The sequence below is a fragment of the Nanorana parkeri genome, unplaced genomic scaffold (genome assembly GCF_000935625.1).
Source record: "Nanorana parkeri isolate BGI_ZX_2015 unplaced genomic scaffold, ASM93562v1 scaffold409, whole genome shotgun sequence".
NCBI lineage: Eukaryota > Metazoa > Chordata > Amphibia > Anura > Dicroglossidae > Nanorana > Nanorana parkeri.
The window spans coordinates 407,503-468,705 of record NW_017306677.1 but is presented as its reverse complement, the minus strand read 5'-3'; the positions used below and the strand labels follow the sequence as shown (position 1 = coordinate 468,705).

Here is a 61,203-nt window from a genome sequence, read left to right as displayed (position 1 = left end):
GAAGAAGGGCCGCCCCCCCCTGCCGGACCCCCCCTGCCATGCTTCCCGGGCTCCGTTGCCCCTCCTACGGGCCCGGGACCGGCTTCCTAGGTGTCCGCGGGGAGGAAATCGATGAACTTCCATTCATCGATCCCCTGCCGGTTCTATTGGACCGTGAGCGATGCAGATTGCATCACTCCCGGTCCCTGGGCTGTCAGTTCTGGGCTCCTGCAGCCCAGCTATAAGCTATTGATGTGCGATCTGCACTTCAATAGCTTATTTCTAGTGTAAAGGTGACACTGGGGGTCTTTTGGACCCCCAGCATCACCTAAAAGAGTACCTGTCACCACCATCTGCTATCACATGGGGGGGCTTGTAAGCAGTTAAATTTAAAAAAAAACAGTTTTTAAAATTAAAATCAAAATAAATAAATCTAATAATAATACATTTTTAAAAGTCCCCCGCCCCCACGAGCACGCGCGTCGCCACGTAAACACGCGTCGGGTGCGCCTACGTATGAAAACGACGAACGTGCTACACATGTTGGGAATCGCCGCGCATGCCGGAGTGAGAGCAATAATTCTAGGGCCAGTATTTTGGGGTATCTCTAAATTGATGACCTGTGGGGGCTTTTAAAGTGTCTTCTGTGGACTTTTTGGGGTACTGCAGTTTTTCGCCGTTTCACGGACGCACGCAATTTGTAACCTAGGCATGTTGGGTATCGTTTTACTCGTTGTAACCTCATCTTTTATATTTCATTTAAAAAATGGGTATTTTGTTGTGTTTTGGGGCATTTAATTAAATTTGTCACAAAATTTTGGGGTTTAATAAGGAGTTGCGCTAATATTGCGCAGCATAAACATTTGCAACTACCACCATTTTATTGTATAGGGTCTTGGCATTCAGAAAATATATAATGTGTGGGGGTTTTAAATCATTTTCAGGCCTAAAATGTGGAATATAACATGGGTGCAAAAAATGAAAAAAAAAGGCCTCAGTCATGAAGGGGTTAAAAAACAATATTTTTTTAAAGTTTTTTTTCATTGATTCCTGTCCCCCAGGACAGTACAGAGATTACCATACACTCTTTATGGCCAATAACTTGCATATAAGCCCTCTTAAAGGGGACAATTGTTTTTGAAAGTTCTACCCCCAAAGGCTCGCATTGAGTTCGAGTTTGAATACAAACTTTTTGGATGTTCAAAACTTCGAATTCGAACCAAACTCAGACCTGTGCGGCTCATCACTACCAGTCACCCCCCTTCTTGCCAATGCCATCATGTACAATGCAGGACCACCCGCCACATCCAATGCTTATAAAGTGCTGCGCAAACTGTTGGCGCTATATAAATCCTGTATAATAATATAGTGGCTTGTGCATTGTACATAATAACGTACCAGTGCTTGCTCACATTCCAGGCAAAGCTAGAGAGCGGGGGAACAGAACACCAGCTGTGGCTGGGCTGGAGTGCTATAGAGCAAGGTAAGTATTACTCTGTATTAGATCAGTCTCAACCCCTCAACACTAAACAGATATTCATTCTAGATCTGCAGAAATACACTACTGTGCTGAGATCCCACTGTGAACACCTCAACACTAAACATAGGAAATCATTCCAGATGTGCAGCAATTCACTTCTGTGCTGAGATCCCACTGCTCTAACATCCTCAGCCCTACATGTAGGGATCCATTCCAGATCTGCAGCAATACACTCCTGTACTGAGATCCCACCATCTCAACACTAAACAGGTATTCATTCCAGATCTGCAGCAATACACTCCTGTACTGAGATCCCACCACCACCACCTCAACACTAAAACGTAGGGATTCATTCCAGATCTGCAGCAATACACTCCTGTACTGAGATCCCACCACCACCACCTCAACACTAAAACGTAGGAATTCATTCCAGACCTGCAGCTCTTTTGGGGGGAAAGGTTCTCACCAGTCAGCATCCCATCTATGAAATCCCAGGCATGAAAAGTTCTACTACAACCCCAGCCTAAATTTAGCAAAGAATACTCAGTCGCAGGACACCTACTAATTATTTTCCGGAGTTTATAATTTGCAAAGGGAAGAGAGAGGGAGCAGCAGGCAGATCTCCTAGGATCACTGACTTTCTTCATACATAGGTAACCAGATCTGTCTTGCTGTCCTTGCACTTTCCTCAGAGTGGTTATCAGCAGCAGCTGCACTCATGCATTCTGCTGGCATGGATTACCAGAGACAGAGACAGCCTGGATCTGAGGCTCAGTCATCCAGCCCTCCTTTACCCAACACCGTCCGAGAAGTTTATGTGTGCAGCAGAGAGCGGAGAGAGCCCGGTGAACTCCTATGAACATGAAATCATTGGAGTACAGATTACAAGTGGCCACTCCCTCCTTTCTGTACTGTCTGCTCTTTTATAAATAGCCTGCTAGTGTTGTATGTTTGTGAATGTTGGAGTGTGTGTGTGTGTGTGTATGTCTGCGGTACTCTTGGACTTTGTGCACAACTTCTGTTCCCCCAACTCTGCCCATCTCTGCTCACTGCCCTCTGCCTGCCTGGCTGCAATGGAGCTGTCCACATCGCCCTCCCTGTGGGCTTATGGCTCTGTCCTGCTCATCTTCTCCCTCCTGGTGTATTTGAAATGTTCCCATTCTGACATGGTTCTGACCCCTGCTCTGCTCGTCTACTTCTTCCTGCTGGTGCTCTTTGAGTGGTTCTGCCACCTGTACCTCCCCATCTTTCTAGGAATGGTTCTGCTCAGTTTGGCATGCTGCTATGTCCTCAGCATTGTGTCCCCCAAGAAAATGCTGCCGGTGGCAGGGAAAGCTGTGCTGATCACAGGTAAGTGGTCTCCATACAGTCACTGAGCTTCACTGATTTAGGCAAAAGGGAAAAGGCTGCAGAAATGCCATGCTTATTGAAAAGCATCTTAACTCAACTGTATTACATTTGTATTATCTTTCTGTGAGGATCCTGATCACAATGTAAATATTTAGGATTTGTGTACAGGTGTCAGCATCCATCTAGCCCATATACCCTGTGTGCTTGTAGTGTTATAATCCATCAGTTCAACAATGTAATGTTACTGTAGTCTATATAACATACAGTTGAATGTTACTGTAGTCTATATAACATGCATGTAATGCTACTGTAGTCTATATATTATACAATGTAATGCTACTGTAGTCTATATATTATACAATGTAATGCTACTGTAGTCTATATATTATACAATGTAATGCTACTGTAGTCTATATATTATACAATGTAATGCTGCCATAGTCTATATATTATACAATGTAATGTTACTGTCGTCTATATAACATTAAATGTAATGTTACTGTAGTCTATATAATATACAAAGTAATGTTACTGTAATCTATAATATACAATGTAATATAACTGTAGTCTATATAACATACATTTAATGCTACTGTAGTCTATATAATATACAAAGTAATGTTAATGTAGTCTATAATATACAATGTAATATAACTGTAGTCTATATAATATACAAAGTAATGTTACTGTAGTCTATAATATACAATGTAATATAACTGTAGTCAATCATAAACAATGTAATGTTACTGTAGTCTATAATATACAATGTAATGTTACTGTAGTCTATAATATACAATGTAATATAACTGTAGTCTTTATAACATGCAATGTAATGTTACTGTAGTCTATATAACATACATGTAATGTTACTGTAGTCTATATAACATACAATGTATATATAGAGTACATTTAGAATGTAGGATCAGTAGTCCTTGGTCAGCACATTTTATTTACATGTACGCTCTACTATCACACTGCACATGGCTTTGTATATATGTTTCAGCCAATCAAAGGAAAGGGCTGCAGGGGGCGTGACAGCCAAGTGCTTTATAACTCCAGTGTTATGCTTGATAGACCAGTAATAGGCGATACCTACAAACTACATTTTTAGGGCTCATGCACACGGGCGCAAGAAATCCGTATGCTTGTTGCTTTTAATGCCTCTAAATGCAGCCCGATAATAGCCAGTGTGTCCATGCACATTGTGGCATTTAGATTCGTCATCTAGAACAGCATTCAGGGACGCAAAAAAAAAAAAAAGCCCCTAACCTGGATATGGAAAGGAGTGCTTTACACACATAAATGCGTGCAAACACGTAAAATGTGTGTATGGGGGTACTCGTGTAAATTCATTCTAGTGTTTTGAGAATATATTAGTAATGGAATTTTACACACATATGCTTTAAGGGTCAGTTTACAACATATGCGTTCATACTTTTTTAAGTGTGCACCACCGGAAAGCGTCTGTGTGAACCGAGCCCATTTATGACAATGCAAATTACCTTGTCTTGCATTTTGAGCTGCCCATAGAACCTAACAAAATGTCACTTCAATAAAGTTTTAACAAATTAAAAAAAAAACGGTGCAATGCACCTCAGTGAAGCGCATCAGCACTGTCCGGGGACCTGTACACCAGCAGCCGTGTGGTTGAGCGCAGCTGCTGCTGTGAACAGACCATTAAACACTATGGGGGGAATTTATTAAAAACTGGAGCAGATAGAACCAGGGGCAGTTGCACACAGTAACAGTAAATCTTCAGTTTGTTCAGTTAAGCTTTAAATATAAAAGAAAAAAGCTGATTGGTTACTTTGGGCAACTGCTCCAGATTCTGTCTGCTCCAATTTTTATCAATTCCCCTTAATATGTGCACAAGCTTTATGCACCATTACATGCTCATGCTTCTGGCAGCAAGACCCAGCAATTACATGAATGATTCCTTTTGCCAGTGTGCGTGAGCTCTTAGGATTAGTGTAGGCTAGAATTTGAGGTGCGTTTACCATACGTTTACTTGTATGTGAGGAACGAAGATAACACATAAATTGATGTCAAAATGACTTTTTCTTTGCATTAATTGGAGTAGTAGGAAGAGCAGTGAAGAGTACAAACCCAACCTATACAACAATAGCGACCTGACAGTAGGAGCGCATTCGAATTCAGCTTATATCAGTTTAAGATCAATAATAATAATCATGAGAAATGATTGCTGATCAATTAAACCATCTTCATTGGCTTTGTATACATTGTATATAGTATGTATTGCATTCCAGTGGTGACGGAATATAAACTACTAATGCTGTAACAGTATTGGTAAATAAGCCCATTCATGTGGATTTATCTAACATAGTTATGGCAAAAGCAATAAAGCAACACAGTATTAAGCTGGCCATGCACAGCTTGTACTTTGGCATATTCCTGCTGGATCAGCCAAAATTCAAGCCATGGGTGGCCTGTTGGCACCAATCCGGCTCCACAAACTTCAACTGCAAAATTGAAGGAGCTGGCTGAAAATTTGTTGGCCGACAGTGACTGCATTCAATCAGAGGGATAGTCGTGGGAGCCGGCTGCCAGAATTCAGTAGTTGGCAGATGGAGGTTCCTCCATGCTTACTGTTTAGCATGGATGGCAGAATTGGCTGATTCTGTTGAAAGCTATCCAAGCATGGCTAACTTTAAACTGGACATACAGTATTTGTTCATCTGATTGTACAATCTCCTTAGATCTGTAAAATGTGAAGGCCTGTCTAAACCACCCAGCTAAACCACCCATTCAGTTGGTAGACCCCTTGCAGGCCCTTGCACCGGATAGTTGTCAGAAGTTCTAAGGCGATTGTACAGTCACACTATAACATATATAGTCAAATTCATTGTGAATGTTGCCGTCCAGAGGCGGTGAAAGTACAGTTAACACATCATGAGATATCAGCGTTTGCTAGGGCAAATATTTTGGCCATTGCTACCTACTTCTAATATATCACACACAAGGAACCAAACTCCCACACTTTAGTAAATGGATCAGTGACAGGAGTTCAGATCAGTTGTTGTGGTCTATAGAATGAAGGTGCCCACAGATGTTGGACAGCAGTCTTCAGGTCTGGCCATTTTCTACTGGATCAGACAGGAGCCTGCAGATACCACTGGCAGCCATTCTTGGGGAATTGTATTCAGCATATGTCTGTGAAGGTTCTCATTCATCCAAGCCGTGGTATATTTGTAAAAAATAAGTTAAGGCAACTGGACTTGCTGTATTTTTTTTCTTGAAGACGTTTCACTGGTCACATCTTCAAGACAAAAAGTTGCCTTGACTTATTTTTTTACAGATGTATTCAGCATGTTGGAAAACTTCTCTGATCATAATTCTTTTTTACCTAATAAGCCACCACACAGTTTTGGTGTTAAAGACACATTGTAACATACACTGGCTTAACTGGGTATTCATTAAACATCTCTGGCATGGATGGAGATGAACTGTTTTGAGTATACTAGTATGGAGAATACCGTTTTTAGAGGTTTTGCTAATCTTCTATGAGAACATAAAAGTAATACAAGTATATGATAACCATACGTGCATACCTTGTTTGCTTGTTGGAATCAGCCCTAGAGCAACCATCGCCTGCTATTGGCCCAGACTATGATTACCATCACCCATCTCGTTCTTGTGTCCACGTTCGGCAGCTGTATTGTGATCTTAGTGTATGTAAAGTGTAGAGACGCAAAATAATTTGCACTGTCTGTTGACCAAGGGCCTGTGTCAATGGGTTTTTGTTGGGTTCAAGCGGGCCATGCATTTGCATACATGTCTATAGTAATGCAAAACCTTCTTAAAGCAGTTGTAATGGAGTGCAAAGGGAGGTCAACTGCACATGTCAATTCTGAATGATCTCAGATAGGTCTCAAACTGATGCCATAGACACAAGCCCAAAGTCCATCAACACTGGCCCTTACAGTGCTTCAGTGTCAACCATAGACATAGAACAGGAGCAATATCACTCTACATTTCATCCCTGGTGTACACCCCTCAGATTTACTATTGTATGTTAGTGCTGGACTAACATTGCTACAGATGAATTACTAGTAGCTCATGAATTACTAGTAGAGTCATTCTTCAGTCTTTTTTTTTTTTAAAGTGTCTGCAAATTTTTTATTTATGCTTAAAGCCCATTTCCACCTTTTGAAAAAAAACCTAATGCCAGCAATGTACACCAAGTATACATGAAGCAGACATATGCAGTGGATGTATATGGACATAGACACTTTTTTTAAGCTTTCCACTTCATATCTGCCTGGAAATTTCTGTCCCTGTGCTGTGCAAGCATTGTGTGTATATCTCCCTCCCCCTCCGTACAGTGTATTGTGTGCAAAGGCAGAGCTGGTGTTTACTGATCATGTTACAATGGGTGACAGGGAGGGGGAGAGCTGATTACAGTCTGACACCCTGGTGTCAGACTGATTTTCTGTGGAGAAATGTACTAATTTTTAGGCTTCAGGCCTAATAAAACCTTCATAAAAAAAAGAAGAAAGCCTGCAATGTGAATGTGCACATGTGTACATCATTACTGCACCTCTTTGTTACCACAATAAATGCTAATCACTTACAAAGGTGGAAATGGGCTTTAAACCTCCATGTTGTCTGATAGACATTTGACTGTATGACTGCTGTATACTTTGGTCAACCCCTTTGTCACATGAAAAAGCTTGACCACGCGAGTCATGTGGTTAGGATCACATTCTCCCAGTTAGGACAGACCCCCAAGTAATCTGTACTGCAAAGTCATTTGGTACAAATATTGGATTATATAAAAGTCATAACAATTAGGTACCGACTAAGTATCAATTTAGACTAGAGAGTTTAATGAAAGCAGATTTGCTGTGGATAATCTTATGTGTTCTGCTTTCTTAATGTATTCTTTATTTCTCTACACTATTTGTTTTATCAAGAACAAATATATATAAATAATATAAATCTTCTTACTAGCACCTTAAACAGAAAAACTGTTCAGTGCCAGGCCTGCGAAACATACTCCAATACAAATGTCAATGACCCAGAAGGCATTAAAGCTAAAACTTCATAATGGCAGCCAGGGAACAAACATACTCAAAGGAGAGTTTAGCAATTGAAGCCTCCATGCTTTTGTTATGACAGAGTCACTTTAAAGCAAAACTCCAGCCATGAGGAATAGATTAACATTATAAGGCTGGGTTCACACCTAGGCGTATTGAATATGCGCGTTTTTACCGCGTTTTTACCGCGATTCGCTGTAAAAAAAACGCACGACAAACGCCCGTTTCCGAGGGCTACTTGGCTGTATCCCAATGGAAACGCGAGACCAAAACGCCCCAAAGAAGTAGGCTGTTTTGTATCGCGTTCGGACGGGCGGAAATACGGCAAGATGTGAACCAGACCCATTGAATACAATGGGATTTAGATGTTTGAGCGTTTTGTAGAGCGCTCGTCGAGCGTTGACCGCGCTACAAAACGTTCAGGTGTGAACCAGGCCTAAAGGTGCTTCCTTACCTTGTGCAAAAACGCTGGCCTTTTCTTTTTTAAGGGCATTCTTCCATTCTTTTTTCGCACTCCAACATGCCCCTTATTACTCCTGTTTTATGGTTGTTCCTGTATGTGTGACTGGGCACCACTGTTCTCTCCCAATGGAGAAATGTCATCGGATCGCATAGCATCCTCCAAGTAATTTATTGAACAGAGCAGTGATGTGCTGACATCAAGCTTGCTTCTTTGGGCCAGTATAATTTCTGTTGCACTTCTATTTCCCCATAGTGGTCCATGTCACATGTGATCCTCTCTCTGGCACTCAGGCAAAGTAAAAAGCAAAAAAGTTGCAGATGATGTCACATTACATAAAAGTTGGAGTTCAGCTTTGAAGTACAACTAAAGCCAAACCTTATTTTTGTAGTTTTGGATAGGGATTAGAATGCCTGACATGCTTTTATGGCTGTCTGTATTCCCGTTTTCACACTCTCTATTTGTCCTGGGGACCATTATCAATGAAAGTGGAGCCTTTATCAGTGAAAATCCCACATTTTGGGCTCTCACCAGAATAGAAAGAAATCTTCCAATGGGGACACTAGTTCTGGTGACCCTACTGACCACTAGGGGTGTGCCTCATGTTGGATGGATTTTCTCTCACTTTCTGTTGGACAGGAAGTAAAGGGAAATCTTTGTTAAAACCAGATATTGAAATATGTATGTGTGAACCTTAAATGATGATTGATTTTCTATATTTTAATCTATCCAAGTTTGGAGATTCAGTTTTTTACTGTACTGCTGATTTTGAGTTTACAATTGGTAATCAATCAGTAAGCCTGACAGGCAGACCTAAGTATAGTTGAAACAGTTGTTGGGAATGCCCAAAGAAGACTTGGCCTTTAAAATGAGTTTGAAGAATAAACCACATTACTCAGGACATAGACTATGATGCCCAAAATGGGATAGAAGGAGAACACATGACTCAGCTACTAAGAGTATGGCACTCCCTTATGCTAATCAGAAAGACTTTTAAGGTAAACATCACATAGGTTATTTTAAAGTAAAAGCATGGATAAAAGGATGAGGGATGATCCTTTAAGGGACACACACTCACACTCACACACTCATTCACACCACACACACACGGACACGCCCACACTCACGTTGAATAGACAGACACCTGTTAGATCTATTTTTACTTACTAAAGACACGTTTCTTAAGCATCTTATAGATTTCTGCTGTAAGATATACTATATTTTGTAATCATCAAGCATCTTATAGACTCATTCTGTAAGATATACCATATCCTGTAATATTTTGTAACTTTAAATTAAACACATTCTGAACTTTATACAACAACGGAAACAATCATCTATTATTGAACTTTTCCCATCCTATGCTTCGAGAAAAGGAATATGACATAAAAAAATCATATTTCGTGTCATTTTCTTACATCTCCTAAATTGGAAATAGATGGCAAACAAAGCTGACAGGCATTATAACCCTCCCATACTCTATCCAAAACATTCAAACAAAAAAATGTTGGCTTCAGGACTACTTTAAGAATCTGCCCATTGGACATATGTCGTGTAATGGGACTCCCCACACAGCCAGCACATTGAGAAAGTACTGGCACTAGATGGGGCCAAGGAGAATAGAAGTTTGCTATGCTCTTCGGCTTCACCTAGGGGCAGTAACGAACTGCGAACGTTGTTCACACAACTATACGCTGTGCAAATGCATTATGATCTGCCCCCTAGTGTGTTGTTATTCACATTAGAGTTATATCATGGGAACCAAATTCTTTCCTTTGTAGTGAAATATGGAGGAGGCAAAGTTATATGCTGTCTAAACCGTGTATAACATGTTGCAAACATAGATTCTGTACACATGGTAAATGCTTTGAACCTGACCTTAGATTCTCACAAATTCACTAAGGAATATGCTGTATGGCCCTGTTAAAATGTGTTCTTCCAAAAGTTCTCCTTTAATCACATACTGATCCCGAAAACTTTGGCCCGTATTTCTTACAATGACAATGTAAAAATACAGTTAAAAATCACTTAACCCTTTCACTATTTCCATGTTCCATCTCAGCTCTCTGGAAGTTTATGAGGCCCTCGTGAGCTATGTTTAGCCACTACAACCGATGAAATCTTTTGCTGCCTGGCTTTGAATACTAAGGGGCAATGTTCCAACATCAGCTCAATAACTCTTACATAACTGTTATCTCTCAAGAGAATGAAGGCCTTTTTTTATAAAACATGCTGAAAGGGAAAATAGAAATAAACCATGCCATAAAAATGAAAAGCTCAGTAGATTCGGGTTCATACACTCCTGCTTAGCTGGCCAAGAACTTTTATATGCCCCCACTGGAAATTTGCGAAGAGCGAGAGGTTTGGCGGTGAAATCAAACCTCTAGAAGTTTATGCGTGATGCCTGCTCTGAACCTTTCTGTATTACATTAGAGTGGACGTGCTTTTAAAGGGAGCCCGGGTGTTCTGAAGGAACTTTTATGTACGTAAATGTGATCAGCCGAATGTAAAATACATACAATTAACTGGTGCAGAGGTTTCTAAATCCTTGCTGATGTTTATAGTTATACATTGAATGTTGATATATAATGGGTAGCATTTGCTAATCTTATATCCTGGGTTTGATTCCCATCTACATGGAGTCTGTATGTTCTTCCATGTTTTTGTGACTTTTCTCCAGATACTAGAGTGAGAATCTTAAAACATAGCGACAGGTTAATTGGTTTCCACTTATAGCGGCAGGGCCAGCTTTCTGTGTAGCCAACATAGGCTGTGGTCTAGGGCAGCAGGACTGCCAGGGGTGGCACAAACCCTTTACATATAATTTGCTGACTGCCAGTAACACTTTCATATGGACAGCAAAAATATTCTAAACTGCTGTCCCAAATGCCAAAGCAACTGGGCTGTATCCTCGCTGTTGTGCACACTGTTTCTATATTTGCTGATAGAATGCACTTGCAATTCACTCACTCTGGGTTTGTACACTTAGAACCCCAACTGCTATCATGGAAAGTGTTCATGTTGATGGGTGTTCTTTTCAAATGCTGCATTTGCCATTCAAATGCAAATGCATTACTCTGAGTTGCAAATGCAGGGTTTGACAAGACAAAGCTGCATTTGACCTTTCTTTGCCTCAATAGGACATGCAGCATTCAAAGAAACACAGTGCAAAGCATATCAAACGCAGCACAACACAAAGCAGGTCAAACTGAACTGCCATGTTTACTGCTCAATAAAAAAGTCATTGGGATTTTGCTGACCTAGATGGGCATGCCTTCCATATGCATGTCAAATGTAGGAAGAGAATACCCGTTGGCATGAACACTAAAACAACTGTTTGTCTTACTCTTCTAGTCATCGAGTTTAGGTGTACTGATGCAGATTGGGAAAGCTGTTTTTTTCATCCTTTCTGCTGCCAGCCTCAGTGTACCCTTCTGACACCAAGAGTTCATGTTGACAGGCATTGCCGGGCATTATTTTTAAACACTGTTTCAATTCGAACACAGCAACATGCATTCAAATGGACAATGCAGTGTATGATGTGCTTTGCCTGAATGCACCTTAATAGGACATGTGCCTAAAAAAATGCAGCGCAATGCCTGATCTGCCATATGTACTGCTCCTTTAAAGCCAATGGGTTTTTGCCTTTCTATGTTTGAAATGTGTTCCAAATGAAGAAAAACAAAGTACATTCACATGAGCCCTGAGGCCAGCCAGTCAGCTGGGTAGGAGGACGTCATCACTTGACAGTTGACATAGGGTGGCAGGGAGTAAAAATCTGGCCCTGTATATTGGCTATACTGTGGGCATCATTATAGAAGTTCTGCCCAGTGTACATCCAGGTGAATGGCGTTCGCATGGCATTAGCGCCCCCAGATGGTGAAGATGAGTATAGGAATTTTCTGTATTCGTCAGTGCCATCTAGGCACTGTAGTGACATACAAACAGTATAGCCGGTTGGAACTTTTATTAAAGAAGTCCTATGTGTGCACCTGCGATAAAGAAATTAGATTATAAGAACCTTTTGGGGGAAGCAATTCAATTTATTTGTAAACTATATGATGAGGAAGATATATGTAGGCAGTTATATTTCTTCATTGTAAATGGCTTGAGCAAATAACTGCATGGGTTTTATTTGAAGAAATAAGGCCCCAGATGACATGAGTGATTTGAAGCTCCATGTTAAGTGCCTGTTCACCAGTGACGTGCGGTACCTTCACTACCTGGTGAGGCATTCCCCAGCCGCACCCCCAGCACAGCCAGCTCTGCTCCAAGCACACCGAAGCCCGCCCTTATCCCGCCAAAGGCCCACCCCCATCCCGACAAAGCCTGTTCCTCACTTGCTCGTCACTGCTGAGAAATCGAGATCTATGTTTTTTTTTTTCTTTTTATGATTGGACAGCTTGGACCAATGGCGCTTTGCCATTGGTCCAAACCATCCACAGAGCTTACGCCTCTAACAAAGAGTAGAGGCTGTGACAGCTCTTGCCTCACTAGTTAGGTTACACAAGCAGTGGGGAAGACCGCTGCTGCGTAACCTATCTTAGCTGTCAAAAGCTGGATGCAGCGCTGCCTGAAATTAACAGGCAGCACTCCGTCCATGACTGGTTACACAGAGGGGAGGCTTTCCCTGCTGTGTAACCTGCTAGAAGCCGATCTGAATGGAGAAAAAGCTGTCAGCTTCAGACGTGAAGCTGACAGCTTTTTGCTCCGTAATACTAGGTGAGGCTATGCCTCACCTATCTCCCCTGACCGCACGTCACTGCTGTTCACATTTGAGTGTAGTGTTGGTTGAAGCTTAAAAAAGTCGCTCAAAAAAGTCCATGAGCTTCTTTTGGGGCAGAGTCACATGTTTTGGCCCCAATAGACTTCAACAGAGGCACCTGTAAAATGTGCAAAAAAACATGTAATGCACGTTTTTATTAGCTGGTTGTCTTAAAGCAGTGGGCAGACACAAGGTAACTTGGATATAAAAAACATACATTTGCTAATTTTAACCTTCTGTAAATTGTCTGGAAACTGGGTGATATCATTTTATGAGTTATAGGGTTCTGTTAGACCAATATACAGTATAGAGGCATCAGGACTTACTGAATGCAATTACAACCATGTTCCAGGGTCCACTGGTTTTTCTGCCAGTGTAAACTGGAAACCGGCAGTATGTTCTATGTGAATTTATTGCTCTTTGCAAAGCAATTACAGGTCAATGGCCTCAGAGTCTATGATTTGTCACGTCAGCTGAGCATATATTATTTTACTGTCTGTTTTATAGCAACTTCAGAGTTTGTTACACTACTTGAAATATTGCCAAAAATGAAGCCCAGTGAGAAAGGGCGCACTATGAACTACATTGTAGTTAATGAGGAATTCATGGTATAGAACAAGTGGAGTGCTAGAACATAGAGGTAACAGCTCTCCCAGTTTGGAAGAGTGGTAATATGTGAGAATATTGTAGTTGAGCAATGTGTATGGAGAATTTACATGTTCTCCAAATGGCTGCAGCAGAAAAAGGGTCGTATGAGACTAGATTAAATAAAATATCATTTTGAAGCTTTTGGAATCCCCACCACCCTCAGGAAGAAGGAATTAAAATCCACACTTCACATAAATCAACAGGGCATGTCAGCATTAGCCGATCATGTTATCGTTTTTTGACTGTAGTACACATCCTAGACAGCTTGGTTTTTGGCTGTCAAGAGCATTGTGGGTGTTTCAAGCCATTAGAGGCTATTGGGAGCAAATTTGGCCATGTTCTTCTACATTTATCATTATAAACTATATATAGAGCAGAATTTGTAATACATTATGTTACATTGATAGAATTAATACATAAACTGATCTCTGGCACATGCATATCTAAAGAGAATGTATTGTCTCTGCAGTGTTTTCTTTAAATATATACAATATATTTAAAAGAGACCAGGTTGATGTAAAATGATAATGTTATCAGTGTGTATACATTTTGAAAAATGTTGTCTGTGTGCAACTTGTATTTATATAAAGGCATTGGGACAGCCATATCTGCTCATCCAATATGCAGGCTTTGCTTCCCACACAACGGTTGTGTTTTACTGTTCTTTCACAGTGCAACTGTATGAGCTGACTGACTTAGTACAAACAATGCACTTCTTACCTGGCTGATATCTTACCATAATAGTTGTTCAGCATGAAGACTTGACTGACTGTACTAGAATATGTTAAAGCCCATCTCTAAGCAAGCAAAAAGGTACCCCTGCAGTTGGGCTAACCCCTGTCTAGGGGACTGAATTAAATCATGCATTTCCAAAGTGTGAGTAGGCCACGGAATCTACTTCTAAGTCTTTGTTCACACCTACACTTGCGATTTGGTATTCCTGTGTCAGGAACTAGCAAATGCATTAATCATGCATCCAGGGATAATGATCTACTCTCAACTACATGTATTAATTTCAGATATGACTCCAGTGCATAGCCCTGAGAAACATGGAAGAGGGCCTCTTCAAGAGGCAATTGATTGTCTAACCTTCCAACGTTCATTACTCTATAATGAGCTAGATATAAATGTAGGTATCTAGAGGCAAACTTGCACACATATATGGAGTGTTTGTAGTGTCACTTGCGCTGCAAATACAAGTCCTTGTATTTAAACCAGATTGGTGTTTACAAGTCCTTCATCAAATATGGTATTTTAATTATTTATATTTGGAGTGATATTTCTGTAAATCCTATTAGCTTAGGATACCTAGGTACTGATGCATACACTGCCTATTATATTCCAGTTTGAGTCTATCAGGTAGACATGAAAACATAGATCAATGGTAGCTATTCACATTCATAGTATTAACTACATATGACTCAGTTAGTGTGCCCAAGAAAGATGCCAATTATACCAATTAGGATGTCTTTATAGAGGTGGTCAAGATTTCTTTTATAACTAGTTCTTTGCACAACAACTCCTATAGCCTTCTAAAAGCCAATGTATAATACATTCTCCTTTACTCTCTGTATGTGCACTTTGTGGCTCTTTATTCAGCGGCAATAGCACATGTTCAGAGATATTTGATCACTGGCTGTAAAACCTGTTTAATTGCAGGTATGATACAAGGAACTAATGGCTCTTCTGGAATGTCCTTGTGATTTTCTGGCTTGTCCTTGCAGTGCAAAAACAGTAGATTTATTTTTCCATAGTGTATTTCTTTCCACTTATTTCACCAAGTAGGAGGGAAAAAGGATAGAAGATTGAGATTTGGGTGAGAGTGGGTAAGGGTTTGAGGTTCAGTTAGGTTTTTGTTTGTCATCTTTGTTTCCTAATAGGTTGGACTTGATGGACTAATGTCTTTATTCAACCTCAAATACTATGTAACTATGTCCCCAGGAGGAGATTTCCCCTCACTTTTTGTCAGGATTGGAAGTGATAGTAAATCTCTCTATCAAAGACACAAAACACAATTTTAATAAACTACCTCACAATAGTTATATGGCATTCTTGTTCTAATGATTAATATCCCCTTCATTTATTGTAAAAGTCAAGTCTAGAACAGTCTTATATCAGATACCTCAATTTAACCTGAAGTTTAATCAAATATTTCATTGCATTTCAATGCATTGCCACATTCTAGTATAATCTGGTATTGTTGAGCAACTATAAAATTCAATGGGGGACATTATCAAAACTGGAGCAGAGATAATCTGGAGTACTTGCCCACAGTGACCAATCAGCTTCTCCTTTTTAGTTACGCTTTGAAAATAAAAGCTGATTGGTTACAATGAGCAACTCCACCAGATTCTATCTGCTCCAGTTTTGATAAATTCCCCCCATTGAGGGAAAATAATTAAGACTGGAGCAGACAAAATCTGGAGCAGTTGTGCATGTCAACCTGTCAGGTTCTCTCTTTCATTTCCAAAGCTTAACCGAACAAACCGAAGGGAGAAGCTGATTGGTTACTGCTCCACATTCTGTCTGTTAAACCCTAGGTTTCCTCCTAAGATTGCTAGGGGTTCCTTGAGCAATGGGTATTACCAAATTAATTACCCCCTACATTAATAATGCTAGGGGGCATTTTTTTCACTGGCCACTAATGTAAGGAGCCACTTCTAAATTGACCAGTAATGTTAAGGTATACCAACATGGTTAACTGTTTGTGTTTCTTTTCTGTAAATTGTATATTTTTTAGCAAGTGCACCCTCAGACCAGAAAAGCTTTTTAAAGGTTACTCCAGGTTAAAAACGTGGAGAAAGACTGCTCTACATGACAAACAAGAAAAATTGAGAATTTCCATTTCTTGAAGGTCCCACGTTAAAGCAAATCTGTTCACTGGATAGCACACATGGTAAGGAGGAGCCTTCACTTGCCTTTCATGTGCTTACACTGTGCCCCATTCGCCCACTAGATCCCCCTCAAAATCAGTGTGTATGTTCTGAATGTACAATGGGTGGGAGATTATGCAGGGCTATGGACCCTCCACTGTTCCCATATAACAGTGTTTAAGCCTGGCAATTGCCATTTAGGCAAAAGGTGCTGTAATGGGGGAGGCGGGGAAGCACACATGCTCCCCAATTGTGACAAGTACCATTTTTTCCATGTTTCTGTTGGGTAAACAGGTCAGTGGAAAAGTGCGAGGAATGTAAGAAAAGTTGCCTTACCATGCCCGCTGTCCTTTTCGAATCTGTCCAAGACCGTTACACTATTTAGACCACAATAAGGGTTTGCTTTGATTCAATTGCTGATGTATCAATTTATAATATTTAATTTGTGATTGTAAATAAATTTCATTGGTATAATCATCAAGGATTTAAGGAGTTAAGGATTTCTGTCATATTTTTCTATAGATAATATGCTGCTATTTTGAGTTTAATCCATCTTTTTATATTGTTTGCTCTCATGCCTCAACTGTGTCAGTAGATTTCTCTAATGACTCCTAGCTTTGCAATAATAACCTGATTGAAAAGTGTTTATACCCTCATTAGAGATATATTTTAGTTCTTGACTGAAAGCACAGTGTGTAAACTCTGATTCAACTGGGAATGGCAAAGTGGCTTGCTTCCAAACGGCTCTGTTTGCTGATAATTTTGGCACTTCTCCAAGGGGTATTCTGTCTAGGAACTAGCTGTGAGAATATAATCTCTGCTGCATACAGATTCCAGGAATTTAGTTCTAATTTACAGCTGCCTGTAACTCTTACTGCCAATGGAACCCACATTGCATTTCTTTATCAATTGCTTCTGGCTATGAATACATTCAAGGGATTCAAGTGCCTCTTGGCATAAACTGAAGTGTACTAGTAACAGAAGAATACTTCTTAGAGCTACAAAGTGAATCAAATCTGTAGCAGTAGCAACAAAAATACCTTTATATCCTGGAAAATCTGTGTAATTCAAGACTAAACTTCTTTGGACATCTTTGGTAAAGGTTTAACAGGGCATTGAACAGGGTCTAGTGGTTAGCGCTCCTGCCTCACAAACACTTGGTCCTTGGTTCGAATCCCAACCAGGACACTATCTGCGTGAAGTTTACATGTTCTCTCTTGCTTGCATGGGTTATCTCCAGGTACTCTGGTTTTCTTCTACACTCCAAAGAGTGTTTAAATTGTCCCTAGTGTGTATGTTGGGATCTTAGATTGTAAACTCCTTGAGTGCAGGGATTAATCTGCAATATGTAAAGTATTGCAAAAAAAATAGTCAGCCCTATTGAAATACCTGTAATAAAAAAGTGGTCTTAAAATAATTGGTCACCCAAATGTAGTATTTTGGTCATAGGTGGAGCATAGTAGAAGGACTCTGTGGCCTCTTTTATTCCTTGGGGATTCCAGTGGTGAATTCTTCCTGCAATAATTCCATCTTATGTATCTGCCCAACTTGGAGTGTTACCACTCTATTTGCATTCTCCAGAATGTAAAACAAATGTACAGTTCAACAGGGAGAGTGGATTTCCTTTGCAATGGCTGAAGCAGGTATGCAGACCTGGGGTCATATAAGGACATTAAATAAAGGCTGAAATATTAATTTTGGGCGGATGGACCCTTTAATAGACTGCTAAAGCTTTGCAAGTGCTAGCTTTTCAAGATTTCAACTACGGATGTCATGTTTGTCTAGGCAGCAGGGAAACACTTTGGCCTTAGCATCACAGTTTATGATAGATTAAGCCTTCAGTGAGAATTTAATGAGTATTCCTGCTTATACTTGATGCATTCCCTCAATTATTATGGATTTTAATGTTACTTCGAGTCCCAGTCAAATGTTGATTTTTGAAGATCCTAATTTTTTTTAATCAAGCTGTGACATTTTATTATATTCATATTCAGAGGTGCACCGAAATAAAATTTTGAAACCGAAAAGGATCTTTTGAAACCGAAAATATAAGAAATGTCAGGCCGAAACCGAAATATAAAATGTTTCTAACATTGTAATTTTTTTTAAATACCGTATTTAATTTGTATTTATTTCTGTCTAAACATTTTATTTTTTTATATTTTATTTGTATTTATTCTTTTTTTAAATAATTTTTTTTATTTTTGAACTTTACTGTCGGGGGCTCTGTGAAATATCAGGGGTCTAAACAGACCCCTTGTATTTCCCTCATTAAATAGAAAAAGAGATTGAGGACACAGAGTAGTAAATCTCTTTTTCTGCATCCCCTGCTATGAATGAGCAGGATGCTTAGTGTTTCTGTTCATTCATAACTTGTGAAGATAGTATGTTTACTACAGGGATGGCCAAACTGCGGCCCTCCAGCTGTGGTGGAACTACGAATCCCATGAGGCTTTGCAAGATTCTCACAGCCACAGACATGACTCCCGGAGAGAGATGCTTCATGGAATTTGTAGTTTCACCACAGCTGGAGGGCCGGAGTTTGGCCATCCCTGGTTTACTATGTCCACAACCATGAATTAACAGGAAGTGATGTAGATCACTTCCCATTCATTCATTGGGGACACAGTAAACATACTCAGCGGAATTTATCAAAACTGGAGCTGACAGAATCTGGAGCAGCTATGTATGGCAACCAATCAGCTTCTCTCTTCAATTTGTTCAGCTAAGATTTGAAATCAAACAGAGAGGCTGATTGGTCACCATGTGCAACTGCTCCAGATTTTGTCTGCCCCAGTTTTGATAAATTCCCCTCACTATGTCCTCAATTTTTTACAAACAGTCAGCGATCAGATGATTGCTGAGTGCCTTTACCCGCTCTCCATCCCGACTCGCTGTCACAGGAGGCTGAGCTGGCGGTGCAGGAGGAGAGCTTGATCTCCTCTGACAGCTGACTCCTCCACCACACTGCCGCCTCCTGTGACAGCTGAAGCTGTCTCCGTTCCCACATCCTGATCTGTCACAGGAGGCTGAGCGGGGCGGTGTGAGAGGAGAGCTCACCCCTATGATTTAATCACTTCCATTTGGTGTCCAGATTTAGTGCTTGCAGCTGTGGAGCAGTGGTGAACGCGAAGCTATATATTTGGAATAAACACATATTATAAAGGTGTTGTTTTCCCCACAGTTTGAAAGGACAAATTAAATATTGGCAGTTCTTGGCCTTTTCAGTCAGACAAGCACACTATCCCAAACTTCAGTTATTTAACTTGTATAAAGGAATGACTATTAGCTGTGGGCCGGTGCACCACCTTATGGAATAAGCCCACAAACATCCAGGTGAGGCATTTCCACTTTCTTTCCATCCACAAACACCTGCAATTGCCTGCATTCTTACCCCGACCTTAAAATCTGAATTTCTGCATTAGAGGAAAAATTATCAGACCTATTATGACTGTGTAGTCTACTCCTTCCTACCTTTTTCGCCTTCCTGTTGACCAGTGAGGTCACCCATAACTACATTGTAGTTAATGGGGGGTGAAGAGCTAGAAGTGATGGGCTATAACAGGACAGATTTGGTCATTTTTCCCAAATACAGCACCCGAGGTTTAAGCTTGGTATGTTGCTTTAAACTGTTTCCCCTCTTCTCTACAAAATAGAAAATCTATGTGCACAGCAACAAAAGCATCCAAATATCAGAAGTGCTCATAGTCACCACACTGAAAGTCCAATACTGCCTGGGCATCACAACAGCTTACCCAGATCAGGTGAAGATCAAGCCATTATGACCATCCTTATGTCCTATTCCTCCTGTCTCAGCATGTCTTTGAATAACTGTGACCTGTAAGTGGTTTACTGAATGTTGGTGTTTTATTCTGGGAAAACACCTCTACTTTAGGCTCCATACATTCTGGAAAGTTATACTTTCTAAAGTTGCTTGTCCTGTGATTGATTTTTACTGAACCACCTTCATTGCTTGTCATGCAGATGGACAATGAAAGGAGAATTTAAAAATCAATACAAATCATATGACAGGTAGCATGTAAAGAGGAAAAAACACCCCTAAAATGTTTACAATGAAATAAAAGGCCACGCTATGTGGCAAGTTGTGAAGGATCAACTTTAATGGCCTAGGACAGGAGTTTATAACCGTAGGTACTAATTGGGGTGTGGGAACCAAATTATGGGGTCATGGGTTTAAATTGACTTGATGGGGTTGATTTACTAACCTTATAAACACGCCACGAACAAGTATACACCTCTGTAGTGTGTTCCCTCCCAGCAGGGCCGGACTGGGACTAAAAATAGGCCCGGGCATTTTAGACTGAGCAGCCCAATCACGTGACCACCAACAGGCCCCACCCCTCACAACAGGGGGCGGAGCCAAACACAGAAGTGAAATCGAGGGGCAGGGCCGGCCACTAGTAAGTACCGGAGGGCTACAGCTGACACACAAGCCTTGCTACAACCAATACACAAACCTTGCAACAATGTAGGAAGCTTGCTATAGAGAATATCTGTAAAAAATAAGTCAAGGCAACTGGACTTTCTGTATTTTACTTGAAGACATTTCACTAGTCATCCAACCAGCTTTCTCATATCAGAAATTTCTGAATTGAGAAATCTGGTTGGATGACCAGTGAAACGTCTTCAAGAAAAATACAGAAAGTCCCATTGCCTTGACTTATTTTTTACAGATATACCATGACCTGGATGAATGTGAACCTTCACAGACATATTGCTATAGAGAATCGGATCTCACTGGCCCCCCAACCCCCCTGGCATTCTCTGCACTAAAGTAGCTAACACTCTAATGTCCCCCGCACAGTCACACACTATTATTATACATTTATAAAGCTCTGACATATTCCGCAGTGCTATACAGAGAAGTCACATCAGTCTCTGTACAGAGGAGCTTACACTCTAATGCAGAATAATACCATCAGCTATAGAGGACTAAAAATCCCTGCAAAACATTATACAGCAATGCAGAATAATAGTATATGATATAGCCTGAAGTCTCGGGCAAAGGGTCTCAGAAGGGGAAGATAGGCAGCTGGTGGAAGCCCGGTAAGAAGGCACCGCGTGGTTCCCCAGAAGGCTGCTGCACGGGACCTAACACAGCCAAATCAACGCAGAAGTCAGTGGTGTAATGCAGAGTACAGAAGTCAGAGGTGCAACACAGAGCACAGCAGTGTGACGCAGAGGGCAGCGCTGTGACGCACAGTGCTGTAGTTAGCGGTGTGACGCAGAGGTCAGCAGTTTGATCTATAGTGCAGTGGTCAGGGTGTGATGCAGAGTGCAGAGGACAGCGGTGTGACCTACAGTGCAGAGGACAGCGGTGGGGCGGAGGTTCTAGTCTCAGGTGACGCCTCCAGTCCAGCATGATGCCCAGCTGCCTCCTTGTGCCCTCACTTCAGGACCCGCTCTTTCTCTGTCAATGGTAGCCCTGCAGTCTTATTCCTAGCCTATGGCAGCTGAAGTGGACAGAGAAAGTTGCAGGTGGCTAGCGAGGAGCCCGACTATTTAGCGGGCTTTCAGAAAGGCAGCCGGTGTTCTGTCAAACTCCAACTCCTCAAGATCTCCAATGACCTGACTTACTTAGAAGTAAGAGGTTCGGCCTAGAAGGCTCTACTGCACGTGGGCACTTCCCTATACACATACAACAGAGCAATAATGGGGGGGAGGGGACTGATCGGGGCTCTTGTTTATGGCGATTATGTAGGAATTGGCATATGTTATGCCGGAATGTATTGATAATGTGTTGTTGTTTAGGCACCATGTTGGTGTCATGTTGTACACTAAAATATGCAAAATGAATAAAAAGATTTTTCAAAAAAAAAAATCACACGCACCTGGTGCGTGCGTGTGTTTAGGTTAGTAAGTCACCCCCGATATGTCAGATTATAAAGTAAAAACCAGGGTATTGATATCTTTTAAAGTCATACAGGTACCTAAAATGACAGGTATAATGTTGACTTTGACAGTCTGGCGAAGGTGCTATGGGGCATATTGGGCATTCCATTGGAGGTCTGTAATTGTAAAAGGGTTAAGGACCCCTGGAGTAAGAGGAGATGTCCAAACTAGTATAATAAATTATTAAGCTTTCATTTGCTGAAAATAACTGGAATGTAACAGGTAGTTTAATTCACATTTACTTTTTATACACACACATATATTGTACATTTTAATCACACCATGGCAAAATAAAACTGTAGCTGCTAGTAATTATCTCTTTAGATAGACAAATACTAAATATTTTGCTACGCAAATCTTTTTTTTTTTTTCAACTGACACAACTAATGACATAAAATACAAGTGACTTGAAAAGCTTTTCTTCATGAGGATTAATCACAGTATCTGGATAATTGCAATATACTAATAACTACCTGTTTGATCCACATTCCTATTCTTCCCAGGCAGGGAGGGATGCACCATTTATAATTGTTATCCGAAAAGAACTCTGTGTTCTCTATAATTGCCTAAGCATTGTAGTGTGCTTGGGGCACAAAGCACTCTGCCAATCCTAACCTTCCACAGAAGGCTTAATTAATGAGCCATCATCTAAGGTTGCTTCTTATCTGATTAAATCTGAGGTTGAGATGAGCTATGTTCTGATTTTGAACAGAGATGTCACATTTACATGCTCAGTATGTGGCACAAACTAAAAACAAGAAGATCCAATGCAAATTAGACACTGTTCCCAGTAGCGTTTCAATGATTAAATCTGATCTAACAGCACCTACCTCTACAGTGCTATATTGAATTAAATATTTTGCCTCATGTATGAAATCTATAGGGACGGAAAGTATCTAGTTTACCCATAGTAATCACGCAGGATCCATTGTTTTTCTAACCAGAGGAATAGCGGCTGCATGAGTGTTGAAATCAGTTAGGCCCCGTTTACACCTACGATCGGATGAGTCTTTTTCCGTGAGACTCATGTGATCTGCTGCGGACCGAAGGTGCTGCATAATACAATAACAGTCTGTATCCAGGTGCAGTCCTCCATAAGTAATCATAGCCTGCATGATTACATGCGAACAGCTGTCGGCAGTGGAAGCTGTCATTGCATTGTCTTTCCACCTGCAGCAGGTCACATGAGTCTCATGGAGGAATTCATGAGACTAGTGCGATCGCAGGTGTGAATGGGGCCTAAAGGTCATTTTGAAATTAGTTTGTGCTTTCCTTTTATCCCACCATGAAAGTCAATGTCAATGTACAGCAAAAGCAAGGTAAATACATATAAAGTACATCTCACTACTATACACCAGCCTTTAATCTGACTGATATTTTTTACCAGCGCAAACAATTTTCCTTCCTACAGTATTTGCCCCACTGCATGGAATTTTTTTTCCCCCTGGAGATAGGCTTTAAAGTACATGTAGTGTAAAGGCTTCTGTATGACAGTCTAAACAAGTCCAAGTTACTATGTGATGCACAAACCCCAACAGTGGAAGGGTTTCAGCAGCAGTGGCAGTACTGTCAATGCAGAACGCAGTGGGCAGGACTAGGTACGGCCAGGTTCTCATTGACCAGCTACAGGCTGCTAGTCACACGCTCTGGAACGTCTTTTCATCCCATTGTCATGGAAGCAGGCACGCTCCCATCTCATCACAGGAAGCCCCATTACGTTAATTTCACTGGCAGGATCAACAGGTATTTGTGGGGTTTTGCAGGGGGAATAAGAGAAAACTTTAAGTGCTGATACACTTATAAACAAGTGCTGCAGCATAGCCTACGATCATCCATATCATTATGACCACTGACAGGTGAAGTGAATAATATTGATTATCTCATTACAGTGGCACCTTGAAGTAGGTGGGATATATAAGGCAGCATTTTGTCCCTGAAATTGATGTGTTGGAAGCATAAAAAACAGGCAACTGTATGGATTAGAGCAACTTTGAAAGGGCCAAATTATGATGGTTAGACGACTGGGTCAGAGCAACTCCAAAACGACAGCTCTTGTAGGATGATCCTGGACTGCAGTGGCTAGGACCTGCCAAAACCATGGTCCAAGGAAGAAAAACCAGGGTCATGGGCGGCCAAGACTCATTGATGCACGTTGGGAGCGCAGGCTAGCCCGTGTAGTCCAATCCAGTAGAAGAACTATTGTAGCTCACATTGCTGAAAATTTTAATGGTGGTTCTGATAGAAAGATGTTTCAACACACAGGGCATCACCACTGCAAGCTTGCAGAGGCAGTGTGATGCTTTAGTGAATGTTCCGCTGGGAAACCTTGGGTCCTGCAATCCATATTACTTTGACACGTACAGCCTACCTAAACATTGTTGCTAACCAAGTACATTTGACTCATTAATAAACATAAGTAACACATGAATCACTGATAACACATCAGCTGCGGCAGAATGAGTTTAAGGCAAGTTAAGGACAAGAAGGGTGGGTTAAATTTCTAAGTCTAAAGATAATTCACTGAGAAAGTAAATAGAGCTCTGATAGAAAGTGTCACATGACTATTAGGCAGTGTGTAACATATAATTCCACTATAAACCTTTTACTACTAAGGGTGCCCATTCATAGTGTGGGGAGCCCCCAGGCAGCACTGGGTGTTTTATGCTGCAATTGCTACATTTCCTGTGCCATCCCCTCTTTTAAGAATTTGCAGTACTTGCCATAAGCAAATCTTTAGACTTCAAGTCTGCATTAGTTGCATATTCTACCGTTTCATATGTAATGCAATATAACATTACCGATGGGTCCAAATGGTGATCTACAGTAATAGAACTAACGGGTCTCCCTGTGTTTCGTCTGTAAGAAACCTCTATAATGGATCCACAGCACACAAGCACACCTTGACTTTAGGGTCGGTTGCGAAGGGTTACCGCAACTCAATAATCTTCTTGTCTAGGTGTGCTAAGCAGCGATGTCCAGACTGTAGATGTAATGCTGAGAACTTTATTGTAGAACTTCAGGGAGAGAGGTTGAGGGTTAGAATCATCCAGGCAGATGTAGACTCCTTTAAATGGTGTGGTCGCTGTCTTCATTCACAGCAGGAAAAACACCTGGTACAGCAGTACATGAGGTAGAAGTCACCAGTTATGATCATCCTTGTCATCAGTAGTAACCACTGGGTCTCCAGACTCAGACCTTAGTGTAAGCACCTGGCTAGTCCCCAGGCTTCAGGCCTTGCCATCTCAGACAGTCCATAGCAGCCTCCCCCCAGGCAAGGCCCGGGGGAGGAAGAGAGAGCTCACATGGTCCACCCCAAGTATTTATCTCCTCCCCTACCATGCACCACTGGCCATTAACCTCACAGTGATTGGCTGGAGAGTGATATATACTCACAGCAATCTCTCATTGGTTGCTCTGCTCTGTGGCCTGGCTACACCCAGCAGCAGACAGATGAAAAGTATGACAGATTAAATAGGGGAAACCAAATGAGCTTAGACTACAAATCAGCCAGGGCTGCTTACAATGTGACAATAACTACATTTAATAGCACTCCTGCCTACAGGGGGCTATACAACTCATGCAATTGCATACAATTCAAAAGACAGCAGAAGCATAAGAATGAACTGACTTGGTGGCAAAGTGATTAGCACTTCTGCCTTGCAGTACCAAGGGTCCCCAGTTCAAATCCCAGTTAGGAGACTATTTTGAAGGAGTTTCCGCTTGTGTGGGTTTCCTCCCTAACTGCAAAGACATGCTGGTAGGTTAATTGTGCTTCTAAATTGGCCCTGTATGTATGCATGTGAGATAGAGACCTTAGAGTGTAAGTTCCTTGAAGGCAGGGACCGATATGAATGTGCAATTTAAGCGCTGTGTAAATTGTTGGCGCTATATAAATACCTGTAATAAATACATTGATCAGACTAAATTGCTACTCTTTGTACACTGCAGATGTAACATACATTTTCATATCTGAAAAGAGAAATTCATTTGTTATGTCCTATTGGATATCTCCATGTGGATCTCAGTTAATCTTTAGGCATGCTTTTAAGTTTACAGTGCTATAGCATAACCCTATAATCAAACTGAAGAAGGGATTAGAAAATGGTGTACCTAGCAGTGCAGTAGATGTATTAAATCACCACATTATTAATCTCTCCATTACTTAGCCTCTGGGTGAAGAAAACATAAACTGTGTGGGTTGAGTATGCTCCACTGGTCTTACTTAGGAAGACAAAGAGCACTATTCAAAAAACAGCAACCAATGTTAACAGTCAGAAATCATCTTTTGATAACCCTACCACAGCCAAATTAAGTCAGATTGGTTATGGGTTCCTGCACTTTGGATGGCATCATTGCATTGCTTTATTGAACAAGTGCATTGCATATGCATTGCTTTATTGAACAGGTCCACAATAAATGTATCTATAGACCCTATTTGGCAAAGAGAAATGTGCAAGGTATACTAGCTCATAGCTGTGAATCAGAATTTCCGTTTTACCATGGGGTCTATTTATAAACAGTTTGCAGCGGCATTTGCCTTTTGAACCACTGTGAATGCTTTCTGTACAAATAGAGGCAAAAATTTACGTTATAAGTATATTTCCTTTAAGGTCGAATGATATGTAATACTGTATTATGGCCACTAGATGGAGCTGAGGAGCATAGGAAATAAATACTTATTTCCTATACTCCTCAGCTCCATCTAGTGGCCATAATGTGGTATTTTCTGAATGTTACATTGCGCTTGAAAGAAAATAAATGAAGAAAGTTGTTTTTTTGCCTTTATTCGCACAGAACGAATGTTAATAGAGATTCACAGAGCAAATGTTTTTCTTTGGGAATGAAAATGTTCTATATTGGAACACTGTACTGTAGGACTAGTGGATGGTACATGATCGATTAATTGGAATATATATGCTATGCCAATATCTGAAGACCAACACAAGCCAAAAGGTTTCTTTTTTCAATTTTAAAAAAAAACTTATTTCAGGGTTTTTATAGCTGCCTGAAACTCTATTGGAGAGATATTTTTTTATCCTTGAACCACAATGTAATGAGGGGAACGGGGCTCACTGGAATACGTACGGAAGCACAAATGTCACTATGAAGATTGTGTTCGTTTTACCCTTTAGCCACTATACTAAAAAAAAAGTGATGGAAAATCTACTCAATTGAGCCACAGACAGCAATACAAATACACAGAGAGCACTGGCATCATGAAATACACTGCACTATGTATTGAGAGAAAAAAAAAAAGGTGAAAATACTAACAAGTACAGATGATAAATCCGCATGTAAAAATCACCTCCATGGGTAGGCTAATCATTACCATATTCAATTCAATTGGTATCAAATTGAATGGTCAAAAGTAGGTCTTATTTTTGGGGTAGGTCTTATATTTTAGCAATTCCCAAAAATAGTACCAGGTCTTATTTTCGGAGTAGGTCTTATTTTCAGGGAAACAGGGTAGTTGTCGATAGCTATCTGTTGAATGCTGGTTATGGTCATGGTTATTCCATCTTTCCAATGCATGCTATGATGCTGGTGGTTTTTATATGCTGATTTATCATCTGCACTTGTGAGTATTATTCACATTTTTTCTTACGTAAATAGTTTTATGTATTTCATGAGGCCAGTGCACTGCGTATTGTTGTTTATGTACAATACTAGATTGTGCTGCCTGTCACAAGGAGCTGCCTGCTGCATATCAATATGAATACTGAGGACCTCTGTGCACTTTGTTTCGAGCTATACCAGCCTACCTCATATATGCCTGAATCGCATTGGTATTATAGACTGCTTGTCCAAAAAAAGGGCACCACCTGGATTTAGCTAAGCAAATAAGTCAGCTAAGCAAAAGTTAGCTAAGCAAATTATCCATTGCATAATAGGTCTAGGAACGTTATGTGCCCAAAAAATGAGGTCAGCTGCCTACCTGAATATCCTGAATGACCAGGTTTTTCCATCAATGGATTTTTTTTTTCTCTGATGTCACAGGTATATTTTAAGATGACAATGCCAGGATTCATCGTGCTCATATTGTGCAAGAAGGGTTTAGGGAGCATGAGACATCATTTTCACACATGGATTGGCAACCACAGGGTCTAGACCAGTGATGGTGAACCTTTTTGAACCTGAGTGCCCAAACTGCGACGCAAAATCAATTTATTTACCTCAAAGTTCCAGCGCTGAAAATAAGTTTAGTACTGTATTGCAGTTTGGTCGCTCGGCTTTAAGAAACTTTCAACATCACTTCCTTAGGCCCCATTCACAACAAGCGACATACCTTACAAGCGGGGTCGGGATAGCGCGACTGTTCGGGGCGACGTTAGAGCGACCTTCACTGTCGGGCTGCATTCAAAAATAGAAACATTGCGCGACATCAGCGGGGAAAAAGGGTCCTGCTGGAGCGACAGCGACGGGCGACATAGAGCTGTACATTAGAACAGCTCTATTGAATAACATTGGCCGGTGCGAGGAGGAAGCGGCTGTCTAATCTGCCTGTTTAGAGGCCGTCGACGCTGCCTGATTGTGACTGGCCTGGATCACGAACTGAGGCGATCTGGGTCGGTCGGATCTATTTCCATTTGTGGTCCCTGAACCTGGGCTCGCGTGCCAGCAGAGAGGGGCTTGCGTGCCCTCCCTGGCACGCGTGCCATAGGTTCGCCACCACTGGTCTAGACCTTAACCCCATTGAGAATGTTTGGGATGTGCTGGAGAAGACTTTACACAGTGGTCCAACTCTCCCATCACCACTACAAGATCTTGGTGAAAAATAAATGTAACTCTGGACGCAAATAAATGTTGTGACATTGCACAAGCTTATTAAAATGATACCACAGTTAATGCCTACTGTAATCAAAGCTAAAGGTGGTCTAACGAAATGTTAGAATGTGACTTTTTTCTGGACAGGCAGTGTATCTACAGAAATAAAACCTGACAAAGGTTCTATCTCTTCTACACTCTTTTACGGAAAAATAATATTATAATAAGAGTGGTTAAAAAAAAAAAAAACTACCCATCTGTAAAGCAACCCTCTGATAAATGTATGCTGGTTCCAGTGTTGCAGAATAACTTCCGCTCCATTACTTTGTATTGCTTTGTGATTTGTTTTTTTATAGACCAGTGAAAGATTAGTACTCCTGTCAGGTTTTACTACCAACAGAGTCTCTGCTGTAGAGATGCCTTCACTTAAAAAAGCTTGTTTCCCAAGATAAGAAATGAGGGGACATCTCTCTAAAAGCAACACAACAGACAGAAGAAAATATGTAATCTTTTCATTGCTGGCTGTTACAGAAGTTACCTCACTTCCTGTCTGGTAAAACGGTGTCCCCACCCTCGATATGTACAAAAGCATTTCTGCGAAAATAAATAGAACATATCTTTATGTGGCCTGTCACCTAATGTAATCATTCATTGTTCACTGAGTGAATCTATTGTATAAGACTGTGCCAGCTACGGATGAAACTTGTTTTACTAATGGAAAAGTACATGCAGTTACTACCTCTCTCTTACTTCCTGTTGGACATTTTGTACAGAATACTAGCACTAGCATCAAAGATTTTGTAATGACTGTGAAATTAAAGGATAGGTGCATTTTAAAACAAAGTGCACATATCCTTTCTGTTCCCCACCCTTGATCTAAACAATCCTATCATTCCCCTCCACGGATCTGTACTTATCAAGATCCGATGGGCACGGTTCCTGTATTATTTATTTATTTATAACAAGTATTTATATAGCGCCGAGAATTTAGCTCTACACAGTTGCACATTCACATCAGTCCCTGCCCTCAAGGAGTTTACAATCTAAGGTCCCCATCTCACATACAGTACAGGGCCAATTTTAAGCAGGAGCCAATTAGCCTACCAGCATGTCTTTAGAGTGACATTTCTGTCTGCACTGCTCCCTCTGCTGGCTATGCCTGCACATTACAGCCCCATAGAATTTTGTGGGGCCAACTCCCATTAGGGAGACGGACGTGGCCAGGAGAGAGAGAATTGCAGCACTGACTGTCAACAAACAGCACAGCTGTAGCCCTCATATCTCAGCAAGTATAGGTCTGCGGAGGGTGGGGGTGGGTCAGGAAAGGGGGACAAAAAGAATAACTGCACTTTCTCTAAACCAGTGCTTCTTAAATTGGTACCTTCCTGAGCACATGTGCGCAGGAAGGTTTTTTTTGTTTTTTTACATTGGTATTTCCTCGGACAAAAAGGGGTCACGAGTGGAGAAAGTTTAAGAAGGCCTGCTCTAAACCACACCATGGAAAGCATTTGCAAACTTTGCTTTTATGTACAATGTGTGTCTATGCAGCCATATTTGTCTGTTGCAGAAATGGCTCATTCACAACAGCAGCTGGTGTGCACTGTGAAGGTTTCAGTGCCGATGCATCACACTGTAACCTTTTTTTCCCTAAGTGGCATTTCATTTAATTCTGTTGAACACAGCAAAGGGTAGTGTGTTGGTTTGTACAATGCTGTGCTGAAAAAAAAAAGTACTTCATGCAGTGCTTTTTTTAGAACACACCACCGCGGCGCATCTTTTTGGCAGCTCGGCAGGGAGAAGAGGGGCGGCACAGGCTCCAGCTTCTCCTTGGATCCCCGCTGCTCTCACCCGTTTGTATGGGCAGAGGCAGTAGGGATCCGATGAGTAATGGAGCGCTTCAACCGGCGGCTCTCTCCTCACCGCTCGGCCATCCTGAAGTGACATCCTGGAGAGCGGGAGGATCAGTAAATATCAGTGATATTTACCAATCCTCTGTGCAGAGCAAACACTGAAGTAATAGCTGATCACTCCAGTGTTTGTAAATAACTGGGGACACATAGTACTAGGTGTCCCCAGTTATGAATAAACCAGAAGTGCTTTACATCACTTCCTGTTCATGCGCAGCGTTGGGTGACATCACACATCTGTTGGGGGGGGCACAATTTTCTGTTCTTGCCTTGGGCGCCAATGGAGCTAGCTACGGCTCTGTTTCAAGGCATATAAAGCAGTAGCGCAGTGGTTGGTTTTGGCACCAACTCAGAATATTGGTTACCCATACATTGCATTATAATTTAGATTATTTCAGGTTTTCCAGTATGTTTAGAGATTGTGATGCAAGGACAGGCAGTGGATTGCAGTATGACAATAACTCCTTTATTAAAGAATTTACAACTTAACAGAAGTGATACAACATTCACAATTAAACACAAGATAGAGGACTAAGCTTAAGCTGACCATACATTTATAGATTTCTTTAGCTCAGCCTGCAGCTGATGGATGAATCTCCTCTGCCAGGCTATCATATTCTGAAAGCCTGCTGTCAAAATACCCAGTGCCCGCAGCTGATTGGCTTCAGTCACTGTTCGGCCATCAATTTCCCAACCAGCCCAGCCAGCAGGATCATACCCAGCTCGAATTCAGCAGGATTCGGGAGAAATTCAAGCAGTTTATGACCAGCTTCAAGCTATGTTAAGGTGACCATGTTGCTATGGATGCCATAAAGGACCACAGGACCATGCTAGTGATTTAGCAAGTAGCAGTTAGACGTAAGCTCCTCAAGCGTTGAATTGAGAAGATTCTAGTGGCACCTGTAACTCTGCAAAGTTTGATTCACCAGCAGGGATACTGATGAGTATGATTCTTGCCTTTTCCACAGCAGAAAAAAAATATAGAAGTTATAGAAGTAGTGACAGAGTCTCTTTAATTGAAACATAAAAGGCAGGCAATATCTACTTGGTGTCATGTTCATAGAAAGTACCACAAATTTTCCTAAAAACTATTTTCATTTCCTTTCAGGATGCGATTCTGGATTTGGAAAGGCCTCTGCTCAGAGAATGGATGAGATGGGCTTCAAGGTGATTGCCACTGTGCTGGATCTTAACAGCTCAGGGGCCAAGGATCTCCAGAAGAGGTGTTCAGACCGCCTAACTATCATTCAAGTGGATCTGACGAAACCTGAGGACATCAAGAGAGCCCAGCAAGTGGCAAAGGAGCAGACACATGAAACTGGTATGTGAATCCATCCTAATATCAGACACAGTACTTGCACCCCTTACTGGTGCATAAATAATCATCGAAAGATTAACATAAAGTTACTGTACTTATCACCGCAGTAGTAGAGTATTGTACTTTCGATTAGTACAGAGAGTATAAAGCTTTCATTTAGTGCAGAGAGTTCAGAGCTTAAGTGATGCCCTTTATTGGCTAACCTAAATGATTGAACATTATTAGGGAATTCTGAAAGCTTGCATCTTTAATAAGTTAAGTAAGCCAATAAAGGGAATTACTTAAACACCAAACCTTCTATACGTATTATAGTTATAATTTTTGATCTAGCTTCATCTTGTACTTGCTACTCTGAAGAGCAATGTGTACAGCAAGAATTTACAAAGCTTTTGGTAAGTTATGAGCAACTGTTGTGAAGCATCAAAAAGCACCCATTTACTTCTGATGGTACTAAACATGGGTTCCAAAGGAATAGCTGGCTGTCACTTTGAACAAGCTATCACCAGGCTTCAGCAATCATTCAGAAACCTTCAGTCAGTGTTTAAAGAAAACTCCTAAAATATGTTAATAGCTTATTTCCTGAAGTACATTAATGACTTGATCTGTGTTGAGCAGTTCCAGACTGAAACTAGGGAAGCAGACAACAAATCATACTACCCAGATATTCAGAAACTTTGCCTGATCAAAACAGCTGTAGCAGAGGGGAATGAGAGCGGCTGCAGGTGCACTTTATTCATGCTAGCAGTTCTTTTTTTTAAGTGACGTTGTCTCTTCAAAGTGAACCTTCCATGGAAATAAAAGCTTGACTCTACTGATAGCCTACAAAGGTTGTTAAAAATACAGCTGTTTAAAAAAAGTAAATACTTACCTCGGCCCCGGCTTATGAAGCTTCGCCACTCAGAAATGAACTCTAGTGCATTGCAGGACTGCAGTTCATTCCCGAAGGTCTCCCAGGTTTCCCAGGAGCCAGCAGTGAGTCATGCTGGTGTCACTCAAGTCTCCTGGTGGCACTGGGAGCCAGGACCAAGTTAAGTATTTTTTTTTCCTAAAGCTGGCCATACACCTATAGATTTTTTGCAGATTTTCTATGGTCAGATGGAATAAGTGCAACAGATTTCTCCATCTATGCTAAACTGTGTGGAAGGAGGAATCTCACGCCGGGCCAAGCTTTAGTACCTTGCTAGTCGGCACTGCTGGCTCCCAAAACACCTGAACAATACCTGCATCCAATCAGATTTTTCCGGTATTTTGACAGTCAGCGGAGCCGACTAGCAAGATACTGAAGCTTGGCCCAGCGGGAGATTCCTCCATCCACACAGTTTAGCATAGATGGATTGTTGCACTTTTTCCATCTGACCATAGAAAATCTGCAGAAAATCTATAGGTGTATGACCAGCTTTAACCACTTAATTTTTAAGATGTCTTTGTAGGTTATCGTGGAAGGTTCTCTGTAAGACTAGTTAAAGTACAATTAAACCCTCAAGTTTTTTTGCATATATCTACTGCTAGCAAGCAGTAGATACAGTATATGCAAAAACATTAGAAAAAAAAGTTACCAAAAAGGTTAAAACTTACCTGTGTCTCCGCCATGCTCTTCCCTCCGAAGATCTGAAGATTCTCAGGCGGCCGCAAAGCATCATGGGGCGGGCGCATGCGCAGTAGAGATCTTTGGCCGGGAGAAGAGGAGAGACACAGGGTAAGTCAATGCAGGCAGCCCGGCAGCGTGCACCCACACAGACACAGGGGACACAGCAGTCAGTGCTGGATCAGAGACCGGCACCAGTGCTGGAGGGACACCTGAAATCTACAGGAAAGAAGAAGAGGATCGGATCATATGGCATCATTTAAGGTAAGTCCTTAAAGCAGCTTTGGGGGGGAATTTAGACTTTAATGTCACTTTACTACAAATATTGCTCATTTCAGATACTGATAAATGTAGACCACTGTCAGTTATTCCAGTTACTATAACAGATTATAGAATTTACAGATCAAAGGCTACTACTGAGGAGTAACGATCTTTCGTATCTTCTTCCATTATGATTCACTTTGTTTTGTCAAACAGTTTAATGTTTAAATGCCAAACATAGTGCCATAGATTTTTATCTAGAGTCTAACCCTGTTCTTCATACTGGGAAAAGTAACCCCTATGAGGACACGCTGTCTTTAATCATTAATAAAGACAGCACCTGATTATATTTTCAACTCTCTATGCTTTTGTTGTTTACATGTTAGACTGACTGGTTATTAAACCAGACTTTACAACCGTAGATAACCTTTCATTTGTTAGTGTATCCAAGATTCTTAGCATATTCAAGGACAGTAAAGACAATAGAAAGCTGATTGAAGGGAGGGGAAAGTTTTGGCTCCTATAGGTATTTATTGAATTAGTCTATAAATGTTGTCATCTTGAATATTTGCAACTTTTCACTGACAATGGGATGACTGTATTACTGTTTTATTATTTTCTCTGTTTTACTGCTCCCATACCAGTTTCCATATTTATTACAAAAAAAACAGTTTCCTGTTAACATATTTACAGTTTACAGAAAGATGGTTTGTTATAATGCAATGGTCAGGTATACAAGTGATGAAATTAGAAAAAATGTAGAAAAAAATGTGTCTTGATCAACATTTTTTTATCAATCCGTTCATTCATTAACCTCTGTTACAGTTGTTTGCATACTACAATGCATGCTAGCAATTAAACAATCGGTTTGAAATTGTATTGTTGTTCTGATTTTCTTACACAATTTACCTTCCAAAATATTTATATATAATATTCAAGATTCTCTCGGCTAACACAGATCAAAACAATTCTTTTGTTATGGTTGTGAATTTGTAAAGGGCAGTCTAATCTAATCCATTGTATGCCTTTATGTAACATTTATTTGTGACTACTCCAGGGTGTGATTAATATCTATTTAGATGTCAATTGGGCAGGTCTTAAAGTCTTACAATAGCACCTGTATGCACATATGCATCTATCCTCACGCACAATGCTTAAATTCAACTCCTGCACTGAACAAATATGCAGGTGTATGTAAAGCAATCATGGACAATTATTGGTTTTCAGTACAAAGGTTCCATTCTGTTAATTGTGTCAAATCATCTGCCGAAACCATCATCATACTTAGAGTGGTACTCAACCTAAAACCAAAAATACTCCCAAGTATATATTCCTCTTTTAGTATTCAGGCCAAAATAATGTTTTATTAAAGTTCCCTTTTTGTTCAGATTGAACAGATTTGTAACTGTTGATCCTGTCAGAGCTTGTGTGAATACTTTATTTCCTTTGGAGGGCCAATAATGATAATACAGCACCAACTAATTTGCAGCAGCCTTGTTGTCCCTTCGATCCATCTTTCCTTAGTCCTGTCAGCATTGGCATCATCAACCGGATGTTCACCACCCTAGAGGTATTGTCGGCTTGTCAACACTACCTCCAGAGTTATAGCAATTACATCCTACACAAAAGTGTGGTTTATGTGGGAACGCCAGTAGATCCCACCAAGAGAGGAAGAAGACGGATCAATGTATCGGCAGACATATGAACATGGAAAAAAAGCAATATAAACAATGCTTAGAGGCATTTTCTAGCTGCACTGTTCCATATGTTTGAATGCGTATACTTCAACTATACGTTGAACTATACGACATCTACTTTAGTTTTATTTGAGGCCTAATTTCCTATATAACGCCTTTTTTGTGTACATTTGGCAATAGACATGCAAACATCTCTTTGAAAAAGACAGACATGGAGACACCTTGCACTTTTCTACTGAACATCATGACTTGCCATGACCCTTGCGTGTGTGTCCATTTTTCGCCTCTAAAGAAGAGTGAAGGATTGGCCTTCACAGGGAGATTTACCAAAATGTCAGAAGTGCTGGTATCAACCCCCTAACAGAACATAAATGCACCGAGAATCTCAACCACTGCTCAACATGAGGGCCGTCTTGTGCTTTTTTTTTGCTTTTTTCCCCTTTTATAGCCTAGCTATCATCTTTCAATTTTCATTTCCACCGACTTTCTCACGGTAGAGGTTCATAAAAAGTGAGTGTAATTAGTGTATGATCAGATACTGTGATTGATTTCATCTGTGCTTATTGTTCTTAAATAAAATCTAAAAATTAGGTCTCCCAGAAGGAGACCTATTTCTATGGTTTATTTACGGTGTGTTGACATTTGCAGCTTATTGTCCACCAAATCTGTTTATCGGGTAAAGTGTTTTAGAATTTTGCCATTTAAATTTGAACTTTGACTTAAATATAGCAATAAATTACATGCTTAAAGTAAACTTTACTTGGGTGAAACCTAGTGGCTGCCATTACTGACTGCTCATCAAGCAAATGCTTGTGGCCCAGCTGTTAAATTGACCCTGTCACAAAGTAAATAGTGGAACAAAATATTCCCCTGTACAGAAAAGACTTCCCTATCCTGAGCCGCTCATCTTGGCTGTCTTTGGCGTCTTGAGGATTCCCTTCATTCGACACACTATGGAGGAACTAGGTCAAAGGAACCACAGCATCAGGGGTCCATTGATTCGACTCTTCAGAAAGTGTGTCAGATGGCAGTGCACTATAACTCTTAAAGACAGTGAAGATCAATGGTGTGGACAACAGGAGAGGTAAGTAAAATATCAGTTCCAGATTTAAATTTTGCGACAGGCTCATTTTAACTTGACATAGAATTATAACCCACCTATGCAGATGAGGGCCTTTGACTTTTGAGATCTGCATACTTGTTTCCAGTCAGTGACTTAGACATTTTTGAAGCTATAGGATTATCATAATGGCCAGGCAACTTGCATTTTTCAGATGGAGATAAGTATTGGCAGCCCCCATATTTTTCTCTGGAAAGGTTCACTTTATAGTATATATATATATATCTAGATATAGATATATTTATATATATATCTTGATATATATATAAAATTTCTGAATTTTTTTTCTTGGAAAAATCTCGTTATTAAGTTCCAGCACTATAACTTTAGAAGCATCCTTTCAATTGCTTTCTATGGTACTCTGTCAGCAATTTTTATAATTTTAAGGTGCTTTCAGGAAGGGAAAGGAGATGCAGTGCAGAGCTAGACATGTTTTCTTCAAGCTATTCTGTCCTGCATGGTTGAAATGTTTTAAAGTGTCTTTTTTTTTCTTTTGTGTATAGGGCTGTGGGCGCTGGTCAACAATGCTGGATATTGCGCTCACTTTGGAGATGCTGAGCTGTCACTCATGTCCACCTACAGAGGCTGCATGGAAGTAAATTTTTTTGGGACACTGGAGATCACTAAAGCTTTGTTACCTATGCTACGCAGTTCTAAGGGACGAATTGTGACTGTCAGCAGCCCAGCTGGTAGGTACCATCGCAGTACAACTCCCTAGTCACTTCATATTAAAAATCAGTAATTGTAGCAGGCGACAGGGGAAAGAAGACCAGCTAAAGGTAAACATGGCAGCTGGGCAGAGTACCAGAACTAGGCAAGTATGGAGCTTAGGGGAGGTGGGTGGGAAGAAGGGTGGGGTTGGAGGCGACTTAAATCAATTCAGTGGTGGATGGCAGAAAGGACAGGGAACCTTTTGGAAAAAATATTTTCAATGATTCATTACCCTGTAAAGCTTTTTTACTGCTTGTTAATGATATGTATATACTTACTTGTCCATAGGCTGGGAACAGGTGCACTTTAAGTTACAGACACAAAGACTAAAAACTGGCCAGAATTCAGTTGTGAAAAGTAGATAAACAAAACATTTGACTTTTATATATATGACCATGCAGATCAAACCCACACCTGAACTGACTATAACACCTAATCCGTGGCTGGGAAACCTGTCACACTGATCCTACTTTGAAGGTGTCATCATCTTAAGGTGCCCATACACCTGCCGATTATCGTACGATTAATGCAACATTAATTGTACGATAATCGGCAGGTGTATGGAAGGCGTGTGACCGTTTCTACTTTACGGTCGCACGTCTTTTGGCACGTCTTTTGGCACGTACGGCGGGTTAGTGGTGTGCTCGGAAGACAAATGCCGAACGGGCCGGTGTGCGCAAGCGCACACTGCCCGCTCAGCTTTGGAATCATCGGAAGCCCTCACCTCGGCGGGGAGGGCTTGCGATGATTGCAAGTACGATCTGCCTGTCCGAGATGGGCAGATGGTACGAGATTTTAATTACCTTACAACCATCGCACAATGAAAGTCGTGCAATGGTTGTAAGGTGTATGGCCACGTTTGAAAATCAAACTTTTTAGCAACATTAACTATTTAAATGATTTATTCAATAAAGGTATAGTAATTTAAAAGTTCATTTAAAATAAGACTACCTTGTCTACCATGAAATGGATACAGATTTCATCACATTTTAGGAACCATTCATCTAGAAAAATCCTAGAAGTTCTCATGTTTTTCCCCAAATCAATGCGTTCAGACCAACAATGTCATGGTTTCCAGGCTGTGCAGCTGGTCTCATGAATGTGTGTTGAGTGAGAAGTACATGTTTTCTGTTACCAAATAATATATGAGTACCCATAAATGGCCCTGGGTGCACAACAACACTGATAAGCATTACTTGGTTTCATTATCCTGTTATAACACAAACACTTGTATAAAGGAGGCAGATTAATATTTTTAAGCAAGATGAATTGAAATGGAAAAAACACTTACTTTAATGCCTTTGTAGCCTAGTGGACTGGATTTATAGTGTACATTTGAATCTGCAGTGGGTCTTGTGTATGAACATGAACAAGTGTTTTGTCCAGAGCAACCAGAGTCAGATGGTTTCTTTTGAACCTGATAAGGAAAAATGATAGCTAGGATCCGGTTGGATAATCTGTAAAATGTAAATGGATGCAAAACCTGCTCTCATTTAATCCAACCTTTATTTTTTAGGCTGTATATATTTTTTCTTTTTCAATAATGTTTATTGAAGTTTTTGTAGACGATAAAGTATAAAAGATCATTTAGGACTACTTTCATTGTTATATTGCTTAGAGTGTAAACAGTAGGTACACTTCATACATTCTTCGAGCAGCAGAGTTGCTTAGAACAATTAACTAATTTTTCACATTTAGCATCTTGGCATGGCTGAACCATGAAATATATTTGACATATTAGTTTTAAATGAGTGTAGTAACAGATGGTTATGCTTAAAACTTCACTGGAGAAGACTTGAAGTCATTTGGGTAGTGTATTCTAGAGTAGTTAAAAAGAATGGAAGTAACAAAAGAGAAACTTTCAGGTGGGTTGTGGAATATATGAATTGGAATGTGAAGCTTGCAGAATACTGGTGTTAGTTTCTTGGAATGGTATTGTATAAGATACTGAAGGAGTAAAGAATGATGGAATCAACATTTTTTTTTTAAATGATGCGTTTATTAGCATATAGTCAAACAAACATTTGGGTACATATCATTGGCAGATCAGTACATCATAAACATTACTGCACCTGCAGGCGAACAAAGCCATGCAGACCACACGGTAACAAACAAGAATACAATAATACAATTCAGGGTCATAGTAACAGATGGATATATATATGGACTACCTTAAGCTGCGGTTGGCCTATTCGAGGCCGCACACGAGGCCGCCGAGCGGGTGGTCGCCATGTTGGACTCCGACCTTGTCGCGGCTTCCGCTCCTGCACAGGCGAATAAGTCTAAGAGATCCGTCTGACGGGGTCCCCTACCCGAACCGAGCATGGGATCCACCGTTAAAGTGGGTTAAAGTCTGCTTGTATAGATGACTAGTCAACCGTCCCGGGCAATCAACACGGAGCTCCCGTCGAGTGCTGCCTCACTCCGCCATGTCCAGGACACGCCCCCCGGAATAAACATTTAACCAGAAGGCTAGGAGGAAAAGTGGTATGGAAGTATGGTAAAGAGGGGAGATAGAGAACAGGGTGTTGGGATAGTATGGGGGAGTCAGTTAGGGTTTGCGTAGGGTGGGAGAAGCACCCTCTATGGTAGTTACTTGGGATATACATTTGGAATATAGAGCGATGGTAGACATGGTGGACATTATGTCAGGGTACACTGTTAGTTTGTAGTGTTGACTACATTATAGTGTAGACAAAGGAAATAAGAAGGGTTGGGTTAGGATGTTGCTGGAGATAGGCCATATATATTTATTCACCTGCTATACACTAGGCAGAGTGCCAGTGGATACCATTTGTTAAATGTAACATGATCTTTTTTTTGACAGGTGAGCACTCATTTCCATTCTTGGCTGCATACGGATCCTCCAAAGCTGCTCTGAGCCGAGTAATGGACACATTTCGCCATGAGCTGTCGCCTTGGGGAGTTAAAGTCAGCGTGATTCAGCCAGCATCCTATAAAACTGGTTTGTAACAACTTGGATTTCATAACCTCTTCCACATACTTCATATCAGTTTGCCAGAAGCTGTAAATTTTGCTTCCTTGAACCAAGCGCAAAATTGGCAACTTTGTTTATCATTGGCTCTATGCATTACAAGAACACTGATATTATAATCAGACAGGCTAAATGTAAAAGAAACCTGCAATGAAAGAAATATAGAGGCTTCCATAACTGACCTGCCCCTAAATTACTAGTTGCCTGACTATCTCTGGATTGAATAGTTTGAGTCACTTACCTGGAACAAAGTAAAAGAAACAGGTCACCAGCACTCATTTAGAAGAAATATGTCCTTTTTTAATGGACAATTGTGTCACTACAATCAACAGAGCCGACGTTTCGGGGCCGCACAGGGTCCCTTCTTTAAGGCAGTAAAATTGTGACAATTTTACTGCCTTGAAGAAGGGACCCTGTGCGGCCCCGAAACGTCGGCTCTGTTGATTGTCATTGCGAGCACCACCGTTCTTATTTGGCCAGGACTGCTGTAAGGTGTGCGGAGAGGACCCCCACCACCTGAAAACTTACCTGGAACAGACATGCCGGTTATAAAGTCGTAGTAAAGTTAGGATTCCTGATCATCATACTTGCTCCAGGTCATAAATATCAAACTATTTCATATCCTCTAGACCATGCAGCTTTATATCCAGCTTTGTATGTAGCTTAAAGCAGCTCTATACTGAGCCTGTAATATGACCTAATGACAAATATACTAAGCTAAAGTGTAGAACAGCCAATAGCCATAATTTTACTTAAAGTGACATTAAACCCTCAGATTTTTTAACATAAACCAATACTGTAATGTGCGCCTTACTGTAATCCATGGTAGTTTCCTTTCTCTTTGCTGCTCTTCCTTTTAAATCCTCATGTCTTCTCATGCTTGGGGAGAACTTCCCTTTGCAGCTCAGTGCCTCTTCCTGTAGTGCTGGCTCAGGTTGCAAACCTACAGACAGACACCATGTAACCATTCCAGAGACAAGGCAGTCTGCTGCAAAACAGAAGTTCTGCCCAGCATGAGAAGAGTTACATATTTAAAAGGAAGAGCAGCAAAGAGAAGGGAAACAACCAAGGATTACAGCTAGGCACACATTACAGTATTGTTTTATGCTAAAAAATCTGAGGGTTTAATGTCACTTTAACATATGCTAGTTAATCTATCACATAATTCCTGTGTTTTGTTGAAATATATCTAAAGCCAGATTTTTGTTATGTTTTGGAAAGGGCAGAAAATGATTGAAACCCTTGTCAGCTCTTTTTTATTATTTTTTTGCCAAATGTGCCCCATTGGGAAGATTTCCTTTCTGTCCTACATACAGGAAGTGGCAGGAATTCTCTCCAAAGTTAGGGAAACCCTCATTTAGAAAATAGTCCCTGCAACAAGTGTCCGCATTGGAAGATGTCCCCTCTATTCATTTGGACAAATAAAGAGGTTGAAAAAAGTGACACTTTGATTACCCTTCCATACTCTATCTTAAAAAATAGGGCAAACCATGAAGATACATTTTAGGAATGCCGGCTGAAGCTCTAGTGTAATTCCATCCTCTAAGACAACCATCTTCCAATTTGTTGTTTGGATTGACCAGAGGAACATAGAGTGGGAAATGCAGTGTTATTATATGACCATCATTTGGGGGTTTTCTCCAATTGGGATCCTCTGCAGTCATTCCATAGCTTCAGACCTAAACTGTTTGTTGAACGACAATTCTGCACACATCTCAAGAGGGTCATTACTGTAGTCAGATAACCTTAAATATCTGCTTAACATCCAAAACAAGCAACCCGCACAGTGTCCAGGCAGCATAATTGGTCTAGTAGACCACAAGGGATCAAAGAGGCCTAGACATAGTAGAATAAGGTGAAATGTCCCCTTTCCATCTAGCTTTCATTAATTAGACCTGGTTATTTAAAATTGGGTTTGTTCTGACCAAAGTTTTTTATTATGAGTCACACAATTAATGTCAAATTATTGTTACCATCCAGCAGACAATTGCCCGTCCTTAAGCTTTTTCTTTTATCAGAAAAATCATCTGATATACCTCTTTATTGTCATTATGCTTTCTCTAATATTATCACTGTTTACTAGTAGTAAGAGCTTATTATTATTCTAAAACACTTATTTTAGAATCGGTCAGATATGTAATGTATATGAGGGCATCATTTAAGCTTAACACAATATCCATTTATTTTGAAATATCACAATGTTTGCTGTATTGAAAATGACTTAAGTTTCAGTTTGAACAAATTATATGTATTCAATTGACCTAACCAGGATGTCCAGCATTTTATGAACACAACATGAGATGGACTACAATCTCAATACAAATTAGTAAACTAAACCTGACATTGTATTCCATCACGGGAGTGAGCTTGGTGAACTTGGTGAGGTGGCTACTTTACAACACACACAGGGACCATGGGGAACAAAAGTAGTCACCCTCCAGAAGGAAAGACAGTGTCAGCACCAATTCAGAGATGATTTGAGGATATACAGCCGAGTAATACACAAATAAGATACATTTTTGTTAATAGGGGACTATAATGATTTAAGGTTTAACTCCTGAGTTTAGTGTCACCTTAAAGCTGAACTCAAGGCAGATATAAAAGGCATAAATGAATGCGGGTCTGTAATGATTAGTACATCAAGTAAGCATGCTAAGTACCTGATATCACCCTTTTGCAGTTCCTATACAGCGGGCTGGAGTGTGAGAGGAAGAAGCAGCACAAGTTGCCAGTCAATTCATGTGTAGAAAAGAAACTTGCTGTTAGGAAGAGAAAGCAAAGTGACAGAGAGATGAGCTCATCACTGTGCTGCTTCTCATTTCACTGTCCAGTCACAGGCTGGGGCAGGCTCAGGACAACCACAAGTGGGTTGAATGATGCTGACAATGATGCAGGGGAACTCTTTGGTGAATATTGCAGCCAAAGCTGGTGTTGACATTTTACATTTGGCCTATGATTTTTTATCTGGTTTTTGGTGGGAGTTCTGCTGTCATTTATCTATAACTTTAAAATTCTTTTACACATTTGTTAACTTTTGTGTGACTTTGTTTGTGTTTGCCTCCAGGGGCACATGATGACAAAAACCATTGGGAGAATCAGCACAAGAAACTGCTATCCAATCTACCTAGTGAACTTCTTCAAGAGTATGGTGAGGAATATATCTCTGAAACCCAAAACCTCTTTTTGGAATATGGGAAGACAGCGTCCACTGACCTCAGCCCTGTGATGGACAGTATAACTGATGCCATCTTATCTGAGAACCCTAAAGTGAAATATTATGCTGGCAAGCGGTTGTGGCTCCTTTACTTTATTGGACTATATTTACCTCATATCATCAGTGACGGCTTCTATAAAAACTTATTCCTGAAGGGCAAGACCATACCCAGAGCTCTGCGAAAGCAGAAGAGCCACGAGTAGGAATAATCTGATCAAGCCATGCAATCTGTGTGTTGAACCATGACAAACTATTTTCTCTGGGAGCCAACTTGGCAGTGATAAAGGCAAAACTAAATAATATTAAAAGGCACTGGCTATGACTCCAGCTGAGTTGAGATACATATCTGCACCGTGTTAAGTTAGATGAACGACTTGCATCTAACCAAAGCCACCACTTGGGGAACCATTGTACAATGCCATAACCATACACATATGCTGCCAATTTTCTTTCTGTTTTGCAATGACAAAAGTGCCTTTTAAAAATAAGGAAAACCAAAACATCACATTAAGGGACCGATACTGGGAATGTAGAAGTTCCAATTTACTCAGAAAACTCCTACCCAGTCAATTTCTATCATCCACTACAATCCAATATCCAATTACAACCCGATACCACTGCTAGGCAGGGAACAGGAAAGTTACGCACTTTACCTTCAACATATCAGTTGGCCTTTCCCTTGAAGGGATTTTCCACTTTCATTATAAACTGGAAAGGACACAGCCCCTTGGCTCAATTCCCTGACTAGAACATGCATCTCCAGAACACTAGGACCAAGTTGGGTTTCTAAGGCTAAAAAAGAAATCTGACCAAAAAACCATTTGGGAAACTCTACCATAAACCCCCCCCTGCCCCCTCCCCCCTCAATGAATGGAATTACTTTTATAGTTATTTAATTGTTCATGCTTGATAATCCATTTGATTGTAATGTCTTTAAAAAGCTTTCCATATATGCATAGAAATAAGAAGTAAATCACGCAGAGGTTTATTTATGATACTGAGAGCAATAGGGTGTAGTAATGACCAATCGATGATCTGGTTTCATCCGGCTGAATTCATAAAACCTATGATATTGGGTTAGTTATTAACAGTGCATGGCTCATTTACCATGAATTGATAAGATGAAATATAAATTGTTAGCCCAGACAAAACGCTTCTTTTTTTTTTGAGATTTGGATAGAAAGGGAAAGGATTAGAACCCTTTTTTACTGCTGTGCAGGTAGAGATTTCCTCTCACTTTCACTGTCAGACTGACAATGGTTTTACCAGGCAGGAAGGAAAGAAAAGTCGGCATCAAGAAACAGAAATAAGCTGATGGGGGTTTCAGCCTTCCCCTACTGTACTTAAAAAAAAACTAAAAAAAAACATTTCAGTCTTTATTGCTGTTAGAGATTTTCCCTAACTTCCTGTCTGCTGAAACCGTTATCACAAGACAGAAAATGAGCAGAAACCTACCAAACAGCCCTGGAAAGGAGGACAGGCAGGACTTCAAATCTTTCCCCACTCTATTGTTAAGACCAGGTAAAGTTCACTTAAAGAAACCGCCAACAATATATTTTGAAAGGAATTTGAAAGCAAGCACCTGAACGTCTAACTTTTCCTTACCCTCATCTGTGCATCTCTGTGATTTAGTTTCACTCTTTAATTGAGAACTTGATTTCTTTGGCTATTTGGTCTAACTCTTACTAAACTGACATCCAGTAACAAAGTAAAACTAGTTCAGGGAGGCACAGAGAGGAGGATTTCTGGCTAATAAAATAATAGCTTTTGGTACCGGCTCTCAGGCAGAACTTTTTACAATTTTAAATTTTAAAATGGTTGAAAGGTTCCCATTAGGCACGTGTAGTCATTTCTTAGTAACAATTATTTTAAAAAAAACATATATTAGCTTAAAGAACACGTTCACAAATTATTTAAACTACCCAGACCCTTTCTCTAGCCCCCTAAACTGCACCAAGCTGAACCTTACACACCACCTTCCCCAGGTGCTTACTAACCCCCTATGATGTTGGTAGCCTTCCCTGTTGCTTACGTACCCGCCAGTAATTTCTAGTGCCAGGCCTGTGTCTGTGCAATAATGTGCAATAGTTGTCAATGGGACTTACCTAATGGATTATCTTCCCATTCAATTCTATAGAACACTACTACATAAGTGCACAATCTAGCTCAGTGCTACATTTTAATCTCGGGATGTAAGCAAAGCAGGAGGCTACTGCTTGAATAGGTAAGTATGTACTTTGGGGAAGGGGGGGTAAGCTTAGTGTAGTTTAGGATGCGGGCGAAGGGGGGGTGGGCAGCCATTATTATTTGTGAACTTGTCCTTTAAATCAGGTTATTTAAATTTTGCATTTTTGTGATGTAATGACAGAGTTCTGATCTATTTCTGTATTGCAACATTGCCTGGCTATGCTATTGAAAGTGAAATGCAATGTAAAACCTGTTTTGTTTTTATATGTATTCGGTGGAGTTAGTTTGCTCCACAGCTGTCACAGCTTCATATTTCTTCATCACCCCAGTGGGGAGACTTTCCCTGTGCCCAATTCTGCTGTAAGCTGAACCTCCTGTTTTCTATCTGTAGAGTGCATTCTCCATATAATCCTATGGAGAGTTTATTATGAGGCCACTTTGTGTATTCTCAGTAGCAAAATATGGAAAATGAAATTGGCGGGATGAATCAAACCTGCTCCATTCTTTAGGGGAAGAATTTGGTTTAAAGACTTGTTATCACCATTTCCAAACGTAATTTTTATGATGTTTTTCATTATTATTTAACACTAACCTTGGTTTTAAGGTCAGCAGAATATGTAATCTTATCACATCCAACAGGCAGTGCTGTGACTAATGCTCTTATATATCTTCTGGTAGCACTTTGGATGGTTATATACTGTAAGTAGGTATAGAGTGTAATGCCATAGTTATACAAACACATGTAAACACAACGGTGACTTAGTAACAACTTTATAGCTAGGAACTCAGTGCAATTCATATATCTGTAAATGAAAAACAAATTATTGATGTTTTGTGCAGGAAAAAAATGAAATTCTAACCTATAAACTCAGCCACACTTCACTTGGATTAGTTTATCTCAATTTCTAAAGCAATAATACATTATTATAAAATGTATGCCTTTTCCATCTATTACCCGACTAGTTGGTGGAACTTCGAGCATTTAGCTAAATACACAGTTGCAATATATATGTTTGTTTTACCTTTCCAAGGATTTGTAGTTCTTTACAGTCCTGTGATTTACACATCTGCCATACTGTAGAGTCAGTAAGATCACTCCTGGTGCAGAATTGCTGCTCCCCAATCACCTCCCTGCTGATTGGACAGAGGTGATGGTGCCAATTCATTGACCAGCTACCAAGCTGCATGTGAAGGGTGACACAAGAAGATAGGTTTGGACAGGACATTTTTGGTCTTAAAGGCATGCACAAGCATCTGACATCATAGAAACTGTTTCCTGTGGGCTAAAGAAAGTATGCTGCAGTGACCCGAATAGGGGGATTGTAAGGGATGAATTGTAGTAAAGTACTTAAAGAGCTGAAAAAGATAAATGCTGACTGTAAAATTATGTCATTATCACAAAATAATCCTCATCATTCAACTTTTTTTTAACATATTAGAACAGCACATTTCCCAGCTTGGAATGCTTCAGGTATTCACTTTCTTTGCAGCTCTCTGCATTCAATCTCATAACATCTCAAAGCTGCAAGGTTGATGTTGGAAGACTTCCCTCTGCCAGGCTCTGTGATTGCAGGTCTGAACATGAAGCAGATAGTTATATAGCATCTAGTAGCTATCACTGGTTGTGGGTCTTGCTCTAATTGAGGACTAAATGAGGGAATATTTCAATTCAGGTCCACCAGCCCAAGATGTATTTGTCGTGGCCCAGGGCAGCAATCATCCCCTGTACCCTTTAAGAAGTGGGATTGCTTATCCAGGAAACTTTTGTGGCACCTGCCTATCACATGATAGACTGTACTAAATTACAAATACTTTGGCAGGTAAATAAGTAAATATGTATGCATTTTGACCATATTTGGCCATCTGCAAGTAAATATATTTGACACTTTTCAAATAAAAACATGCATTCATACCTGCTATGATATTAGGGTACCTTCCCAGAACTAAAGCTTAAAGGAGAACTATGAGGTGAGTGCTTTTCACTCACCTCATAGTTCTAGCCGACCTGTGACAATGAGACTGTCACAGGTCGGCTGAGTAGATCGGGAGGTGAGCGAACACATACCGGCGTTCGCTCTCCTCTCGATCCTGTCACGGCTTTCTGCCGTCACAGGGGAGGGGCTGGATTCCCCCCTCCCCGCTCCGATCCACCAGCGCTGACTGGCGGAACGGACGGGGGAGGGGGCGTGTACAGCTGGCTCTGCCTCTAGATAGGCAGAGCCAGCTGTCAGTCACGCAGCTGGGCGGATCCCGGCACAATTGTCGGGATCCGCTTCAGCTGCGGCGTCTCAGTATACCGCGAGCAGCAGCTCACGGTATACTGAGCCTAGGGTGACGGGAGGACGCTAGTTTGTGTCTTCCCGTTACCCTAAGGAGAACTATGGGGAAAAGCCTTAACCCCATAGTTCTCCTTTAAGTTCAGCTCTCTTTAGACAACCTTACATAGCAATGGAGGCAATAAGGAGATCTTTGCATCTGGGTACATTAGTGGTTTAAATCAATCTGGGTTTCTAGCTGCCCTGGAGGGAAAAAAAATATTCCCTGTCTCTAATGGGATTCTCGACAATTAATTACACTGGCACAGAAATCTAGTATTACCTAGTTAGACATGTTGCATAATTATTCATAGTATACTGTAACGTTTTATACATGGAAAACAGCTTGATACATAAGACCCCTAAGAAATGTTAAGACAACCTTAATTCCTGTTGTAGAGTATCTCCACACACCATGTGCTATTTGGTGTTTGCATAGTCCTAACATATTACGCATTGCCTTGACACAGATAGAAAATGTGACCATTTCCAGTACATACCAATATTTGTCCACATATGAAATCCATGGTGTTATGGAAAATTCCTATCAATACTTGTTTTTTTTCAATCTCAAAATCAAGACTGCTGCATCAAATATCTATCTAAATATGAATTTTAGAATCATGCGTCAGATGTATGATGATTTTGTTATGTAACAATTATTGTGCTTTAAATCAAAAATCTAATTATTTTTCTAAGGCATCAAAGTGCTTTCTGCTTTAAAATTCTTGTCTATTTTCTAGAAAATAAAAGTTTATATTTTTACATAAAACCACAATAAATCATGTGATAAAAACTTGTAAACTATAAAGTATTTGTGTGTTTATTTTTTATCCTTTAATGTCATAATTGCCAAAATTTTGCTAAGGGACACTACAACCAAAACGTATTGTTTATGGGTAAAACTGATGCTGTAAGCGTGGTCATCTGGAATAATGAAACATTGGTGATTGGTTTGGTGACGAATTGGATCTACTGGTTTTGAGACTTGTCTACTGCAAATTTCAGACAACCTGTAGGGTCTTGTCTTTCTTTTTTTTTTTAATTAGCTCTCACTTAAAAGAGACCAGCTTGACATATTAAGAATAAAAGAAGGTGTAGGGAAAACAAAAGTGCCACACCAAAAGTTTAGGAGTTCAAATGTAACTATTTCATGACATGTATCAGAACTTATAAATTGCTCTATTTTTACAAACTGACTTCCTTATTCCAAAAGCATGCTTCAGAAGTTTGTCATATTAAAAAAATGTGATAAAACCAGCTTTTGAAGCATGCCTTTGGAAGTCAGTTTGTAAATTTATTTCAGAGTTAAATTCATTTTTACCCATACTTAGGCTCTAGAAATATACAAAATACCCTTGCAGAGGGGCTTCTCTTACACTGCAAGGTTTAATTATTCATTTATGCCTGGGATACCAGTAAAAAGGACTTATATTTGCCTGTTTACTCACTCCTGCAGGCCCCACCCATGCTATAAGACTGGTCTCTGAAGCCTCTTCCCTAAGTGCTCCTTCTGTCACAGGCCCTCTAACTAATTACAGTGCAGGGCCAACAGCAAGGGATTAGGCAAGCAAAAGTTTTTTTTCCTGGTACCCTAAGCATGAACGAGCATTTAACCCTTGTATTCCAGGGAAGGAGCACCTATGCAAAGGCATTTTTTTTCTTTTTCCAGGAGTTTTCCTTTAAGGATTATCAGGGATCTAAGATTCAGAAACCCGCTCCATTTGTGAATCACATACAGTATGTATTTGTTATTATATTGCTGGACCTTTCTACAATAGCATCTAGCATTTACTTTTATAAAGGAAACTACTTGGCTGCCTTACAGACCTTTGCCTTCATGTCCCAGTGACACTCACTCTAATCCTGACACATATTGTAGGATCACTAGAACAGAATCTGTAAGAAAATCTTAACGGTACTCCAAACACACCGGAGCATCTGACCCGTCTTCACACTGTCTGCAACTTGTTTTGGCTGGAATTCCACTCTAAAATATATAATTAGACATAATCTACAGTCTGTACAGGTTTAATTGTGTAAGGAGTGGTGTATTATTAGCTGCCTTCACATTACTTTCCCATTCTTCTCTACTACTCAGAATTCGAACATAAAACTATGCTTCTCTTACATGCATGTATAAGCAGTTGAGCCTCTTAAATGGCTAATTGGGCACAAAGCAATACATCGTAAAAAAAGGAGAGGGGGTTAAGTGTAACCCTATATCCAGATGTACCAAATATTTCATACTATATGTCAGGGAGCTCGGGAAAGGTACATCAATGTTCCTTTTGGTGCCTGCTGCGGATACTGCTGCTTGCATAAGTAAACCTATACAAATTCACTAGGGTTGCATTTCCCCACTGAACTATCAGTATTTTCTCACTAACCTTTTGACTAATTCATCAGTCAGTAAAATAAGACCCCATGGGAGGAAGGTTTCAACTGGTTTGGCAGGTGTAATATATTAAAATGAATATGATGCCAGAACTGCTACATTTTCTGCAAACCCTGCATGTGCATCTTCTCAGTAGCTTCCTTAATTACAATTTGACTTTAAGGTGGCTTCACCAGAATATGTAGGTTCGTCCTTAATCTCCTGAAGAACGGTGGGGGGGGGGGGTGCGGTTCAAGCTCGAGGCAGGGGGGGGGGGGGGGGGGGGGGAACAAATTCCTTACCATGCTACAACCCACCATACCAGTATAATTGATGGCTACCAGTTGTTGTTACCTGACTTTTGTTCATTTGTTTAGTGTTATAAATCATAAGTATGTAAATAAAGATATTTACAAGGTCTGGAAAATTTGGCTTGTATCTTAAGTCCTTTAATATTTTTATTTTGCATTATTTATTTTATTTTGCATATTTAAAATTTCTGCTCATATCAGCATTTTATTTTAGACCAGGTTTACATATTTGTGTTGTTACCACACACACTTTGAGGCGTGTTAATTTAGAATGGGCAGCCAATGAACAAAAACCTTTATTTTCCAGTTCACAATAGGCAGATGGTTCACATGGTCTGTTGTGCTGCATTGGAGATGAGCATTTGGTTAAGGAGAGGGAACATTTATACGGCGGGATAAGGTATGCTCCCAGGTCCTCTCCTCTCTCTCGTGCAGCTGTCGGGCTCTCGGTCCATGACTGAGTGCCCGACTTTTCAGAGGGGTGACATCAAAATGACTGTCAGTCATTTTGGTGTCCCCTCTCTGATGGCGTCACTCGGTGCAGGCCGCACCCTCCTTTGTGACTCTGCTGAGGTAGAGCAATCTACTCTCTTATATTATCCAACAGTGGGGAGTTTGAACAATATGTAACCTGGCTGACCACCTTCTTAAATGGCTACTGGGCAGATATACTGTCTGTAAAAATATATATTTCTTAAATTGTATCATTTGCATTAACGTCAATTATTTATGTTCCATATCTTATGGCCCTATAGGATATAATTAGGATTGTTCCCAAATCCATAGAACATCTTATGACTTTTAATGCATTAGGATCACATCCATATGCCATTATTTTCCCGGCTAGAGAGACCCAGCAGTCTGTTGCTCAATCAAGTGAAAATGACAGGTTCTGTCGGAGATTATGTTGATTACTTTGAGGAAATGTATTTCCAGAGTAGGTAATCTCTGGTTCTGAGAAAGCTCTTGATGACCAAGTAGCACCTCCAACCTTCATTACAAGGGCCTGGAAAACGTCAAATCAGAAATCCTTTATTTGTAGAAACAAAGTCTGGTGAAACATATGTAAACATATTATGCTGTAATGTTATAACTGCCTTTCTGGAAAAGAACAAAACTTAAATTTTCCAACGTAAACTTCAGTTTTACTGCAGCTGTACAAATACCCCTACCCTCCACAGTTCATAAATCCTTCATGCACATCTTTAAGGAACAGAATATTATATAGCGCAGTTCAACCTCCATCCATATGTTAAAAAAGCAGGAAATGAAGCGGTAATTCACTGGGTTGATACAGATATTATTCTCTAACATTGGGATTTGGTCTGAAAACACTTTTATGTTTATCTTTGTATTTTATGTGTACAAGATTATTTTCTCTTAAGTGCTATGGCTTTAATATGGATATTGTATCAAATATGTTATTCTTTCAACCACGAGCCTGTGGTCAGCAGCAATCCACAGAGTTAAAGCATATCTAAATCCAAGATAAATGTATATATTGCAGCTTACAAGTACAGCCATACTGAGATGTGATGGATGCATTAGTTTGTTTTTTTTCTTTCAAGATTTTTTTCCATTTAGTTTCACCAGGTGATCCTGCCAGTAACACGCTTCCTGTCCTAGAGTGACAATGTCACTCAGTGTACTGTATCTATGTACAGTATCTATGGGGGGACATCGTTGCCACCCTAGGCTGCTAGCTCCTGATTTAGACTACAAACTTCTACTCCTCATCTCCATTTCATAGGGGGAAAGTGTTTTGTAGTTCACAGAGGATAGCCGGGAAAGCTGATAACATTGTTTGCGGTTTCAGTTCAGTGCACAGGAAGGTACAAGAATACTGGATTTTTGGCACGATTAACAGGAATTTTCTGTACTTGCTTATAGCATTGTCCTGCCTGACAGAGGAGGGGATTCTCTGCTGCAGTTTCACTTTCACTTAGAGGTCTCCTCCCCAACATTATGACTGGACAGTAAAAAGAGAAGCAGGTCCCTGGAAAAGTACCCTCCCAGTGTCGCGGGCATGTGGCCTGGTATGGCAGGGAGGGGAGTGCTCGTTCGCCCCCCCTCTTTCCTGCCCTGCCAGGTCTGTGCTTGGATCAAGGGGCTGGTGGGGACTTTTTTTTTTAGGGGGGGCCCCATGCTCCCCCCCCCCAAATTCCTACCAGACCTTAAGGGCCTGGTATGACTTTGGGGGGAACCCCACGCACTTTGGGACAGCTTTGTGAATAACCCCATTAGTGATAACGCACAAGGTCAGTGTGCTCTTCTCTCATTTTATCTCCAACTAGGATAGTCTGTTTACTATAAAGTACACTGCCGCTCCCAAAAAAAAAAAGTCACACTCTGATATTTTGTTGGACCACTTTTAGTGGCATCGTATAGATAAGCTTATGCAATGTCACCACATTTTTTTCTGTCCAGAGTTGCAATCATTTTTCACCAAGATCTTGTAGTAATGATGGGAGAGCCAGACCACTGCATAAAGTCTTCTCCAGCACATCCCAAACATTCTCAATGCGGTTAGGTTCTGGATTCTGGTGGCCAATCCATGTGTGAAAATGATGTCTCATGCTCCCTGAACCACTCTTTTACAATTTGAGCCCAATGACTCCTGGCATTGTCATCGTGGAATATGTCTGTGTCATGAGAGATAAAAAAATCCATTGATGGAAAAACATGATCATTTAGTATATTCAGGAAGGCAGCTGACCTCATTGTTTCCGCCATAACGTTGCGGAACCTAAACCTATTATCCAATGGAAGGCTCTGACCTATTTGCTTAGCTGAATCCATACAGTGAATTTTTTTTTTATTTACCTGTCATCACCAGTTCAAACATAAAACTGAAATAGCAGCCATTCAGGATTACTGGTTTAGAATTACAGGACCATTTATTCCAATTCCCATAGACCTGTTTCATGCTTGTTGGTTCTCAGCAGCGCATTGTATGGAAGAATGACTAGGAAGTAGACTTTGGCGTGTTGCAGACATTTATCTAGGGATTTCCTATGGTTTGTATGTATTTGTGACCCTGGCAATCTGGGAAACCCCAATGTGACAGCTTTTCAAACATCTGCACTAGATTTATCATCATAGTTATGAGATTGTTTTTGTTTTTTGTTAAGCAGATGCACCTACAAGTTAGAGATGATTTATAGCCACATAGCGCTACTCCCAAGCAGCTGAGTGGGGATTTATGAATCAAGCTGTAATAATAAATCTGTCTCATAAAAAACAATTCTGCTTCTTTTCTGTATGTTCTGGCTGTGTGGAAAGTGATATTGAGGCATTTAGTTATATTTATTTCCAATAGGATTTCTTAATACAATAGTCTCACATAGTGCTTAAAGTGTATTTAAACCAAAAAAATAAAAATGGCATGTATTGCAGCTTACCAATCCATAGATGTGGTGGCTGTATTAGTTTTATTTTTTAGGCTTTTTTTCACCTGGCAATCTGGCTAGTGACACACTTCTTGTCTTAGGCTGTCTCCACTCTATGGAGGAGCAATAGAGCCACCCAGGGACAGCAGCATTGTCACCCTGTGCAGAAGGTAGTGTTAGATGCACTAGTAGATTTAGATGGAGTTGAATAGCAAATTAGAAGATGAACTCCAAATAACACTTTTAAGCAGCTACAGCAACAGTTTTTTCTCTTTTTAGGATAAAGGTTTTACATAAATTAATAATAACTGACCATTGTAAGCACTAGGGATGCACAGATACCGATACTAGTATCGATATCGGTGCCGATTCCCAGTATTTGGGCAAGTACTCGTCCAAATGCTCCGATGCCTAGCACGAGTACTTCCGGTATCAGGAAGCCGGGCAGCGCGTCATTACACGCTGCTTGGTTTCGGGATTGACCTGAAGCTTGCCTCGTGAGGTAAGTTCACCTTACCTTAGTATGTGCAGCCTGTCATCCCCCAGGGCCTCTCCAGCGAGAATGCGGCCTTTGTCCGGTACCCAGCCCGAGCCGTCCAATCAGGAAGCCGGGCGCCGTCTAATGACGCGACGCCCTGCTTTCTGATTGGCCGGGAATCTGGCTTCATGCTCCCTCGTCATCTCATGACAAGAGAGCATGGAGCCGGCGTCCAGGCCAATCAGAAAGCAGGGCGTCGCATCATTACACGGCGCCCGGCTTCCAGATTGGCCGGCTAGACGGCTCCGGCTGGGTACCGGACGAAGGCCGCGTTCTCGCTGGAGAGGCACCGGGGGATGACAGGCTGCACATACTAAGGCAAGAGGGGACTTTCTTGTTAATCGGGAAGCCGGGTGGCGACTCTTTACACGCTGCCCGGCTAATCAGGAAGCCAGGTGGCGAGTCATTACACGCCACCTGGCTTCCTGAATGGGACTTCTGGTACTCGGTAATTGGTATCGGCGAGTACCAAAAATAAATTATCGGTACTCGTACTCGGTACCAAAATACCGGTATCGGTGCATCCCTAGTAAGCACCAATACCAGTTTTTCAGTATTGGGTACGTGTACCAATATTTATATTTTGGTACTCAAGCTAGCATTGAGCTGGCTTCCTGGGCAATCAAGAAGCTGGGCGGTGGGTAATGACCCGCTGCCCGGCTTCCTGATTTGCTGGGAAGCTGGCTCCAAGCTGTTTGACCGGCTCTATGCTGATTGGGCGGGAAGCCGGCTCCATGTTCCCTTCACAGCACTGCCGGTCAGAGGAAATCTCCCTCTGAACGGAAGTTCCGGTATCAGGGGTAAGTATCGAAGCATTTGGGTACAAGTACTCGCCCAAATACTCGGTACTGATACAAGTATCGGTGTATGACTAGTAAGCACCCCTGTCAGTGATAAATGGTTTGTCTCAAACTTCTGCCACTTTTGCTGGACAGCTTGATCTGTTAAAGGAAGTTGAAAAAAATACCTCTGACAATAAAGTAAAAAAAAGCCTAAAAAAAGAAAAAACAAATGCAGCCATCACGTCTAATGATTGGTAAGCTACACTATATTAAAGGGGAGCTAAACCCACCAATTTAACTGTCTCCCAAAATAGTTACTGTCAAGGCATGCCTCTGGTAATAATTGTCAAGGTTGCCAGTGTGCTTATTCCACAACCTCAACTGAAATTTCAAGCTCTCGAAATGGCTGGTGTCAAAGCTGATCACATGTGCAGCACCATGACACCCGCAATCCAAATAGAGGCTACAATGGCACCTTCCTTGCCTGTAAAGCATAAGAGGTTGTATTTCCGCTAATAACCAACAATAAGTGGTGTCTGTAACTTGTTTGATACTAATGTATACGGGGTCAGTGTTTCCTTAATTTCGGCCTATGGCTACACCTTGATCAAAAGTAGAAAAATGGGGCTTTTTAGGTACTGAAACATGCTGTTTGTGTGTGCATTTGTTTACTCAGTACATACATATTGGGGTGTCATTGAAAATGTTTGGTGATGCATCACAATATGCATAACAGCGAGCACACAACAGTTTGAATTTGGCCTCCAAAAATATAAGACTGGGAAAGAAAATATATACTATGAAAGATTGTCAAATGGAAAGTATAATTTGTTTGCACTTGGATTTGTTTCAAGCTGCCCACAATATACAAGTTCCTCAGCCTCCATTATAGCAATGATCTTTACAAAACAGGATTTGAGGGGAGGGTTGTTTTTAGGATTTGGGATAATTGAATTTTAAAGCATAAGTAAACTTGTTGGTGCAAGTGAGCTTTTGGCACACCGCTACCTCCTTTGGTGCTCTCCTTTAGCAATGAGGGGTCCAGAAACCAAACAAGGAGACAAACCTGCTGCTGACAAGTCTGAAGTACTCCCAATTCACCTTTCAAGCTGTAGACATTTTAGTCCACATATATGGTTTCTCACAATAAGCCCTGATAAAGGGGGTGTGTTTTGGACCCCCAAAATGCAGAAATGCATTGGATACTCTACTTGAATGTCCCTGACCCTAATAAAATAAACTTGTATCTGAACTACTTTAATTGGTGTGGCACTTCAATTCCTACATGTACTGGATTCACTGTCAAACCAAGAATACTGTGGAGAATACAGAAGAGACAGCCAGCCCTCTGATGAGGCACCTTGCACATGGGTTATAGATCCCACAAAAGAAAAAAATGTATTTGTAAAACATTTTTTTTAAAGTTTGCAATTATGTTATAGGAGGTGGGAAGGCGCAATTATATATAAAGAAGAAAAGCAGAGTGAAGGTCCACTTTAAAGACTTCCTGTGCCAATTAATCGATGAGAAAAAAAGTTTGAATTCTGTTTCTTTTTCTGCTTCGAACAAGAGAAATGGGTATTTATGGGAATGTTTGTCTAGTATAAGTTTAAAGAGGTAAAGTGTATGAGCATTTTCAGAAGTAAGAAGCTCTTTAAAAGTAGACCTAAAGCCAAACCTTTTTTTAACTGTTTTGGATAGAGTAAGGTAAGGTTAAAAAACCGGTCATCTTTCTTTTTGTCATCAGTGTCCCATTGGGGATATTTCCCTTCACTTCCTGTTGGATAGCCACATCAGCACGTGAGAAGAAATCCCTGGGGGTCAGCAGGGTAACCAGAGCTAGTGTCCCCATTGGAACATTTCACCTTTATTCCTGTTCTGGTGACAACCCAAAATGGGTGATTTTCTTTCACTTTCAGTGATAATGGTCATCGGGACAAATAGAGAGGGTGAATCTTTGTTTGTAGAGGCTTCAAGTGACCTTATGGAGGGAAAATATTGGTTAAGAATGAAAACTAGAATTAATGACATTGTGTGGATATACTGTATATAACTAGGGATGTCCCGATACTAGTATTGGTATTGGAGCCGATACCAGGCATTTTCACAATTAGTTGTAAATATTGTGTATAAAAGTCGCGCTAAAGTGCAAATAGTGCTAAAGATGATAACAGATATCAAGGTACCATAAAAGGGTGAAAAAAAATCAATATCCAAAGATAAAAACTTATTATACATTGTTTCTTCATTCATGGGGACTCTTTCAAGGTGTCCTATATTATCATTCACTCGGTCGATGGCACACTGAACTTTTTGGACTTTGGATTTATATATTGTCATTTTCTGTTTTTTCATTATATATTCTGAGTATTGCTTCAACTTTTTATCCACTTGTTGATTGAATGGTATATTCAATTATTTACTGATATCAATTTTTTGCTTTACACATTTATCTGTATTTAGTATTCAAGATTGTTCATCTAATTTGATATATCTTTGAATATTGATTTTATTCACTCTTTATGGTACATGGATATCGGTTTTCATCTTCAGCACTATTTGCACTTTAGCGTGGCTTTTATACACATTTTTTTTTTAATCTGGTCACTTTGCTAGATTAAGGCTGATGCTTATTCTGTTAGACTATTTGGCTGGCGCAGAGCATTTATTTTCATATTCACGGGTATTTGTACTCGCAAAAAGGCCCCGATACCGGCCCTTTACATTTTTAAAGAAGTTCGGCTGTCTGAATTCCCATGCCTGCTTGGCACTTCAGGCAGCTGTCTTTGACAATGCCTGTCCAGCCCCACATCTCCTCCTTCTCCTTTCCGGCACCGGCAGAGACAGGCACAGCAAAGGATAGCCCTACACCACCTGTACAGCCCTAGAGCCCGGCACCCACTCCCAGAGGCCTGCATCCACATGCAGCCCTTGTGAGAAGTGAATTCAAGGAGCACTTGGATGGCTTTGCTTTGTCATTTAATGGACTAATTTCACTTAACTATTGGTGTGCTAATGACATCCTTCAATTCTTCAGGGTGCCGTCCGTGGTCACTACAAGCACCCACCTGGACGCCACAGGTTAAACTACAAGCCGGTAAGGAGTGCAGCAAGAGACGTCTGTATTTTACCTGTCGAGGACCGCACGCAGCCCTGGTGAGGACCGCACACAGCCCTGTATAATTGCTGAATAATCATAGACTGATAGGATCAATGATTATACAGCAATAGAGAATGGCAACCAACTATAGACTACAAATCTCAGAAAAACATGATTTCTGGTTGTCATTCTCCATTGCTGAATAATCCTGGATTGCTGAGATTTGCATCATGGATTGAGTTACATAATTATAAAGAAACTGCCCTAAAATCATTAGTCTGTATTGTTTTAGAAAAAATGTCATAAAATGTCGGTAATTGGTATCGGCAAGTACCTGAGGGAAAGTACTTGTACTTTTGTCTTGAAAAAGTGGTATCGGGACATCCCTATATAAAACCATTTCAAATGTGAGCACATGATGTACCTGTGCTGAAGTTTAGCACTGAGCCCACATTATCTGCACTGATGTGTAATTGAATATATAGACAAGAGGTCACTGATGGATGGTGTTCTCTGCAATGCATACCGTGACCTTCATGACACTACGCTTTCTGACGAACAAACAGCGGATCTAAAACATTAAAGCCAGAACCAAGTAATTACCCATCATAAAGTTAATTACGGAATTTAGTATTTACATGTTGCAAGATGCATACCCAATAATCTTTTATAAGCTATCCCTGTGAGGAAGTGGAGGCTGATCAAGAGAGCCAACACAGACTTTCTTTTCGCTGATGTCAAAGTCTGTTGCATTTCATATCTCCCGGCAGTACTACGAATATGAGCATGTCATGGAAACATCCACTGTAAGTTTGTGGTTTCTTACTTGCTCTTTTCGACTCACAAAAGGTCCAGCAAGATCCTGATGAAGCGCAGTGGATGAATGGTGAGCACACTCCCATAGAAGGTCTGGGATCATTCCATACTCATGCCAGTGAAACTATCGATTATGCAAGTTTCCTATCATATACATTCACTAGAATGTCTCCTAGTTGTTAAGACTCATCTAGTTGTTACTCATCGTCTTCCAATCGTCTTTAAAACACGAAAGTCTTGAGATGAATTGTAACATAATAGAGCACAAAGATTTCTGATACGCACTTTGACACATTTGGCTCGCTGTGGTATAAAGAAAGCTGGCCGGGGAAGCAGTGCAGCTCAGACCTACTAGCAGCTACTTTGGGATATCAACTTTTTAAAATAAGTCAATCCGATTATTAGAAATGATCTTCAATTGGCAATGCCAGTGCAGCTCGTGTATTCCATTCATCTTTTTTATTATCATATACATAAAAGATATATATTTATTTTTACAGTGTCATCATGTTAGGCAAAATTCATCCACTTACATAGAGAATTTATAGTAAAACATATGAATTGCACAAATACAGAAAATCAGCCAACAGTTTGTTTTTCCCCCAAGAAATATCTATTCCTTAACACTGACAGGAAGGAAAAGGTAAAATGTCACTCTGGAGGTGCCCAGCCAGGGAATGCGATCACATAATGAGACACTAAAACATGGCTGTATAGTAGCATTGCCAAAAGAAATGATTATCCATATAACAGATCAAATCACATCCCTTCAGGCAATTAGGGTTTATCATTTCATAGACATTTAAAGAAGTACAGTAAACATATACTATTTAGAACTGAGAGCCGAAACACATTAGGGATGTAGTTGCCAAACACAAAAAGCAACCAATGTCTTTGCAGGCTCCAATGAAATAACCTCCTGCCAACTCTGGCTTATAGAGAATGCTGGGACTTGTACTTCTTCTATAGCTGGGGTCATGACAGCCCTGGGGTTAGGATTTGGGCAATCTGCCACCGAGCAGCCTGAACTGCCTATCCACCCATAAAAAGTTACAGCAGATCTGCCTGTCCACCCATAAAAAGTGGTTTTGGTTGTTAATGTAATTCATATCCGGCTGGGAGTGACATTTTCATTTGTGTAAACCACCTTTTATGATACAGTGATAAAGGTACAACATAACACGAGAAACATTTTCCTATTCTAAAAACGACCACAATGAACACGCTCTAGGACGAATATCATTTATACCGAGGTCACATCCCCCACAGGGACTTCTTCATCTGCGAACA

General features: G+C 40.6%; 1 protein-coding gene across 1 annotated transcript; it reads left to right on the top strand.

Moving 5' to 3' along the window:
• Positions 1-2,375: 2,375 nt before the first annotated feature.
• On the top strand, positions 2,376-44,646 carry HSD11B2 (hydroxysteroid 11-beta dehydrogenase 2). The gene is made up of 5 exons (XM_018559645.1): positions 2,376-2,809; positions 32,306-32,518; positions 37,682-37,867; positions 40,717-40,854; positions 43,949-44,646. Exons 1-5 carry the CDS (start codon positions 2,407-2,409, stop codon positions 44,299-44,301), a joined length of 1,293 nt encoding a protein of 430 aa, XP_018415147.1. The 5' UTR covers positions 2,376-2,406; the 3' UTR covers positions 44,302-44,646.
• The last annotated feature ends 16,557 nt before the right edge of the window (positions 44,647-61,203 follow it).

Bases quoted from the DNA above. Each gene is read 5' to 3' on its own strand.
- HSD11B2 (XM_018559645.1), top strand. From the start codon at position 2,407: ATGTTTGTGAATGTTGGAGTGTGTGTGTGTGTGTGTATGTCTGCGGTA. The intron at 2,810-32,305 runs GTAAGTGGTCTC...ATTTCCTTTCAG, and splicing joins GAAAGCTGTGCTGATCACAG to GATGCGATTCTGGATTTGGA. The intron at 40,855-43,948 runs GTTTGTAACAAC...GTTTGCCTCCAG, and splicing joins GCCAGCATCCTATAAAACTG to GGGCACATGATGACAAAAAC.